At 59.2% G+C, this 63,959-nt stretch overlaps 4 protein-coding genes across 4 annotated transcripts; 1 reads left to right on the top strand and 3 right to left on the bottom strand.

The window, feature by feature from the left end:
* Nucleotides 1–5,688: 5,688 nt before the first annotated feature.
* MTHFD2 (methylenetetrahydrofolate dehydrogenase (NADP+ dependent) 2, methenyltetrahydrofolate cyclohydrolase) lies at nt 5,689–17,070 on the bottom strand. Its single transcript, XM_054175293.1, has 8 exons — nt 16,957–17,070; nt 13,181–13,365; nt 12,254–12,376; nt 11,395–11,547; nt 9,037–9,144; nt 8,210–8,302; nt 7,172–7,297; nt 5,689–6,506 (listed from the first exon to the last, which is right to left on the bottom strand). Exons 1-8 carry the CDS (start codon nt 17,040–17,042, stop codon nt 6,367–6,369), a joined length of 1,014 nt encoding a protein of 337 aa, XP_054031268.1. The 5' UTR covers nt 17,043–17,070; the 3' UTR covers nt 5,689–6,366.
* A 3,268-nt stretch (nt 17,071–20,338) lies between these two features.
* MOB1A (MOB kinase activator 1A) lies at nt 20,339–29,738 on the top strand. The gene is made up of 6 exons (XM_054175296.1): nt 20,339–20,451; nt 23,517–23,683; nt 25,900–25,993; nt 27,722–27,855; nt 27,980–28,143; nt 29,061–29,738. Exons 1-6 carry the CDS (start codon nt 20,438–20,440, stop codon nt 29,136–29,138), a joined length of 651 nt encoding a protein of 216 aa, XP_054031271.1. The 5' UTR covers nt 20,339–20,437; the 3' UTR covers nt 29,139–29,738.
* A 138-nt stretch (nt 29,739–29,876) lies between these two features.
* On the bottom strand, nt 29,877–33,591 carry BOLA3 (bolA family member 3). The gene is made up of 4 exons (XM_054175297.1): nt 33,496–33,591; nt 32,727–32,850; nt 31,927–32,015; nt 29,877–29,961 (listed from the first exon to the last, which is right to left on the bottom strand). Exons 1-4 carry the CDS (start codon nt 33,526–33,528, stop codon nt 29,896–29,898), a joined length of 312 nt encoding a protein of 103 aa, XP_054031272.1. The 5' UTR covers nt 33,529–33,591; the 3' UTR covers nt 29,877–29,895.
* Nucleotides 33,592–45,328: 11,737 nt separating this feature from the next.
* On the bottom strand, nt 45,329–63,010 carry TET3 (tet methylcytosine dioxygenase 3). Its single transcript, XM_054174900.1, has 10 exons — nt 62,927–63,010; nt 59,984–62,216; nt 55,309–55,399; nt 54,735–54,828; nt 53,044–53,252; nt 52,805–52,955; nt 50,546–50,635; nt 50,309–50,446; nt 48,277–48,613; nt 45,329–47,193 (listed from the first exon to the last, which is right to left on the bottom strand). The coding sequence occupies exons 1-10, from the start codon at nt 63,008–63,010 to the stop codon at nt 45,479–45,481; spliced, it is 5,142 nt and encodes a 1,713-aa protein (XP_054030875.1). The 3' UTR covers nt 45,329–45,478.
* Nucleotides 63,011–63,959: the final 949 nt, after the last annotated feature.

Below are 63,959 nucleotides of genomic sequence, written 5' to 3'. Positions count from 1 at the left end.
TGAGTTGGAGAAGCTGGTTGGGGGTGTGGGAGCAGCTAGGATGGGGTGATGGGGAAGGAGGTTGTCGGCCAGGGAGGGGTGGTGGGGTGGGGAGGAGGAGGTTTGTGCGGCTGAGGAGGAAGGGGAAGGGCACAACCCTGCCCCTCAACCCCTGACATCACAATGTGGCTCTTGGGGAAGGTTTGGTTTGTGAAGGGGATGGTGCATCAGGCTGGCAGGAGGAGCCCAGCCCGAGCTGACAGCAGTGGGGATCCCTCCTTGCAGCATCCCAGGCATGGCAGCAGGGCTGCAGGTTTGGTTTGTGAAGGGGATGGTGCATCAAGCTGCCAGGAGGAGCCCAGCCTGAGCTGACAGCAGTGGGGATCCCTCCCTGCAGCATCCCAGGCATGGCAGCAGGGCTGCAGGTTTGGTTTGTGAAGGGGATGGTGCATCAAGCTGCCAGGAGGAGCCCAGCCCGAGCTGACAGCAGTGGGGATCCCTCCCTGCAGCATCCCAGGCATGGCAGCAGGGCTGTAGGTTTGGTTTGTGAAGGGGATGGTGCATCAGGCTGGCAGGAGGAGCCCAGCCTGAGCTGACAGCAGTGGGGATCCCTCCTTGCAGCATCCCAGGCATGGCAGCAGGGCTGCAGGTTTGGTTTGTGAAGGGGGTGGTGCATCAGGCTGGCAGGAGGAGCCCAGCCCGAGCTGACAGCAGTGGGGATCCCTCCCTGCAGCATCCCAGGCATGGCAGCAGCGCTGCAGGAGGGAGCAGCTGGCCCTGCAGGGACCCCCAGCTTGGCTCAGCCCGGGGTGGATGTGTCCAAGGGGGTGAGGAGGGATGCCCAGGCTGGAAAGGAGCTGGTGGCCTGAAGCCACAGGCCAGGAAGGGAAGGAGGACCAGCGGCTCTGGGTGGAAGGGCACCAGCAGGAGTGCAGCAGGACAGCAGGGAATGGAGCTTGGGCTCCACAGGGAACTGGGGATGGTCCCAGCAGGCAGCAGGACACAGCTGCTGCCGGGGAACAGGAACAGAGCCCTTGGGCTGCCCATCCCCACCCCCTCACCACAGCTCTCCCTCCACACAGGAGCAGGAGGTGCCCAAGGTGTCCTCTCACTGGGAGGTCCTGCTGGGCCTGCCCAGCTTTAGCACGGGGGATTGGCACCAGGGCTGGCACCGGCTCCAGCTTCTGCCTCTGGTTATTGGCAAGGGGAGAGCAGGACCGACCCCCACCCCCCACCCACCCCCTGCTTTGGGGCTTTCCAGCAGCTCCTGCCTTGGTCTCTGTAGGCATTTCAGCTCTGTGGACATTTCAGACCAGCTCCTGGCTTGGTCTCTTGGCATTGCAGCTCCACGAAGGGCCCTTCCCACCCACTGGGAAAGGACAGGACAGGAGCAGGCTGGCAGCCACCATGGGCACCCTGCTGGCTGTGCCTCTGCCCAGCTCTCACCACCTTCTCTTTCCAGCAGCACCAGGGAGGGGTGAGGAGGCTTTCAAAGGAGTATTTCCCCTCATGGGCCCAGTCCAGATGTGGTTCAGAAACACTGGGCTGAAGGAGCCTTCACAAATCCATCCCCCTGACTCCTTTCTTCTAGCTGGATGATGCCCCAGGGATCAGTACTGGGCCCAGCTCTAGACCACATCTTTATGGATGACCTGGATGAGGAGACTGAGGCAACCCTTAGTGAATCTGCAGAGGACACCAAGTTGGGAGGCAGGGTGGAGCTCCTGGAGGGTAGGAGGATGCTGCAGAGGGACCTGGCCAGGCTGGGGCCAATGGGATGAGATTCAACAAGGCCAAGGGCAGGCTCCTGCACTTTGGCCACAACAACCCCATGCAGGCTACAGCCTGGGGATGAGTGGCTGGAGAGCAGCTGGCAGGGAGGGACCTGGCAGTGCTGGGGGACAGCAGCTGCACAGGAGCCAGCAGTGTGCCCAGGGGGCACAGAAGCCCAAGGGCATCCTGGCCTGGCTCAGCAGCAGTGTGGCCAGCAGGAGCAGGGATGGAGTTCTGCCCTGTGCTGGCACTGGTGAGGTCTCCCCTGGAGCACTGTGTGCAGCTCTGGGCCCTCACTGCTGGAAGGATCTTGAGGTGCTGCAGCAGGTCCAGAGGAGAGCAAGCAGAGTGGGGAGGGGGCTGGAGGGGGAGTCTGATGAGGAGAGGCTGAGGGAGCTGGGGGTGTTCAGCCTGGAGAAGAGGAGACTTGGAGGGGACCTTAGCACTCTCTACAACTCCCTCCAAGGAAGCTGTAGCCAGCTGGGGGTCAGGCTCTGCTCCCAGGCAGCTTGTGCCAGGATGAGAGGGCATGGCCTGAAGCTGTGCCAGGGGAGGGTTGGGTTGGATACTGGGAAGCCCTTCCTGACAGAAAGGGGCATTAGGCCCTGGGAACGAGTGCCCAGGGAGGTGCTGGAGTCCCCATGGCAGTCACCACCCCTGGAGGTGTTTCAGAAGAGCTTGGATGTGGCCCTTGGTGGCAGGGTGCAGCTGCTGTGCTGGGGTCAGCTCCTGGGCTGGGACTTGATGACCTCAGAGGTCTTTTCCAGCCTGGATAATTCTGTGCTCCTATTGCTTTCCAGCCCTTTCCAGAGCCCCTGCCAAGCCTTCCCTGGAGCAGAAACAACCTTCTTGCTGTTGCTCCCAGCTGCATTGCTGGGGTGGTGCTCTGGGGGGAGCAGCTCAATATTGCAACTGCTGTGCCCCTGGGTGTGGGACAGACCCCAGCCCTCTGCAAAGAGCTGAGTCTGGGGGAGACCTGAGGGCAACTTCCTATCTATAGTGAATTCTTTTCTCTTCTTCTGGTTCAGGTACCCCCTCCTGGGGGAGGGGAGTGAAGGGGGGGGGGGTGGAAAAAAGGTGGTGAGAGAAGCCCCACAGGTTACCTCCTGCCCTCACTGTTAAGCTCTTGGCAACTCCAATTCCTTTTGTGGCACTTTTGTACCAACCTCCTGCGTGGTAGCTGAAGCCAGGAGGAGTTTAACCCCCACAGGTGAAGTTGTTTTTATCCACTGCATCAGCTCTGCTCCCTCCCCACCCCTCACCCCCACTCTGGGGACTCTGGGAGGTGGTTCCTGGGGCAGAGCTGAAGCCACTTGAGCACCCAGCTGGGGTTTGGGCTTTGGACTGAGCTGTGTCCCTCCTTCTCTGGGGTGGTTTTTTTTTGGCAAGGTTCACACAAGGTTTCTACTTTTTGTACCTGGCAACAGTGAAGAGCCTCAGCCTTGCCCCCTCCCAGCCCAGCACCCCCTCAGCTGTTTTGTATTTATCAAGTGACAACAACCCAAAATAAACCTGGTTTCATTGGACTTGCAGCTCTCTCAGTGTGTTTCTGGGGGGGCAGAGTCCTCAAGCCTCAGCTTCCCTGCCTCTGGGGGTGGTGGCTTTGGGAGCACTCTTCCCCTCCAGGCCAGCCAGGAGCAAAGGGGAGTTCATGGAGTCATGGAATGGGGCTGGAAGGGACCTTCAAGCTCAGCCAGAGCCAAGCCCCTGCCATGGGCAGGGACACCTCCCACCAGCCCGGGTTGCTCAAGGCCTTGAACACCTCCAGCATCACAACCAACCTTCCCTGCTCTCAGGGAACTGGGCTCAGCCTTCCCAGGGAACTGGATGAAGAGGAGGGAGTCCCAGGCCTGCTTTGCTGCCCACCAACAATGCCATGGGTGAAGGCTTTGCCCATCCTCTGAGGCATCACAGCTCCAGGTAAGGTGAATGGGCAGAGCACCAGAGAAGTGTTCTGCTTGGCAGAGACCTTTGAGGCCATCAGTGGCTAATGAGAGCTTGCAAACACTCATGAGAGGATCAAGGCCAGGCTGCTGGGTGGCAATGAGGAGGCAGCAAGCTGAACAGGGTTTTGTCCAGGCATGAAAGGAAGAGTTCTGCTCACTTCCACGCTGAGCTGTGGATGCTGCTGCAGCACCTGGGGCTGAGCTGAACTCAAAGGAGCAAACCAGAGCCAACCCTGCTCTGGAGGAGCCCACAGCACAAATGCTCTAAGAAACTCCTGCTCCTTCTCTGGGGAGGGGAGGGCCATGAAAAACCTGCTTGGGAAGAATTCCAGGAGACAAGCAAAGCTTTTTCTTCTCTTTATTCATCCTGCACCATCCCCTAAGTACATCCAGACTTTTATTCTACAGCCCAGGAACCTTCCTGTGTGCCCAGCAGAGAGCCCAGCAGCCCCCACCCCACTTTTCTTTGGTTAGTAAAAAAAAAAAGGCTTTAAAAAAACACCAAACCCCAAAGCAATCACCCAAAGGGCACAAACAAAACCCAAACCACACACACACACACCCCCACAAAACCCCAACTCAGCTGCACACCAGAACATGGCCCAAGAGAGCTGCTGCTGCTGCTGCTGCCCAGGGCCCTGCAGAGGCTGACAACAGAGCTTTGCTTTTTTTCAAGTCAAATAAACTTCTACAGGAGCTTAACTCAAACCAAGCATCCAGCATGGAGCAGAGGACTGCAGCATGGAGCAGGGCAGGCAGCCTGGGAGAACAGAGCCACCAAGGTGTCCTACACTAGGGAGCAGAGGACTTCAGCATGAGGCAGGAGGAGGGGAGGTAGCCCATGAGAGCAGGACCACCAAGGTGTTGATTCCACACCATGGAGTGAAGGACTTCAGCATGAGGCAGAGAGGAGCTGCCTGTGAGAACAGAGGCACCAAGGTGTTGTTCCTACATCATGGAGTAAAGGATTTCAGCATGAGGCAGGAGCACTGCAGGCAGCCTATGAGAACAGAGGCACCAAGGTGTCCTACACTATGGAGCAGAGGACTTCAGCACAGGCCAGACAGGAGCTGCCTGTGAGAGCAGAGCCACCAAGGTGTTGATCCTACACCATGGGGCAGAGGACTTCAGCACAGGCCAGACAGGAGCTGCCTGTGAGAGCAGAGCCACCAAGGTGTTGATCCTACACCATGGGGCAGAGGACATCAGCACAGGTCAGACAGGAGCTGCCTGTGAGAGCAGAGCCACCAAGGTGTTGATCCTACACCATGGGGCAGAGAACATCAGCACAGGCCAGACAGGAGCTGCCTGTGAGAGCAGAGCCACCAAGGTGTTGATCCTACACCATGGGGCAGAGGACATCAGCACAGGTCAGACAGGAGCTGCCTGTGAGAGCAGAGCCACCAAGGTGTTGCTGCTATGCCATGGAGCAGAGAACATCAGCACAGGCCAGACAGGAGCTGCCTGTGAGAGCAGAGCCACCAAGGTGTTGCTGCTATGCCATGGAGCAGAGAATTTCAGCATGAGAGCCTGTGAGAGCAGGACCAACAAGGTGTTGGTGTTACACCATGGAGTAAAAGGCTTCAGCATAAGGCAGGAGGAGTGGAGGTTGCCCATGGCAGCAGGACCACCCAGGTGTTGCTACACCATGGAATAAAGGACTTCAGCATAAGGCAGGAGCTGTGCAGGCAGCCTGTGAGGCCAGAGGCACCAAGGTGTTGGTGTTACACCATGGAGTAAAGGGCTTCAGCAAGAGGCAGGAGTAGTTGATGATGTAGCCCATAAGAACAGGACCTCCAAGGTGTTGGTGTTACACCATGGAGTAAAGGACCCCAGCATGACTGAGACCAGAATCCCCAAGGTGTGATTCTACACTATGGAGAAGAGGACTGCAGCACAGGTCAGAGAGGAGCAGCCTCTGAGACCAGAATCCCCAAGGTGTGATTCTACACCATGGAGAAGAGGACTGCAGCACAGGTCAGAGAGGAGCAGCCTGTGAGACCAGAACCACCAAGGTGTTGCTGCACCATGGAGCAGAGAACTTCAGCATAAGTCAGCTAAGACCTCCTGTGCAGGCAGCCTGTGAGAACAGAACCAAGGGGTTGCTACACCATGGAGTAGAGGACTCCAGCACAGGTCAGAGAGGAGCTGCCTGTGAGAACAGGACCAAGGTGCTGGTGTTACACCATGGAGTAAATGACTCCAGCATGAGTCAGAAGCAGCCTGTGAGACCAGAACCACCAAGGTGTTGATTCTACAGCCTGGAGGACTCCAGCACAGGTCAGAGAGGAGCAGCCTGTAACAGGATCACCAAGGTGTTAACTACACCATGGAGCAGAGCTGACCTCCCCCTGGGACTGCTGACATCACCCCCAGCTCCCAGGGGAGCTGTACACATCCCAGGATCCCACAACTGCTGCCTCACCCCACCAGGAGGAGCAGGGCAGGCATCTAGAGCTGGCTTCAAGACCAAGCCAGCTTGAGCAGGCCAGGAGTAGAGCTGGAGAGAGCTCAGCAGAGCTGCTGTGCCCAAGGCTCCCAGCTGCTCTGTTTGCACCTCCAGAGGAGGCAATTCCACTGCCAATAAATACAAATATTGCATTTCCCTCTGGGCCTGTGGAGGAGTCAGGTTGGAATGGGTGGGACAGTGCCATGGAGTGTCCCCAGGTTAAGCACTTAATGCTTCCAGCTCTTTGGGTTTCAGCAGCTTCTTGGCAGCAATGATGGTGTTCTTCATCAGCATGGCCACTGTCATGGGCCCAACCCCCCCAGGCACGGGGGTGATGAAGCTGGCCTTCTTCCTCACCCCTGCAGGGAGCAAAAGGCACAGCTCAGGCATGGAGGCAAGAGCAGGAGGCAGCTGCAACCACTCCAGGCACTGCTCAGGGTCACAGGAGCACAGCTCACAGGAGCTCAGGGGTTGGAAGGGACCTCCAAAGCTCATCCAGCCCAAGCCTCCTGCCAGAGCAGGAGCAGAGAACCCAGCCCAGGGCACACAGGAACACATCCAGACAGGGCTGCAAAGGCTCCACACAAGGAGACTCCACAACCTCTCTGGGCAGCCTGCTCCAGGCCTCTGGCAGCCTCCCAGGGCAGAAGTTCCTCCTCAGGCTGAGCTGCAACCTCCTGTGCTGCACTTTCCATCCCCTGCCCCTTGGCCTGTCCCAGGGTGCAGCTGAGCAGAGCCTGTCCCCTCCCCCCTGCCCACCAGCCCTCAGCAGGCTGCCCAGAGAGGTTGTGGAGCCTCCTTGTGTGGAGCCATTCAAGACCTATCTGGATGCATTCTTGTGTGACCTGCCCTGGCTGAGGGAGGCTGAACTCCATCTCCAGAGGTCCCTTCCAGCCCTTAGCATTCTGTGCCTCTGCTGCTATTCACCTGCTCAGTCACATGAACCAGGGCTTTCTCCTCCCTCCCCTTCCCAGCACCCAGAAGGGTTAATGCTCAAGGAGCCACCTGCAGAACCTTTCCATACCTTCAAAATCCACATCCCCCACCAGCCTGGGTTGGGCAGTGATGGGATCCTGCACTCTGGTGATGCCCACATCAATAACTGCAGCTCCTTCTTTGATCATGTCAGCAGTGATCAGGTTGGGGATGCCTGTGGGAAGGGAACATGGGCATGGGGGTGGTGTTTTGGACCACCTGGGGCTTCCAGCCTCATGAACTGGTTGCACTCCATGGTCTCAAGGCTCTTTTCCAACCTGTGCTCACATGAGATGTAAAACCACCCCCAGGTGTCTAACCCAGCCCAACCCCTGAGCTGGAGACAGTTAACATCTTGATCAAGGAGATCAAAGCTCCCTCAGGCACTCTGCAGGGGACACCAGGCTGGGTGGCAGAGCTGAGCTGCTGGAGGGTTGGAGGCTCTGCAGAGGGACCTGTGCCAAGGCCAATGGGATGAGGTTCAGCAGGGCCAGGGGCTGGGTCCTGCCCTTGGGGCACACCACCACAAAACTAGAAGTGGGGGGATTCAGATTGGCTGTGAGGAAGCTCTTCACCATGAGGCTGGTGAGGCAGCTGTGCCTCAGCTGGGAATGGGCTGCCCAGGGAGGTGGTGGAGTCCCCATCCCTGGAGGTGTTCAAGAGGGGACTGGATGTGGCACCTGGGCCATGGTGTAGTAGTCAGGAGGTGTTGGGGGACAGCTTGGCCTTGATGATCTCTGAGGTCTTCTCCAACCTCATTGATTCTAGGATTGTCTCTAGGCCAGCAGATGCTCTCCTGGGTGGCTTTTCCCTGCCCTCCCCACACAAATACACATCTGCAGCTCCAAGAGAACCTCTCTGCATCTGCTCACCAGGGGGGGTTCAGGTGCTGAGATCAAGCTCCTGGGCTTCACCACAGGACTACCTCAAACAGCTCCTCCCCTGCTCTCCTGGCCTTCAGACAACCTCGAGGAGGAGATCCCAAGGCACTGAATGCCCCCAGGATCCTCCCCTGCACAGCAGGGCCACCACAGCAGCTTCCCAGCCCCCTCCCTGCCTCAGCTGTGCTGCCAGGGCCAGGCCTCACCTGCTGCTGCCACCACGATGTCAGCTCTGATCGTGTGCTGCTTCAGCTGCTCCTTGGGGGTGTAGCGGTGGGAGATGGTCACTGTGGCATCTCCTGCAGGGGGGCTCATGCAGCTTCAGTCCACACCCACCACCCACACCCTCTGCCCCCACCTCCCCCTTCCTTCCTTCCTCATCCCCCCTCCCCTCCCCCTTCCCTTTTCCTTCCTTTCTCAACACCCTGCCTCTACTTTCCCCTTTACTTCCTGCCCCTCTCCCCTTTCCTTCCCCCTCCCCCCTCCTCCTGCCCCTCTCCCCTTTCCTTCCCCCTCCCTTCAGACCACCCTTGCATTTCTCAGGACCATTAAAGCTGGATGATAAACCTCAGGGAAGACCCTACAGAGGGAGGGACTGGGTATGGGAGGGGACAGGACCTCACTGAGGAAGTCTCCAGAGCATTACAGAACTCCCTGGAGGGACTGCAGAGCCATGGAGCTGTGGTGCTGAGGGAGAGGGCTTGAAGGTAGAGGGAGGGATCAGGTATGGGAGAGGACAGGGCCTCACTGAGGAAGTCTCCAAAGCATTACAGGACTCCCTGGAGGGACTGCAGAGCCATGGAGCTGTGGTGCTGAGGGACAGGGCTTGGCAGGGGCCTGGGAAGGGTTGGGTTACTGCTTGGACTCAAGGCTCTCGGATGCCTTTTTTCCAGCCCAAATGATTCAGCCTTAACTCCCCAGCTTTGACCACAGCCCACAGAAATGGGCCAAGAGAACCCTTAAAACCCTTGCTGGGAGAGGCCAAGGTGCCAGGCTGAAGGGGCTGGGTGCCACAGGGGCAGGGGGCTCCTACCTCCCGGGCGCTCGTGGCGGCCGTCGGTGTGCAGCAGCATGGCGATCGGCATGCCCACGTTCTTCGACCTGCCAGCCACCACCACGTTCCTGCCCAGGGTGGGGATCCCTGCAGGGCACAAGGAGGGGGGGAAGCCTTCAGCCACCACAGCTGGAGCACAGCCCCCACAATCAGAGAATTACCCAGGCTGAAAAAGAGCTCTGAGATCCCCTAGTCCCAGGCTGCGACCTGATTCCGGCACAGCAGCAGCTGCAGGGCTTCTCTCAGCTTTGTTCACAGAGGCACCAAGGTTGGAAGAGACCTCAAAGATCATCCAGTCCAACCTGGCACCACAGACCTCATGGCTAAACCATGGCTCCAAGTGCCACATCCAATCCTCTCTTGAACACCTCTAGGGATGGGGACTCCACCACCTCCCTGGGCAGCACATCCCAGTGGCTAACAACTCTCTCTGGGAAGAACTTTCTCCTCACCTCCAGCCTAAACCTCCCCTGGCACAGCTTGAGACTGTGTCCTCGTGTTCTGGTGCTGGCTGCCTGGGAGAAGAGACCAACCCCCACCTGGCTACAACCTCCCTTCAGGGAGTTGGAGAGAGCAATGAGGTCACCCCTGAGTCTCCTCTTCTGCAGGCTAAGCAACCCCAGCTCCCTCAGCCTCTCCTCACAGGGCTGTGCCCCAGACCCCTCCCCTGCCCCTCTCTGGACACCTTCAAGTCTCTCAATGTCCTTCTGGAACTGAGGAGCCCGGAACTGGACACAGGACTCAAGGTGTGGCCTAACCAGTGCTGAGCACAGGGCACAATGACCTCCCTGCTCCTGCTGGCCACACTGTTCCTGATGCAGGCCAGGATGCCATTGGCCTTCTTGGCCCCCTGGGCACACTGCTGGCTCATGCTTAGGCAGCTGTCAATCAGCACCCCCAGGTCCCTCTCTGCTTGGGAGCTCTCCAGCCACTCTGACCCCAGTCTGTAGCTCTGCCTGGGGTTGCTGTGGCCAAAGTGCAGCCCTGGCAATTGGACTTGTTCAATGCCATCCTGTTGGCCTCTGCCCATCTGTCCAGTTGGTCAAGGTCCCTCTGCAGAGCCCTTCTGCCCTCTAACTGACCCCACTCTGCTTGCTCTCCTCTGGACCTGCTGCAGCACCTCAAGATCCTTCCAGCAGTGAGGGCCCAGAGCTGCACACAGTGCTCCAGGGGAGACCTCACCAGTGCCAGCACAGGGCAGAACTCCATCCCTGCTCCTGCTGGCCACACTGCTGCCAGGCCAGGATGCCCCTGGGCTTCTGTGCCCCCTGGGCACACTGCAGGCTCCTGTGCAGCTGCTGTCCCCCAGCACTGCCAGGTCCCTCCCTGCCAGCTGCTCTCCAGCCACTCATCCCCAGGCTGTAGCCTGCATGGGGTTGTTGTGGCCAAAGTGCAGGAGCCTGCCCTTGGCCTTGTTGAATCTCATCCCATTGGCCCCAGCCCATGGCCCCAGCCTGGCCAAGTCCCTCTGCAGCATCCTCCTGCCCTCCAGGAGCTCCACCCTGCTTCCCAACTTGGTGTCCTCTGCAGATTCACTAAGGGTTGCCTCAATCTCCTCATCCAGGTCATCCATAAAGATATGGACTAGAGCTGGGCCCAGTACTGGTCTCTGGGGAATCATCCAGTCCCCTTAACATCCTGGAGAGCTCCAAGGCTGCTGAAGGGACTGCAGCACTGCCTGGGGAGGAGAGGCTGAGAGCCCTGGGGGTGCTGAGTGTGGAGAGGAGAAGGCTGAGAGGGATCTGCTCAATGGCTCTCAAGAGCTGAGGGCTGGGGGGCAGGAAGGAGGGGACAGGCTCTGCTCAGCTGCACCCTGGGACAGGCCAAGGGGCAAGGGATGGAAAGTGCAGCACAGGAGGTTGCAGCTCAGCAGGAGGAGGAACTTCTGCCCTGGGAGGCTGCCAGAGGCCTGGAGCAGGCTGCCCAGAGAGGTTGTGGAGTCTCCTTGTGTGGAGCCTTTGCAGCCCTGTCTGGATGTGTTCCTGTGTGCCCTGGGCTGGGTTCTCTGCTCCTGCTCTGGCAGGGGGCTTGGGCTGGATGACCTTCAGAGGTCCCTTCCCACCCCTAGCACCCTGTGAGCTGTGACCCAGCCAGCAAAAAGGAGTCAAAGGAATAGATTTGAGAAGTTCCCTTCAGCCCAGTACTTCTGAACCACATCTGGGCTTGGCCCATGGCAAGAGAAGAAGCTCCTTTGACAGCCTCCTCACCCCCCTGGTGCTGCTGGCAAGAGCTGGTGGCGAGCGCTGGGCACAGGCAACGCCAGCACGGTGCCCACGCTGGCTGCCACGTTCAGCCAGCTGGCAACCAGCAGGAGCTGGCAAAAAGCTGGCAGCTCACCAGTTCTCTTGATGATCTCCCACACCCCCCAGGGGGTGGCTGGCAGCATGGAGTCCTGGTCCAGGCACATCCTGCCCACGTTGATCACGTGGAAGCCGTCGACGTCCTTGTCCGGGCTGACGGCGTTGCAGATCCTGCGCTCGTCGATGTGCTCTGGGAGACAACCAAAACCTCTCACCCCAAGGACCCAGCCCAAAACCACCCTCACCCATCCCTGGGCCCTGCTGAATCACAGCCTTCAGGGTCTGGATGCTACCTGAAGCTTCCAGCAAGCTCAAGGCTTGCAGGTGGCAGTAGAAGGGGACTCGAAGCAGGTGAGGGCTACATTGTCAGCAGGTGGTTCCATGAGCAGTGTGCCCTCAGGGACAGGGAGGGAAAGGGTCTCCTGGGGGGCATGGGGAAGAGTGTGGGCAGCAGCAGGGCAAGGGAGGTTCTCCTCCCCCTCTGCTTTGCCCACATCTGGAGTCCTGGGTCCAGTTCTGGGCTCCCCAGTTCAAGAGAGAGGGAACTGCTGGAGAGAGTCCAGCTCTGGAGATGCTGAGGGGCCTGGAGCAGCTCTGTGAGGCCCAAAGGCTGAGAGCCCTGGGGGTGGAAGAGAGACTTCCCAGCAGCCCAGGTTGCCCAAGGCCTCATCCAACCTGGCCTTCAACACCTCAAGGGAGGGGGCTTCTGCAACCTCTTCCAGTGTCTCCTCACCCTCACTGTCAAGAATTTGTTCCTCATCTCCAGTCTCAACCTGCTACGGCCCAGTGCCACCTCTCCTGTCACAGCAGAGCCCCAGTGCTGCTTTTCAGGACATGGAACCCCCCCAAGAGCTTTGAGTAAGAAGGAAATGGCTGGAGATGCAGCAGCCACTCACCAGGCAGAGGAAGCTGCACTAGGAGGCCATCCACATCAGCATCGTTATTGAGTTTGCTGATCAGATCCAGCAGCTCCTCTTCAGTGATGGAAGCTGGCCTGAGAATGGTTTCACTGCTGATTCCTGCAGGTGACCATCAAGAGAGCCACATCAGAGCCATGTGTGCACAAGCAGGACAGGAACTGCCTTTATCCTGTTTCAGCCTGCCCTGTTTCATTGCTCTGCCAATCCACTAGGGACACACCGAGGACTGTGTGTGGGCAGCAATGAGATCCTTCCAGGCTGGAGACCTGCACAAGTCTGAGTTAGGGTTTAGAATGGGTTGGGTTGGAAGTGACCTCAAAGATCATCCAGTTCCAACCCCCCTGCCATGGGCAGGGACACCTCCCACCAGCACAGCTTGCTCAAGGCCTCATCCAGCCTAGCCTTGAACACCTCCAGGGAGGGGACAGCCACAACCTCCCTGAGAAACCTGTTCCAGTGTCTCCTCACCCTCACTCTAGAGAATTTCTTCCTCTTCTCCAGTCTCAGCTTCCCTTCTCCCAGCTCAAAGCCATTGTTCCTCATCCTGGCACTCCCAGCCCTTATCAAGAGTCCCTCCCCAGCCCTCCTGGAGCCCCTTCAGGAACTAGAAGGCTGCTCTAAGGTGTCCCCAGAGCCTTCCCTCCTCCAAAGATCACTGATATCAGCCTAGTGACCACACAAAGACTTTCTGAGGGCAGGAAGGGCTTGGAGAAAGCCAACCTAGGCATGCAAGAATGAAGACAACCACACATCCCTGGAGGCATTCCAGAAGCCCTTGGGGCCATGGTTTAACGGCCAGGGCGGTGTTGGGTTGCTGGTTGGACTCAGTCTTGGAGGCCTTGTTTCTAGCCAAAACAACCCTATGATTTGAACACAGTCCCTTGCTGCCCTTTTTGGACCTACCAACATCAGCAGCTGCTCTGGTTTTGTTCAGCACATAGGAGTGGCTGGCTGGGTTCTCCCCCACCAGGACGACGCTGAGGTGAGGTCTCTTGTTCCCGGCTGCAACCAACTGCTCCACCTCCTGCCTGGCCTCCTGCCTGATCTGCCGAGCCAGCTTCCTCCCAGAGATCACCACTGCATCATCCCTGTGGCACAGAAAGTGTTATCAGAGCAGTCAGCCTTGGAGGGACCAGGAAAAACAGAGGCCAGCTGCCAGTCAGGGCACAAGCAGCTCACACAGGAGGTCAGGGGCTGGAAGGGACCTCCAAAGAGCTCCCAGCCCCAGCCCCCTGCCAGAGCAGGAGCAGAGAACCCAGCCCAGGGCACACAGGAACACATCCAGACAGGGCTGCAAAGGCTCCACACAAGGAGACTCCACAACCTCTCTGGGCAGCCTGCTCCAGGCCTCTGGCAGCCTCCCAGGGCAGAAGTTCCTCCTCAGGCTGAGCTGCAACCTCCTGTGCTGCACTTTCCATCCCTTGCCCCTTGGCCTGTCCCAGGGTGCAGCTGAGCAGAGCCTGTCCCCTCCCTCCTGCCCCCCAGCCCTCAGCTCTTGAGAGCCATTGAGCAGATCCCTCTCAGCCTTCTCCTCTCCACACTCAGCACCCCCAGGGCTCTCAGCCTCTCCTCCCCAGGCAGTGCTGCAGTCCCTTCAGCAGCCTTGCAGCCCTCCCTTGGCCTCTCTCCAGCAGCTCCCTGTCCCTCCTCAGCTGGGGAGCCCAGAGCTGGATGCAATGTTCCAGGTGTGGCCTCAGCAGGGCAGAGCAGAGGGGGAGGAGAAGCTCCCTGGCTCTGCTGAATCCTCTGAATGCCCCCAGGACCCCCTTGGCCTTCTTGGCCCCCAGGGCACCTTGCTGTGCCCTGCAGACCTTGCTGCCCAGCAGCACTCTTCCAGTGGAGTTCTGCACAAGTCCTTTGAAGCTTTACTGCAAACCAAGTTCAGCAGCAAAGCTCAGTCTTGGCAGAATCATTTTGGTTGGAAAAGGCCTTCAGGATCATCCAGTCCAACCATTCTCTAACTCTGCCAAGGCTGGGGTTAAGCCAGGGCCCTCAGCACCACATCTCTGCAGCTTCAAAACACCTGCAGGGATGGGGACTCAACCACCTTCCCAGGCAGCCTGGGCCAGTGTTGAGCTGCTGGAGGCTCTGCAGAGGGACCTGTGCCAGGCTGGGTGGATGTGCCAAGGCCAAGGGGATGAGATTCAAAGCCAAGGGCTTGGTCCTGCCCTTGAGGCACAACAACCCCAGGAAGGCTCCAGGCTGGAAAGTGCTTGGTGGGAAAGGCCCTGGGGGTGCTGGGTGGCAGCAGCTGGAGAGGAGCCAGGGGGTGCCCAGGTGGCCAAGGTGGTCACCAGCAGCCTGGCCTGGAGCAGCAATGGTGTAGGCAACAGGAGCAGGGCAGGGATTGTGCCCCTGTGCAGGCCACAGCTTGAGTGCTGGGCTCAGGGTTGGGTCTCTCACCCCAAGAAGGACCTTGAGGGCTGGAGCAGGGCCAGAGAAGGGCAACAAAGCTGGGGAAGGGTCTGGAGAAGAGAGCTGGGGAAGAGTAGCTGAGGGAGCTGGGGGTGTTGAGCCTGGACAAGAAGAGGTTGAGGGGAGACCTTCTGGCTCTCTGCAAGTCCCTGACAGGAGGCTGGAGCCAGGTGGGGGTTGGCCTCTTCTCCCTAGTACCAAATAGGAAGAGAAGGGGAAATGGCCTCAGGTTGCCCCAGGGCAGGTTTAGGTTGGACATTAGAAGAAAAGTTCTTCACTGAAGGGTTCTCAAAGCCTAGCACAGGCTGCCCAGGGAGGTGGCTGAATCCCCATCCCTGGAGGTGTTTCAAAGCTGCAGAGATGTGGTGCTGAGGGCCATGGTTTAGCCCCAGCCTTGGTGGAGATGGAGAATGGTTGGAGTGCATGGTCTGAAAGGTCTTTACCAACCAAAACCCCTCTGTGACTATGATCTAGCTGGAGAAGGGACATTGAGCCATTTGAAGCATGGCAGAACAGCTCCTCACAGACACTTCTTATCTAAACTGGCAGCTGGAATATGCAGACAGTGTCAGATGCAGTCTAGAGAACTGCACACCCTGCAGCATATGGGAAGGCTGCCTTGACCTACAGCTAGCTGGGAGGCCACAGCTGCCTGTCCCCTCTCAGCAGGCTCTCCACATTCTTCATGCTTGGCTTCTCCCTTTCAGGTTATCACCAGAAGCTTTGTTTGAGACCATTCCCATCCACTGCTCCCTTGGTGAGAGGATTCACCTGCACAAGCTTCACTTCCAGGCTTCCCCACAGCACTGAAGTCTTGCCTCGACAAGCCCCTTGCAAGCCCAGTGACGCCAGTTTCTGAGCTGGAGCAGGCAAAGATGCTCCCCCCACAGCATTCCCAGCATTTATGGTCCCCTCCTCAAGTCACCCACCCTTTGCTGAAGCAGCCACAACTCCAAAAGCCACCCAACTTGCCCCAGGGTTCCAGGAGGCACCTGGCTCCACAGGAGAAAGCCCCACAGCACCAAGTGCAGCTTCCACCTCTCCCTGCACCGCCCTGAACTCTTGTGGTTTCTCCTCAGAAATCCAGCAGCTGCCTGCTATCCAGACCTCCTCCTGCCAGGAGCCTGCATCAAGCCCAACACTGCAGCTTTCTGACCTTCTTTAGGTGCAATCCTGATCCCAGAGCTCTGGGGAAAGCTGCCATAGGCGAGGGGAGAGTCACCACCTTCAGCCCCACGCCTGCACAGGGCAGCCCTAAGCTCCCAGGCTCCAGGTAGGGAAAGCTTTTGTCTAAATACTTAAGAGAGGCAGAGGATCTTTTGTTCTCCCTTAATCCCTCCCCTCCCCAAATATGTAATTTTCCCCCAATTTACTGGGAATTAAACATTACTTCATCCCTAGTCACAATGGCCCCAGTCAAAGCCATTTAGCAACAAATCCACAGCAGCCCAGCAGAGCACACTGGCTCTCAAAGGCTTAGTTTAGCTTCAGAGCTAAACCTGTCCTGAAGTACCAGTTGTAAAAGGAACTCTTTTGAGTGCCAACAGTCGGGGGGAGGGAGGAGGGAGCAAAAAGAAAGTATCATTAAATCACAGATATCTGATGCCAAGAGCCCACCCAAATCTTCCCCTTGTACGAGCCTCAGGTCCTAGGGGACAGAGAGAAGCATCAGCCCCGCTGTGAGCTACAGGGAAGCCAAAATAAGAGCTGGGAGCCCTGTTCAGAGCAGGGCCGAGAAGAGAAAGCAGAGCACCGGGGACGCAGCAGTTCCCCCGGGGCTGTTTGGGTACATCAGAGGCAAAGCTGCAGTGGGTGCTGCGGAAACGGAAGGGGAAAGCCACGCTGACGCCCGGGGGGATGCTCGGGGGTCGCCGGTCCCTCTCATGCCCCTTAAACCCGAGGTGAGCTCGGAGTTGGACGGCGAGAGGCTCCTCTTAGCGGGGTGCGGGGGACCCAGCAGAGCCGGTGCCCGGGAAGAGCCCAACGCACACCATGCAAGGCGGGAGCGGGATTTCATCAGCCTGCACCGCCGGGGGCGGCCGCTGGGGGCCCGCCTCATTCATTCCCGGTACCGGCGAGCGGGACTTCTACGCCGGACCAGCGGATAATGGGAAGGGGATGACAGACGGGACCAGGCCGACCCTCCTCCTCCTCCTCACCCCACCCCGTGCCGGGACTGCGCGGAGGGCACGGGCGGACTCCGCTTCCCTCCTTCTGTAACCCCCCGCCCCGGCTGGCTTCGAGCGGAGCAGGCTGGGCCGTACCTGGGCGCGCTGAGATGCAGGCGGCGGGCGCGGGGCCGCAGCGGGACGCGGCTCAAGGCACGGAGCGGACAGAGCGCGGTTGCCATGGCAGCGGCAGAGCGACGGTGGGCGACAAGGGACACACAGCGAGAGGCAGCAACGCTCCCCTCCGCCCGCCGCCTTATATAGAGCTGGGGGGGGTCGGCTCCCTTCCCGCCCCGCGGGCGGCGATAGCAAATCGGAATGGAGAGCGGCGCGGTGGGGAGAGGTGAATGGTCGGAGGGGCGGAGGGGGCGGGACGGAGAGCAAATTCCCCGGCTACGATTGGGGTAAAGGGAGAGAGGCGCCCGGGAGGGCGGGGTGTGATTGGTAGAGGGGGCGGGACTTTTCCGCCCTAATTGGGCACGGCGGCGCTCATTGGCTGGGCCCGGGGTGAAAGGGGCTGCAAGAGGGGCTGGGGGTTGCGGGTTGCGTGAGCGAGCTTCAGGTTACGGCAGGGGCTCCTCTTTGGGACCGGGGGTGGGATTAGGGATGGGGGTCACAGCTAGGGGATTCCATTCGGGACTGGCACTGAGACTGGGGTCGGTACAAGGGATGGGACTGGGGGTCGCGGCTGAGGGTCAGGTTTAGGGGTTGGGGTCAGAGTGGGATCAGGGTTGAGAGGGAGAACGGGACTAGGGCTGGGATCAAGGTTAGGGCTGGGGATGGAGCTGGGGCTGGCATAGGGACTAGGATAAAGGCTGAGGGTCAGGTTTAGAACTAGATATTGTGGTTGGAGTTAGGGTGGGATTAGGACAAGGAAGGAGAATGGGAATAGAGTTGGGATTGGAGTGATGGGATTTGGGGTAGAGATGGGACTGGGATTAGGTCTGGAGATTGGGATTAGGGCTGGAGACTGGGAATTGGGGTTAAGGATTGGGACTGGGCCTGGGAATCAGGGTAAGGATTGGATTGAGGTTACAGTAAGAGACTCAGATTAGTGCTGGGATTTGGGGTTGGGTCTGGGATTAAAGTTGGGGTTTAATATTGGAGTTGGAGCCAAGGTTGGGGTTTGGGGCTAGGTATGAGATTGGAGTTGGGACCAGGGTAGGGATTGGGGTTAGGGTTGAGGTTGATAGTAGGCCTGGGATTGGAGGTAGGGATTAGTCCTGGGACTTGGTGTTGGAGCTGGAGTTGGGCTTGAGCCTGGACCTGGGAATTTGGGTTGGAGTCAGGGTTGGCATCAAGGTTAAATCTAGGTTGGGTTGGGGCTGAGATTGATGTTAGGCCTGAGATTTGAGTTAGAGCTAAATGTAGGATTTGGGTTAAAACTGGGGAATGGGGTTAGGGCTAAAATTAGGGCTGGGATTGTAGTTAGGGCTAAAATCAGGCTGAGATTGGAGCTAGGGTTGGGTTGAGAGCTGGGCCTGCACCTAGAATTGGAATGAGATTAAATATTTGAGTATGTCTAAAATTGGACTGAGATTGAGATGGAGGAAGAGGAGGGAGTGGAATATTTGCTTTATGAGAAAAGGCTGAGAGACTTGGGGCTGTTAAGCCTGGAGAAGAGAAGGCTGAGAGGGAATCTGATCAAATATGTGAAGGTGGGTGTCAAGAAGAAGGTGCAAATCTCTTTTTCAAGGGTGCCCAGGGATAGGACAAGAAATAATGGGTACAGATTGGAACCACCTCAGCATGAGGAGAAACTTCTTTGGTGTGAGGGTGCTGGAGCCCTGCAGCAGGCTGCCCAGAGAGGTTGTGGAGTCTCCTTCTCTGGAGACTTTCTAAACCTGCCTGGATGTGTTCCTGTGTGACTTGCCCTAGGTGACCCTGCTCTGGGAGGTGGAGTTGGACTGGATGATCTCTGGAGGTCCCTTCCAACTTCTGTGCTTCAGGCTGGTTTGGGGGTTAAGCCTACACACGCCAAAACAGGCAGCTGAGCTGCTAAATAGGGAAGAATTAACTGCAGAGAGGTCCTGGCAGGTCCTAGGAGCTGATGTTGCCCCTCCTCAAACCTAAAAACCTGGGGGCAAAGTGAGTGCTCCAGCTCCAGATGATCCCAGCTCTGTGCAGCAGGTTGGGAAGCTGGATCCCACAGGGAACAGGATCCATCAGTATGCACTGACAGGGAGAGGGGGCTGTCACTGGTGGTGGTTTTCCACCCTTTCTCTCCAAAAGTAGCAAAATTAAGTGCCTGTGTAGAAAACTATAGTTTGTAACAGACCTGTGTGGCATCTGCTGGCCCACAGCATCAGGACATGGTGGCTGGGAATGATGCTTCCTGGTGTTGTGGAGAAGGAAGCAAGAAACCTGCATGGGAGAGAGGTGAAAGGAGAGGTTTGTAAGTCCTTGGGAGCCTGTGCTGAGCATCTTTAGTCATCTCTGCCTGTTTGTTTGCTTTGTGTTTACTTAATATTTACCTTAGCATTGCCCTCCACACCCCTTGAGCTCTGAAGGGCAGCCTTGAAGGTTTATCCCAAGGTCACTGAGCTGCTTTGATGAATCTGGGGAGGTTTTTATGCCTCCCCCAGTGTCCAATAAATACTGAGGATCACCAACCACCATCCCCATGCCACATCGAGCTGCTTGTGAGAGCTGTAAGAGGTGGCCTGGCCATGAGCTAAAATAACCTGGTGTTTGTTTTAATGTTCAACTCATTTAGAGTGGGCACAGTCACTTCTTGGTGCCAAAAGTAAATTTTAATGCCAATAACAGCAGTTTATTACTAAGGCAAGGACTAGAGGAGTCAGAGCTGGGGTGAAACCTGCAGAAATGGGTCCTGGGAAGAGTTTGACCAACTTCAGGATGTTTGGGGGAAGTTTCACCTTCTGAAGCTGGTCTGAGAGGTTGGATGGGGTGGGAGGGTCCAGCCTTATGTGATGCTGAAATGAAATGGTGGTGACTAGGGGGAGAGGTTGGGGAAGAGGCGGTGCAGGGAAGTGCCTGTGAGCTGGAGGAGAATCCAGGCAGAGGAAGGTCCATGGTGGGGGCCATCTAGCCGTGTGGAGGGACCTTTGAGAGTGCCCGGGCCAATAGGGGCTACCCAGATCAACGAGGGGGTTTGGCATGTGCCTAGACCCATGGAGGGCTGCCCACGAGGGGTCTTCTGGGTTGCCCAGGCCCACGTGGAAAGTTTTTGGGGATGCCCAGGCCAATGAGGAGAGGATGTTGAGAGTCTGTAGGTCCATGGGGGAGGGGCTTTGAGAGTTCCTAGCCCCACAGGGCTGCCTCGCCCCACAGAGCTCCGGCGGGGCCGAGGCTGGCACAGTCCCACAGCGAGCCGCGGCCAGGAGCTGCTGCCATGGTGACGCCGCTGCGTGAGGCACCGCCCCCTACCCTTAAGCCCCGCCCCCGCCATGCTATATTCGCTGCCTGAAGCCACGCCCTTGCTCAGCTCTCGCGAGAGTTGGGGGCGGGGCGGGGCTTGGCGGGCGCTGCGCGCGAGGAGCTGCGGCCGCGCTGGAGGAGGCGCCGCCGCCCCGGCTCGCGCTCTCGCCTCAGCCCCGGCCCGGCCCTGCCCGCCATGAGCTTCCTCTTGTGAGTGACCCGAGAGCCGCCCTGCTGAGGCAGGAAAGGGGCCGTGACGGGTTTGAGAGGGGGCACTTGGTCTGTGAGAGGTGTTTGAGGGGGCCTGGAGGGCCGGGCCTGTGGGGGCCTGGGGAGGAGCTTTGGGAAGGTTGTGAGAGGATCTGGAGGGAAGCGATAGGGCTTGGCCTGTGAGAGGTGTTCGGGGGGCTTTGAGCACTGGGTCTGTGAGGGGGCTTGGAGGGGGAGAAGGCCTCTGGGGAAGGCGCTGGGGAGGGTTGTGAGAGGATCTGGAGGGAAGCGACAGGGCTTGGCCTGTGAGAGGTGTTGGGGAGGGGGAAGTGGTTGCGGGGGGTGGGAAGGAGGAAGGCCTGATGGGGAAGGGACTGGGGGGGGTAAGGCTTCGGGGTTGGGGGCTGTGAGAGGCTTTAGGAAGGTTATAAAGACTTCAGGGTGGGGGGGCTCACTGTGGAGTGTAAGCTATGAGAGGCCTCAGGAGAGGAAGAATATGGGGACCTTGGCGACTGGGTCTGTGAGGGGCTTTGGGAGGAGGAAGGCTTTGGGCGGGGGGGCTGTGAGAAGCTGTATGAGGGAAGGTCTCTGGGGAGGGGCTCTGAGGAGAAGGACATCGAGGGATTGTGAGGGGATTTGGGGTGGGGGGGACACACGCTTGGCCTTGGTCTGTGAGACATACCAGGAAGGGAAAAGCGTTTAGGAGGGGCCTTGAGGGCTGGGGGGTTGAGAGGCTTGAGCAGGAGAAAGGCTTTTAAGGGGTTTGTGGGGCAGGGGAGTGCTGAGATGTCTGAGGGCTTGAGGAAGGTGTTGCAGGGTGGGAGCCTGAGGGAAGTCCTGGGCCTCAAGGGAGGTTTTGGCTGGAGATGGAGGCCACAGCAGTGCCCAGGAGCTGGGGAAGGCCTCGTGGTGAGGCACAGGAGGTGGCCTCTGAAGGGGTGTTTGAGGGGGAAGGTGTGAGTGGCTTTGGGTTGAGGCTTAAGAGGAGTTTGAGGAGGCTGGGTTTGTGTGAGGGAGATCTAGTAGAGGGGTTGGAATGAAGGATATCCAGAGGTCTCTTTCAATTCCTACCATTCTGTGAAGGCTTTGGAAAGAGTCCCTGAGGAGGTAGAAGGAAGGGGTGAGGAAGACACTGGGAGGAGACCCTAGGGGCACATGAGGAATGTGGTCTGGTGGAGGAGGATGGAGTGAGACAGGGCCTGCCCCATCGCTGGGAGTGGGGTCTGAGGCCCAGCAGCAGAAGCAGGGTGCCCCTGGATGGGTGGGGAGGCATTGGAGGTGTGGGGGGAGGATGGGAAGGCTTGGGGGGGGCAGCCTTAGTGGGAAGGCTCTGGTGAGGGGTTTTGTTAGGAGGGTTAATCCTTCTTGGGGAGGGTTTGAGGAGCTGGCTGTCATGGGGGATTGGGGGGGGGGAGGCTTTGAAGTGGGGGGGGTCTGCAGGTATGCTCTGCCTTACTGTGAGGCCCTGGGAGTTGGGAGGGAGCTTTGGAGGTGTGAGGTGAGGCAGAAGAGAGGAGACCCTTGTCCCTTGGATGTGGGGTTTCCACCTGGATGAGCCTCACCCTGCCATCAGTGGGCAAGTGCAGGTGGAGTGCAGAGAGTGATGGCTTTTGAGTGCTGGTGGGGCTTGTGTGAGGGACTCTGTGGGCTGGGGCAGGCCTGACTGCAGGGGAAATGGTGACAATTTGGGCACCCTGCAAGGATGTGGTGTCCAAAATGGCATCTTTAAGGTGCTGCAGCAGGTGTGTGGTAGGCTCAAAGGCTGACAAAGTGAGAGGGCTGCTGGCTCCCGAGTCCTGGTGGCTGCTGTGGATGAGGGCTGGGAGGAAGGGGTTGGGGAGCCTCTCCTTGGGGCTGGGGCTGCCTTTTGGGCCCCTCTGCCTAGGACCACTGATGTGCTGGGCTGGTGTTTGGGCTGGAGCAGGAGGTTTAAGAGTGAGCTGCACCTAAAGCTCTTTTACTTCCGTGCCCAGCCTCACACGTAAGCAGAGTGCAAAGCCTTGAGGCTGTGCCAGGAAGCTGCTGTGGGGCATGTGCCAGCCAGGCTCTGAAAGTTAACATTGTCTGCTTGAGGGATATCAAAATTCACCCATTCTGGCAGCAGTGGCTGTGTGGGGAAGGGCTGCAGTGGAGGCACAGGGAGGGGGTTGATGAGGAGCTGAGCAGTGGCTCTGCTGCTGAGTGACACAAGGGAAGATTGTGGTGACAGTGACAACTTGCAGGGGCTGCAGCTTGGGAAGTTGCTGGTTTTAGCTGCTTCCTACAGTGGGTTTGGGCATTGAGGTTCTAGCATTTGGGTCTAACAGGTTGCCCAGGGATGTGGTTGAGGCCCCATGCCTGCAGACTTTCAAGCTCAGACTTGGTGTGGCCCTGGTGCAGCCTAATCCAGTTGGAGATGTCCCTGCTGACGGCAGGGGGGTTGGATGAGATGACCCTTGAGGGTCCCTTCCGACCCAATGCCATCTCTGAAGCTGTGTCACTGGGGGCAGGGACACCCTCCCTGTCCCCTTTGTCCCTCTCACACTGCCGCCCCGGTGACAGGTGGTTTTGTTCTGCAGCCCAGTCGCCTGGGCCTGCCTTTCTGTGCTGCTCCAGGAGGCTTTGGGGCTTTTGCACCCAGTGTCTGCAACTTTGGGAGGGAGAAAAAGAGGGAAGCCTGTGGGTGACAGTCGCGGGGGGAGGTGGTGGCAGTCGGGGGGCGGTGGGGGAGGTGGCGGCTGTGGTGAAAGGGGGAGGGGTGGGAGGTGGTGGCAGTCCTGGGGAGGAGGTGACAGTCCTGAGGGGCGGGGAGGTGGCAGTCGTGAGAGGGAGAGGTAGCAGTCGGGGGGGGGGCGGGGAGGCGGTGGCTGTCGTGAGGCAGGGGGAGGGGGCTGTCGTGAGAGGGGGAGGGGCGGAAGGGGCGGTGTGACACTTGATCTCAGAGGTGGGATCTGTTCGCCCCAGCGCCGGGGCAATGGGAAAGGGTTGGAGTGGCAGCGGATAGAAGCGGTCAGAAGAGCACAGGAAGCGCCGCGGGGGAGGGAGGGCTGCCGGAGGGCTCAGGGGGCCGTTTGCTCTGCCGGCAGTGGGAGTCGGTCGTCCAAAACGTTCAAGCCCAAGAAGAACATTCCGGAAGGCTCCCACCAGTACGAGCTCCTCAAGCATGCGGAGGCCACGCTGGGCAGCGGCAACCTCAGGCAAGCTGTCATGCTGCCCGAGGGGGAGGACCTCAACGAGTGGATTGCAGTCAACAGTGAGTCCTAGGAATGAGGGCTCTCTGGAGGTGCAGTGGGGGGAAAAAACCCGACCCAGATCTGTGGCTAGGGCTGCCCCAGAGGGAATTCGTATCCCAGGATGTGCTTTGCTGGGGGAACTCGGGTGGGATAAAAGGAAAGAAATGGTGTGATGGGTGGTGGGTTCTGTGCTCAAGGGATGAGGTGCTCTGCACAGGTGGAAAAGTGAGAGACAAACCCACAGCACAGGATTGTTTTGGTTGGGAAAGAGGCCCAAGCCTGAGTCCAGCCATTCTCTGAAGTCTGCCAGGTCTGGGGCTGAACCTTGACCCTCAGCACCACATCTCTGCAGCTTTGAAACACCTCCAGGGATGGGGATCCAACCACCCCCCTGGGCAGCCTGGGCCAGGCTTTGAGAACCATTTCAGTCAAGTTTCTTCTAATATCCAACCTAAACCTCCTCTGGCACAACTTGAGGCCATTTCTTCTGCTGTCACTTGTTACTGGGGAGAAGAAACCAACCCCCACCTGACTCCAGCCTCCTGTCAGGGGCTTGGAGAGAGTCAGAAGGTCTCCCTTCAGCCTCTTCTTCTCCAGGCTCAACACCCCCAGCTCCTTCAGCTGCTCCTCCCCAGCCCTATTCTCCAGACCCTTCCCCAGCTTTATTGCCCTGCTCCAGCCCTCAATGCCCTTCTTGGGCTGAGGAGCCCAAAACTGAGCCCAGCACTCAAGCTGTGGCCTCACAGGGACAATCCCTACCCTGCTCCTGCTGCCCAAACCATTGCTGCTCCAGGCCAAGCGGCTGGTGGCCTTCTTGGCCACCTGGGCACCCCCTGGCTCACTGTTGTTGTTTTGGAGTGGTTTTCTTTGAACTCAAGGGTTGGAAGGGCTGCAGGAGTTGGGAATGGTTATTTTTGTCCCAGGGAGCTGGCCTGGAGTGTTGCTGTTTGGAATTGCAAAGTGCTGTTGGCAGCAGAAATGGCAACAGTGAGCAGTCTGGGAGAAAGCAGAACTGCCTTCTCCACTGGACCCCAGGTGTGTGCAGTTCCTTGTTGGGTTTCTGTGAGTCACTGCTCCCTGGATGGTCTAGGAAGGCAAACACTACCAATTTATTCTGCTCTCAGCAGCTGCTGCCTCCAGCCTTGACCTTTCTTTGGAGGTAAGAGAAGGAACAAGTCGTTTTGAGTAGCAGCAGGCAGTAGGTCAGGGCACCTGGGCTGTTCAAGCAAAGGAAGGTGTTTCCTGTGTTGCCTAAATTCATCAGATCTTTGAGGCTCTTTCATTTTCTGAAGGTGTGAAAGGCTGAGTGGAGCTTCCTGCCAGACAAATCATAGAATGACAGAATGGCTTGAGTTGGAAGGGACCTTCCATGCCATGGGCAGGGACACCTCCTACTAGACCAAGTTGCTCAAGGCCTCATCCAGCCTGGCCTTGAACACCTCCAGGGAGGAAGCAGCCACAGCCTCCCTGGGCAACCTGTGCCAGTGTCCCCACCCTCACTGCAAAGAATTTCTTCCTCATCTCCAGTCTCAGTCTCCCCTCTCCCAGCTCAAAGCCATTGTTCCTCATCCTGGCACTCCCAGCCCTTATCCAAAGTCCCTCCCCAGCTCTCCTGGAGCCCTTTGGGCACTGGAAAGCTGCTTTAAGGTCTCCCTGGAGCCTTCTCTTCCCCAGGCTGAACAGCCCCAAGTCTCCCTCTCTGTCCCCATAGGGGAGGTTCTGCAGCCCTCTGACCATCGTTGTGGCCTCCTCTGGACTCTTCTCATCAGGTCCATGACCTTGTGTTGGTAGCTCCAGAACTGGGTGCAGTGCTCCACGTGGGGTCTCAGCAGAGGAGAGGGGCAGAATCCCCTCCCTTGTCCTGCTGGTCACGCTGCTCTGGATGCCCCCCAGGATATAGGTGGCTCTTTGGGTCTGCAGAGCTGCTCTCAAGCCACTCCTCACCCAGCCTGGATTTGTGCTTTTGCCCTGACCCAGCTGCAAGACCTTCTACTTGGCCTTGTTGAATTTCACCTCAGTTAGGAGCAGTAGCTGGAGGCTGAACAATTGCCAGAGAATTCCCATTCCTAGATGGTTGATGTCTCTTAAGTCATCAGCCATGGGATGTTTGTTTCCCTGAGAGCCTTGCAGCACATTCCCACCCCAACAGTGATCCTCAGAGGCTGTGTCAGCTGCAGGGTGCTGCAGGCCTGGGGGTGGCTGTGCTCTCACTGACCTTGGTGGGTTTCCTTTCCAGCTGTGGACTTCTTCAACCAGATCAACATGCTCTATGGGACCATCACAGAGTTCTGCACAGAGGCCAGCTGCCCTGTCATGTCTGCAGGACCAAGGTGAGACCTTCCCTGTGGTCACAGTTCAGGTGTGGTGTGTGCACAGGTGGCTCCAGCACCTTGCTCCATGGAATTGTTGTGCTTGGCAATGGCCTCTAAGCTCATTGAGTCCAGCTGTCAGCAAAAGCTTTGTCAGTTCTCTGCAGTCTCTTCAGCAATGATCTGGACAAGGATTGAGTCTCCCTCAGCCAGGCTACAGACAACACCAAGCTGAGTGGCAGAGTTGATCTGCTTGGACAGTTGGAGGCTCTCAGAGGGACCTGGCCAGGCTGGATGGATGTGGCAAGGCCCAGGGCTGGGTCCTGCCCTTGGGGTACAACCACCCCAGGAAGGCACCAGGCTGGGGGCAGAGTGGCTGGAAACTGCCCAGTGGAAGAGGCCCTGGGGGTGCTGGGTGCCAGCAGCTGGAGAGGAGCCAGGGGGTGCCCAGGTGGCCAAGAAGAGCACCAGCAGCCTGGCCTGGAGCAGCAATGGTGTGGGCAGCAGGAGCAGGGCAGGGACGGAGGCCACAGCTTGAGTGCTGGGCTCGGGGTTGGGCCTCTCACTCCAAGAAGGACACTGAGGGCTGGAGCAGGGCCAGAGAAGGGCAACAAAGGTGGGGAAGGGTCTGGAGAAGAGAGCTGGGGAGCAGCAGCTGAGGGAGGACCTTCTGGCTCCCCACAGCTCAATGCCCTGCAGCCTCCCTTGCAGCCCAAAGCCTCCTGGGGTTCCCTGGCTCTGGGGGTGAGGCCGCGGCAGGCTCTGGGGCAGCAGCGAGGGCTGCGGCTTGGGGACAGCGTCTGGGGGGTGCCATGTCACATCCTGCCCTGCTCCTCTACCCAGAGCTATCTGCACTGCAAGTTCCTGTTTCTAAGTTTGGGGATGTTTCCTGTAACCATTTCCTGTGTCAGTGGCAGCCTTTGCTGCCATTTGTCCCCAGCCAGCAGGTGACAGCCCAGATGGGGGGTGGTTAATGTTCTCTGCTTTTGAAGGATTCTCCAAAAGCTCCCAGAGAAAGTGGGGGTGGGGTGGGGTGGGCATCACAGTCCTCCTAGCTGGGAGGAGCTGTGGCATTGATAATCACTTGTCTTGATCTGAGAGGGTGGCTCAAGCCAATGTGAGACCTCACCTGCAGGGCTGTGTCTACCTATGGGACCCCAAACACAAGAGGGACCTGGACCTGCTGGAGAGGGTCCAGAGGAGGCCACAAAGATGATCAGAGAGCTGTGTGGACAGGCTGGGAGAGTTGGGGCTGCTCAGCCTGGAGAAGGCTCCAGGGAGGACTTAGAGCTGCATTTCAGTCTGCTGCTAGGACCTGCAGGAAGGCTGGGGAGGGACTCTTCAGCAGGGTCTGTGGGGATGGGACCAGGGGCAGTGGTTTGAAACTGGAGCAGAGGAGGTTTAGGTTGTACATCAGGAGGGAGTTCTGCACCATGAGGGTGGTGAGACACTGGGACAGGCTGCCCAGGGAGGTGGCTGAGGCTCCAGCCCTGCAGACATTCAAGCTCAAACTTGCTGTGCCCTGGGGCAGCCTGCTCCAGTTGGAGATGTCCCTGCTGAGTGCAGGGGGGTTGGACAAGATACCCTTGGAGGGTCCCTTCCAACCTAGTGCAGCTTGTGTGCCTCCTCAGGATGGTCTCTTGGGGAAGTCATCTTGTGTGAGAACAGCAGCACCAAAATCCCAGAGAGGCCTCCAAATGCCTTTTGTCCTCCTGTCTCAGAGCTGCTTTTGCTTCCCTGTGCCCACAGGTACGAGTACCACTGGGCAGATGGCACCAACATCAAGAAGCCCATCAAGTGCTCAGCTCCCAAGTACATTGACTACTTGATGACATGGGTGCAGGACCAGCTGGATGATGAAACACTCTTCCCCTCCAAGATAGGTCAGCAGGGCCACGTGCTACAGCGCAGCCTCCTCCTACAGCACCAAGACACTGCCACAGCATCTGGCTTGGGGCCTTCTGACCCAACCAAAGGGCTCACTCCTGTGCATTTGGTGTGTTCCAGGTGTCCCATTTCCCAAGAACTTCATGTCTGTGGCCAAGACCATCCTGAAGAGGCTGTTCCGTGTCTATGCCCACATCTACCACCAGCACTTTGACTCTGTCATGCGGCTGCAGGAGGAGGCTCACCTCAACACCTCCTTCAAGCACTTCATCTTCTTTGTGCAGGTGAGCTGGGACACAGCAGCTGCCTGCCTGCCTCTGCAGGTGCTTAGAGTCACAGAATGGTTTGGGTTGCCAAAGCTCTCTGGGATCACCCAGCCCAACCAGCTACCCAGCACCACCATGGCCGCCCAGCCACGGCCACGAGGGCCTTGGCCACGGCTTTCAAAGAGATTTTTCCTCAGCTCCAACCTAACCCTCCCCTGGCACATTTTCAGGCCATTTCCTCTAGAGACTAGGGAGAAGAGTCCAGCCCCCACCTGGCTCCATCCTCCTTTCAGGGAGTTGTAGAGAGCCAGAAGGTCTCTCCTCAGCCTCCTCTTCTCCAGGCTCCCTCAGCTGCTCCTCCCCAGCCCTGCTCTCCAGACTCTTCCCCAGCTTGGTTGCCCTGCTCCAGCCCCTTGGCTTGTCTCTTGAGGTGCTCAGGATCCTCCTCCTTTCCTCTTTGAAGACCTCCAGCTGTGGTGGGTGGTAGGAGATGGGCTCAGCTCCCACCCTCTGTACTCTGTGGGTCCTGCAGCTGTGGGTTTGTGGTGCTGGGCTTTGTGCTGCAGGAAGGGTAGCTGTGTTGCTTGAATTTCCCTCTGGGGTTTTAGCTGCTGGCCTGCAGCAAAAGAAACCGGATTTGGAGGAGCACCTTGGGGTGTGTAGCTGAAGGATCGAGTTGGAAGCAGCAGCAGAACCTTTTTTGACTGCAGCCTGTTGCCACCAGCAGTGTGCCCTGGGCAGGCTCAGTTCTGTTGCCTTGCAGCCCCTGAATTTCTCCAGGGCTAACCAGGAGTGGTGGCTGCTGCAGGTGGTGCCCAGGGGCCGTGGTGCCCTCCCAGCAGGCAGAGGGGGCCAGGTGCTCTCCAGCAGCTCTTGCAGAGGTCCCTTCAGTTGCTGCGGGGATTTAATGGTTTGGGCTTCTTCCTCCCTGCCAGGAATTCAACCTGATTGACAGGAGGGAGTTGGCTCCCCTGCAGGAGCTGATTGAGAAGCTGGGCTCCAAGGACAGATAGACCTTCCCTGGAGGACCACCTCTCATCTGCTCCTCTCTGCTTCGGCCTCCAGCCACCTCTGCGCTTCGCCTGCAGCAACCCGAGCCCCGAGAGGCCTCGGCGGCCGAGCATCGCTTCTGCCCTGCAGCAGCTGCTGCAGCCTGCCTGGTTCTCGAGGGGTTGGCTGTGCTGGGGAGGCCTCTCCACTCGACTGTGGCTCTCACCAGCCTCGAGCACACAGCCTGGTTGAAGGTGGGACTTGTACTCAGAGCAGGCTCTCGCAGGCAGGGGGTGAAGCTCGAGCGCTGCACCGCCGCTTTCTCTTTGCAGAGGCAAAGTTTCTCCTCTGGACTCGTGGACACAGCACTGGGAGCAGCCTCCCTGGGTGCCAGCAGCGGCTCAGCTCCTTCCTGCAGCGCTGGGTTTGGGCGAGGTGCACTCAGAGCCTTAAGTTTCCCCTTGGCAGCAGCAGTGCTGTGGGGGGAGGGAATAAAAAGTGCCTGGCCCTGGGCTGGAAGAGCAGCTCAGCTCCTTGGTGTCCCCAGCAGTGGGGGGGCTGAGGGAAGGACCCTACCATGTGGCAAGGCAATAATAAAGTTTCTCCTTCCTGCTCTCCTTTCAGGGGAGGTCTTTGCTTCTTGTCCCACTCTGCCCTTGGGGCCCCCACCCCTCACAGGTGCTTTGACAACACAGCACCTTGGACAGTTCAGATGGAGGTAGGCTGGGGGTTGGCCTCAAGCACGAGAAGAGAGCTGTGTGAAGACCTTTATTGAGGGGCTCAGGGTTTGGGGGTGGAGGTGAAGATGCGCAGTCCGTGCATGCTCTTGATCTCCTCGCTCAGTGCCTGCAACAGACAGGCACCAGAATCAGAGCCACACAACTGTTGGGCTTGGAAAAGCTGAGATCACCCAGTCCAGCCAGCAACCCACCCCCACCCTGGCCACAGCTTTCTGGAGCACCTCCAGGGCTGGGGACTCCACCACCTCCCTGGGCAGCCTGTGCCAAGGCCAGAGACCCTTTGCAGCAAAGAAACTTCTCCTCATTTCCAGCCTCAGTCTCCCTGGCACAATTCCAGGCCAGTTCCTCTTTGTTCTGTCACCTCATACTAGGGAGAAGAGATCAACCCCAACCTCACTTCAGCCTCCTTTCAGGGAGCTGCAGAGAGCCACAAAGTCTCTCCTCAGCCTCCTTTTCTCCAGAGTGACCAATCTCAGCTCCCTCAGCTGCTCCTCCCCAGCTTCCTTGTCCTTCTCTGGACCTGCTCCAGCCCTCAGTAGCCTTCTGGGACTGAGAAGCCCTGCCCTGCCCCCAGCCCTCCAGCTGTGGCCTGCCCAGGGGCACAATCCCTGCCCTGCTCCTGCTGCCCACACCATTGCCGCTCCAGGCCAGGCTGCTGGTGGCCTTCTTGGACACTTGGGCACCCCCTGGCTCCTCTCCAGCTGCTGGCACCCCGCACCCCTGGGGCCTTTTCCACTAGGCAGTCTCCAGCCACTCTGCCCCCAGCCTGGAGCCTTCCTGGGTTTGTTGTGCCACAAGGCCAGGCCCCAGCCCTTGGTTTTCATGAACCAAGGCAGGCAGCTCTGAGTGGCTCTGCTCTTGGTGCTGCTCCAAGTGGTGGCTGTGTGGAGCCTGCACCCAGAAGGTGCTGCTGAGGGCAGCAAGTCCTGGCTGGAATCACAAAGAGCACTTTGGTGTGCAGAGAGTGGCCCCAAGTGCTGCCTGGACACAGCTGAGACATTGTGATGCACCCCGAGGGCACAGGTGCTGCACAGGGCTCCCTAGCAGCGCTCCACTGCTGCTGAGACAGCTTCACCCAGCACGGAGCAGCACTGCCTGCCCCTCCCAAGCTCTACAGCCACTGGGGTGCTGAGCTGAGATAATCACCCCCAGAGGCTCCAGCTCCCAGAGCTGTGCTCACACAGCCCCTGCCCCACCAGCATGCTGCAAGCCCAGAGCCCAGCTGAAGACCACACCCAGAGCTGGCCTTTATCTGCTGGAGAGCAAACATCAGAGCCCTTCTCCCACAGCCCACAGGGACAGTGTGGCCCTCAGCCACTCGCTGTGTGTGCTGAGCACACAGCCCACAGGGGACACAGAGCCACGGAGCTGCTGAGGCTGGAAGAGACCTCTCAGATCATCCAGTCCCAGCTGCTCCCCTGGAGCTCAATCCAACCACTGCTGCTGAGCCACTGCCACCAAACCATGGTCCCAAGTGCCGTGGCCACGGTTCTGGAATGCCTCCAGGGATGGGGACTCCACCACCTCCCTGGGCAGCCTGTTCCCATCCCTGAGCACCCTTGCAGTAAAGAAACTTTGCCTCATCTCCAACCTAACCCTCCCCTGGCACCATGTCAGGTCAGCTCTCCTTCCACCACCTGACACTGGGGAGAGGAGGCCAACCCCAACCTCACTGCAGTCCCAGCTTGAAGCTGAGCACACTGCTGCCTGCAAGACTTCCCAGCCAGGCACTCTGCATATCACAGAGTCACTAAGGCTGGAAAAGACCTCTGAGATCTGGAGTGAAGATGGGAGAGGGCAGCTTGAGCCTGGAGATGAAGAAATTCTTTGCAGTGAGGGTGATGAGACCCTGGCACAGGTTGCCCAGGGAGGCTGTGGATGTCCTCTCCCTGGAGGTGTTCAAGGCCAGGCTGGCTGAGGCCCTGAGCAAGCTGGGCTGGGGGGAGGTGTCCCTGCCCACGGCAGGGGGTTGGCACTGGCTGAGCTTTGAGGTCTCTTCCAACCCAACTCATTCCATGGCTCCGTGAAGTGCTGCCCCAAGCCAAACCACAGCCCCCTGGGCCCCCCTCACCTGGTTAACCATCTGGTGCTGCTGCACCGTTCGCTTCTCTCTGAACTCCTCTGACTCGATGTGGATCTCGTACATGGCGCCACAGCCTCCTGGCAACATCAAACCGGCAGCAAGTGCTTCAGCAGAGATCAGGCTCCTCTGTGCCCCCACCTTCGTGGCCCAGGTTGGGGGGGTGCCCGCAGAGAGGTGGGGCTGGCAACAGACTCAGCTCCTTCCACCCCCAGATGGTGAGCAGGAGGAGCAGGGAAGCAATCGTGCCCCTGGAACGGGCACTGCCGAGGCCGCACCTCCAGCTCTGGGTTCAGTTTCCAGGCCCTCACTCCAAGGAGGACATTGAGGGCTGGGGAAGGGCAACAAAGCTGGGGAGCAGCAGCTGATGGACCTGGGGGTGTTTGGTGTGGAGGAGACCGAGGGGAGACCTCATTGCTCCCTACAGCTCCCTGAGAGGAGGCTGCAGGGAGGTGGGAGTTGGGCTCTGCTCCCTAGAATCAGGTGATAGGAGGAGAGGCAATGGCCTGGAATTGTGCCAGGGGAGGGTTAAGTTAGAGAGGAGGAAACATTTCTTAGCTGCAAGAGTGGTCAGGGATTGGCAGAGGCTGCCCAGGGAGGTGGTGAAGTCCCCAGCCCTGGAGGTGTTCCAGAAACCTGTGGCCATGGCACCTGGGGCCATGCTTTGGTGGCCATGGTGGTGCTGGGTTGATGTTGGACTGGATGACCTCAGAGAGCTTTTACAACCCAAACCGTTCTGTGGTTCTGTGGTTTGAGGGGATGGGGAGGCCCATGCAGAGCTCCTGCTGTACCTGAGATGTCCACCACTCTGATGGAGGAAGCCCGGGGGAACTTCTCCCGCAGGACCCGGCTCACCCGCGCCTCCCCCTCCGACTGCGAGCTGAAGCCTCGCCAGGTGCTGCGGCGCAGGAAGAGCTGCGGGGGCACAAAACCAGCACTGAGAAACACTTCGAGGGGAGAAGGCTGCTCCCATGGCAAGAAACTGTCCATAACTACACGCCCTGGGGGCACGACAAGGCTGGAGAAAGCACTGGGATGGGGGAAGTGCTTTCACCGGCACCGGGAGGGGACACGGGGATGGGGGAGGGTGGCTTCACCACCAAGGGAGAGTGAAAGGGGACGTGACAGCGGAGAGAAGGTGGGGGAGAAGGTCACCTTCAGCGGCACGGGGGAGGAGAGCACCGGGGAAGGGAGGGCGGAGGCTGGCCTAGGGCACCGGGGAAGGCGGGAGAAAGCTGCCAGCACCGGTGGGAGGGCATTGGAGGGGCCTCCACGGGGGAGGGGGACACTTACCAGCAAGGAGTCGGAGGGCACCTCCCTCGTTACCGGTGACACTTACCGTGAGCAGGCGCCGGCGGCACTCACCCGGGACCGGGACGGGGGAGGAGGGAGGCACAGGGGGACACACGGAGGGAGCGGGACCCAACTCCCCACCTCCCGAACTGTGCGAGGGCGACCTCGGACAACGGCCAGAGCGCCCCCGCCCCTGGGGCCGGGCGGGGATGGCACGGGCAGAGGGAAGGTCACTCGGACGGACAGGGGGACACAGAGGACACTCACCGGCCCCCGGCCCAGCAGCCCTGCCGCGGCCATACTGGGCGGCGCGCGCGCGCCCGCTGCCGGACGCTGGAGCCGCGCGCCAGGGGGGCACGCGCGGCCCAGCCAATCGCCGCGCGCCTGGCTGCAAGGGGCGGGACCCGGAGCCGCAACTGCTTCCGCTGCTGCGCCCCCTGGCGGCTCGGAGGAGCTTGTCCGGGTCTGGGCCGGGCGCTCCCCCTGCAGGTGCTTTGATAGCCCTGGGGGGGACTCGACGACACCCCCCGCAGGCAGGGATCCAACCCGACCCCCAGAGGGCCGCATCCTCCGCCCCCAACACCCCTAACTGGGCCTCATCCTGCCCTCCCTCCCAGAGACAGGACCCCATCCTGCCCCCGCCCTTCCATACTCAGTGCCCACCCCCCCTCATCCCCCCTTAACTGGACCCCATCCTCCCTCCCCTCCTGACTCCCAGACTCGGGGCCCCATCCAGCACCCCCCGAAGGGGCCCCATCCACCCTGTTCCCCTCCTTCACCCCAACCCCTCCAGGGACCCATCCTGCCCCCCCATTCCCACACCCACAGCCCATCCTGGCACCCCCATTCTCATAACCAAGGCTTCATCCTGCCCCCCCTTTCCTGTCGGCAGGGCCCCATTCTGACCCCCCCTCAATTAGGCCCTATCCTGACCCTTCCATTCCCATAGACAAGGTCCTATCCTGCCCCCTCCCCACAGACAGGATCACATCCTGCCCCCTGACCCAATTCCCACCCCCAGGGTCCCGTCCTGCCCCAATTCCCACCCCCAGGACCCCATCCTGTCCCCTGCCCCAATTCCCACCCCCAGGGCCCCGTCCCGCCCCAGTTCCCACCCCCAGGCAAAGAAAGAGATGCAGGGTGGGGGCCAAGGGTTGAGTGCAAAAAATAAATATAAAATTTATTAAAACACCCACAAGAGTTCAGAGCTATCAGGAGAATACACTGGGGCAGCCCTGGGCAGGCTGCACCGAACTCAGAATCAAATACAAATGAACAACAGAAAGGATCCAACGGAACCGACACAAACCCAAACGGAAAGGAAACGAAACCAAAGCAAGGGGAAAACAACAACGACCCAAACAGAGCCAAAACCTGGGGAGGGGGAGGGGGGAAGGAGGAGGGGGAGCGGGGAAGGAAGAGGGAAAGGAGGGGAGGGAGGAAGGAAAGGAGGGAAAGGAAGAGGGGAAGAAGGGGAAGGAAGAGGGAAAGGGGAGGAAAAAGAGGGAGAGGAAGAAGGAAAGGAAGAAGGAAAGGAGGGAAAGGAGGGAAAGGAAGAAGGAAAGGAGGGAAAGGAAGAGGGAAAGGGGGGAAAGAAGAGGGAAAGGGGGGGAAAAAAGAGGAAAAGGGGGACAGGAAAAGGGAAAGGGGGAAAAGAGGGAAAGGAAGAAGGAAAGGAAGAGGGAAAGGGAGAAGAAGGAAGGGGGAAAGGAAAAGGGAAGGGGGAAAGGAAAAGGGAAAGGGGGAAAGGAAAAGGGAAAGGGAGAAAGGAAAAGGGAAAGGGAGAAAGGAAAAGGGGGAAAGGAAAAGGGAAAGGGGGAAAGGAAAAGGGAAAGGTGGAAAGGAAAAGGGAAAGGGGGGAAAAGAGGGAAAGGAAGAAGGAAAGGAAGAGGGAAAGAGAGAGGAAGGAAGGGGGAAAGGAGGCAAAGGAAGAGGGAAAGGGAGGGGAAGGAAGGGGGAAAGGGGGGAAAGGAAGAGGAAGAGGAAGGGAAAGAAGAGGAAAAGGGAGGAAAGAAGAGGAAAAGGGAGAAGTAAAGGTGGGAAAGAGAAAGGAAGAAGAAAAGGGGGAAAAGAAGAGGGAAAGGAAGAAGGAAGGGGGAAGGAAGAAGGAAAGGAAGAGGGAAAAGGGGGAAGGAAGAGGGAAAAGGGAGGAAAGGAAGAGGGAAAAGGGGGAAGGAAGAGGGAAAAGGGAGGAAAGGAATAGAGAAAGGGAGGAAAGGAAGAGGGAAAGGGGGGAAGGAAGAGGGAAAGGGGGGAAAGGAATAGGGAAAGGGGGAAAAGGAATAGGGAAAGGGGGAAAAGGAAGAGGGAAAGGTGGAAGAGATCCAAACTTGTGATTTTTAGGCATCCTAAAAAGTAAATTTAACAAAAAACAAACGTTGAGGAAGGGGAAATTAAAAGAGGTGTTGAAGGCTAAGGGGGGGGGAGGGGGAACACAAAGAAGGGTTGAAAGGAAACACAAAAGAAGAGGGGGGGAAGGGAGAGGGGGGAAGGAAATTATACAAAATAAAATTATCAGCATAAATTTACTGTCCTAGAAGTATCTACAGTTTAATACACATTAATCCTATTGCCTTGAGACATGGGGGGGGGGGGGAGGGGAGAGGGAGGGAGAGGGGGAGGGAAGAGGGGGGAAAGGGGAAGGGGGGTGAAAAAAAACACACAAAAGCCTCTACCGGTCCTCGGTCTGCCCCCGGAGTACGAAAGGAACGAAAAACAACAACAAACTTCGCTTCAAGTAACCACAGTCCCCAGCCGACCAAAACAAAGCTTCAAGTCTGACCTGTCGGAGCCCCCAGGACACCCCCCGTGGTGTCCCCTCCCCTGCAGTGCTCCCCTCCTCCCCTGCACTGTTTTCCCCTCCCCTGCAGCATTCCCCCCTCTCCTGCAGTGTTCTCCCCCTCCCCTGCAGCTTTTCCTTCTCCCCTGCAGCGTTTCCTTCTCCCCTGCAGCGTTTCCCCCCCCTGCAGTGTTTCCCTCTCCCCTGCAGCGTTTCCTTCTCCCCTGCAGCGTTTCCCTCTCTCCTGCAGTGTTCTCCCCCTCCCCTGCAGCTTTTCCTTCTCCCCTGCAGCGTTTCCTTCTCCCCTGCAGCGTTTCCCCCCCCTGCAGTGTTTCCCTCTCCCCTGCAGCGTTTCCTTCTCCCCTGCAGCGTTTCCCTCTCCCCTGCAGCGTTTCCCTCTCCCCTGCAGCGTTTCCTTCTCCCCTGCAGTGTTTCCCTCTCCCCTGCAGCATTTCCCCCTCTCCTGCAATGTTCCCCCCTCCCCTGCATCGTTTCCCCCTCTCCTGCAGTGTTCCACTCCTCCTCTGCAGTGTTCTCCTCCTCCCCTGCAGCATTTCCCCCTCCCCTGCAGCGTTTCCCCCTCTCCTGCAGTGTTCCACTCCTTCTCTGCAGTGTTCTCCTCCTCCCCTGCAGCATTTCCCCCTCCCCTGCAGCATTTCCCCCTCTCCTGCAGCATTTCCCCCTCTCCTGCAGTGTTCTCCTCCTCCCCTGCAGCATTTCCCCCTCCCCTGCAGCATTTCCCCCTCTCCTGCAGTGTTCTCCTCCTCCCCTGCAGCGTTTTCCCCTTCCCCTGCAGCGTTTTCCCCTCCCCTGCAGTCCTCCTGCCGCCATCCTCCCTTCCCCCACTTCAATCAATCAGCTTCCCCACCCCCACCCCCAAAAAAAACCCCCCACCCCCACAACCCCAACAAGACCACCGCAAGCCCCCAGCCCCCTCTTCCCCCCTCCTCTCTTTATCCCCTCCGCCCAATTCCCAAGCCCGAGGAGGAGGAACGGAGCCTTTTCGTGGTGGTGTTTCAAAGCCTTCACGGGAGAGTTCGGTGCCTCCCTTCCCTCCCCTCCCCTCCCTCCCCCTCTCCCCTCCCCTCCCCCCAAAGCAAACATCAACAAAATCCAAACCCCACTGAATTATTCTCTTTTTTTTTTTTCCACTCCCGGAGTTACAAAAAGTTTGAGGCTGAAATTCCGGCGGTTTGGTAAAATCCCTGAAGGATGTTGGAGGGGGAAGGGCAAGGGAAAAGGAATGGAGGAAGGGGGGGGGGGAGGGGGTGGAAGGGGAGGGGGCAGGGGCGCCAAAATAAACCAACGTGAAAAGAAATGAGGAAAAATCCAGGTGGAAAGGAAAAACCACAACAAACAAACCCCAACGACAGAAAGGGATCAAAAGGAGGGCCCCGAATAAACCCAAAGCTGAGCGGTGAGGAAGGATCCCTGATTTCGGCTAAATTCACCCCGGATTTGCGTCGCCTTCGCTGCCGCAGCGCTGCTGGGGGGGAGGGGGTGGTGGTTAAGGGGCGGGGGGGGAAGGGGAGTTGAGGTATTTGCCTTGGTTTGGGGGAGCCGAGGGGAAGCGGAAGGGGAAGAGAATAGCACCAATAAAACCCCGAAACGTGGAGGGGGGGGAAAGAAAGAAGGGGAAAGGGGAAAAACCAAACCAACAAAGGAAGAAAAGCAAAGGGGAGAGAGGGAGGGAGGGAGGGAGGGGCAGGAGCAGGGCCTGCGGCCCAGCCCCCGCCCCCGGCCCAGCCCCCGCGGTGGTCTGGGGACGGGAGGGAGCCTGAGGGATCGGTTGAGGAGGGGCAGGGGGCATGGTGCTGAGCGTGGTGCTGGATGGGCGCCGGGCAGTGGCGGGGGAGGGTGCCGGGAGGGTGGTCCTGCAGCGCGGGCGTGCGGCGGGCACGGGGAGGGGCTGGGGGGGCGAGGGGCTGGGGGGGCTGCGTGCCGGGGGGGGGAGGTTGTGCCCCGTGCCTGAGCGCCAGGGGGGTGCTTATGGTGTCTGGGCACCGTGTCTGTGCCGGGGCACCGTGCCCAAGCACCGTGCCCGGGCAGGGTGGGGGAGCACAGTGCCCAGGTGCCATCCCCACACCATGCCCACGCACCACGTGCCCAAGCACCGTGGCAACGCTGTGTGGCAGGGCACTGTGCCCAGGCACTGTGTCTGTGAGCACCATGCCCAGGCACTGTGTCTGGGCACGGTGCCCAAGCACTGTGTCTGTGAGCACCATGGCCGAGCACCATGCCCAGGCACTGTGTCTGGGCACGGTGCCCAAGCATCATCTCCATGCACAGTGGGTGAACACCATGCCCAAGCACCGTGCCCATGCATGGTGGGTGAACACCATGCCCAAGCACCGTGCCCAAGCACTGTGCCCATGCATGGTGGGTGAACACTGACCAAGCACCATGCCCAAGCACCCTCCCCGTGCCCATGCACCCTGTTCAAGCACCATGCCCCAGCACCATGCCCCAACACCATGCCCTGGCACCACGGTCACCCACGGTGCCCAAGCACCATGCCCACAGACCATGCCCTGGCACTGTGTGTGCACAGCACCGCACGCACAGCGCTGGGCACCCTGCCTGAGCACCACCTTCGCACCCCCGGGCTGAGCATCATGGTCCACACCCTGTGTCCAAGCACCACAGCCCAGCACCATGGGCACACGTCGCAGCTGAGCACCATGCCCACACAGCCTGGCTGAGCACCATTCCCACACATCAAGGCTGAGCACCATGCCCACACAGCCTGGCTGAGCACCATGCCCACACCCAGGCTGAGCACCATACCTACACATCAAGGCTGAGCACCATGCCCACACCATGGCTGAGCACCATGCCCACACAGCCTGGCTGAGCACCATTCCCACACATCAAGGCTGAGCACCATGCCCACACCATGGCTGAGCACCATGCCCACACCCAGGCTGAGCACCATACCTACACATCAAGGCTGAGCACCATGCCCACACCCAGGCTGAGCACCATACCTACACATCAAGGCTGAGCACCATGCCCACACCCAGGCTGAGCACCATACCTACACATCAAGGCTGAGCACCATGCCCACACCATGGCTGAGCACCATGCCCACACCCATGTTGAGCACCATTCCCACACATCAAGGCTGAGCACCATGTTCACACACCATGGCTGAGCACCATGTCTATGGTGCGTGGCCAAGCACCGTGCCCCAGCACCATGCCCACGCACCACATCCAAGCACCACGGCTGAGGGCCCTGGCTGAGCACCTTGGCCACACTTCATGTCCGAGCACCATGCCCCAGCACCATGGCTACGATGCGTGGCTCAGCACCATGCCCGAGCACCACGGCCACGCACCATGCCCACACTCTGTGCCCAAGAGCCATGTCCATGCTGTGTGGCCAAGCCCTGTGCCCAGCCATCACACCCTGGCACCACATGAAGCACCTCAGCAGAGCACCATGGCCACACACCGTGGCCAAGCACCAGGGTCCAGTGCTGTGGTCAAGCACCACAGCCAAGCACCGTGTCCAGCACCATGGCCATGGTGTGTGGCTGAGCACCGTGCCCCAGCACCATGCCCACACACCATGTCCAAGCACCGTGCCCAGCACCATGGCCATGACGTGGGGCTGAGCACCGTGCCCCAGCACCATGCCCACACACCATGTCCAAGCACCGTGCCCAGCACCATGGCCATGATGTGGGGCTGAGCACCATGCCCCAGCACCATGCCCACACACCATGTCCAAGCACCGTGCCCAGCACCATGGCCATGATGTGGGGCTGAGCACCGTGCCCCAGCACCATGCCCACACACCATGTCCAAGCACCGTGCCCAGCACCATGGCCATGGTGTGTGGCTGAGCACCGTGCCCCAGCACCATGCCCACACACCATGTCCAAGCACCGTGCCCAGCACCATGGCCATGGTGTGTGGCTGAGCACCGTGCCCCAGCACCATGCCCACACACCATGTCCAAGCACCGTGCCCAGCACCATGGCCATGGTGTGTGGCTGAGCACCGTGCCCCAGCACCATGCCCACACACCATGTCCAAGCACCATGCCCAGCACCATGGCCATGATGTGTGGCTCAGCACTGTGGTCAGGCACCACCTCCATGCACCTTGTCCAAGCACCATGGTGGAGCACCGTGCCCAAGCACCATCCATGATTTGTAGCCCAGATCCATGCCTGATCACCATGTTCATTACCCCCTGGTCCAGCACCATGGCTGAGCACCATGCCCAAGCACCATCCATGATTTGTAGCCCAGATCCATGCCTGATCACCATGTTCATTACCCCCTGGTCCAGCACCATGGCTGAGCACCATGCCCAAGCACCATCCATGATTTGTGGCCCAGATCCATGCCTGATCACCATGTTCATTACCCCCTGGTCCAGCACCATGGCTGAGCACCATGCCCAAGCACCATCCATGATTTGTAGCCCAGATCCATGCCTGATCACCATGTTCATTACCCCCTGGTCCAGCACCATGGCTGAGCACCATGCCCAAGCACCATCCATGATTTGTGGCCCAGATCCATGCCTGATCACCATGTTCATTACCCCCTGGTCCAGCACCATGGCTGAGCACCATGCCCAAGCACCATCCATGATTTGTAGCCCAGATCCATGCCTGATCACCATGTTCATTACCCTCTGGTCCAGCACCATGGCTGAGTACCACGTCCATGATTTGTGGCCAAGAATTATGCCTGAACATCACTTCCACACACCTCTGTGGTGCCCACACACCACATCTGAGCACCACATGCATGATGTACCACAGCTGAGCACCTCCCACTAGCACCTCATCCATGATCTGCGGCTGAGCACCACAGCTGAGCACCTCACCCTAGCACCACATCCATGATGTGTGGTCAGTCACCACAGCTGAGCACCTCACCCTAGCACCACATCCATGATGTGTGGTCAGTCACCACAGCTGAGCACCTCACCCTAGCACCACATCCATGATGTGTGGTCAGTCACCACAGCTGAGCACCTCACCCTAGCACCACATCCATGATGTGTGGTCAGTCACCACAGCTGAGCACCTCACCCTAGCACCACATCCATGATGCGTGTGGTCAGTCACCAAAGCTGAGCACCTCACCCTAGCACCACATCCATGATGTGTGGTCAGTCACCACAGCTGAGCACCTCACCCTAGCACCACATCCATGATGCGTGTGGTCAGTCACCAAAGCTGAGCACCTCACCCTAGCACCACATCCATGATGTGTGGTCAGTCACCACAGCTGAGCACCTCACCCTAGCACCACATCCATGATGTGTGGTCAGTCACCAAAGCTGAGCACCTCACCCAAGCACCACGTGGGTGCACAGCACCCTAGCCCGGAGGGGAACGGCTCCACCACCAACCCAGCCGGGGGGACGCCGGCGCCGCGGCCCCGATCTCAGTTTGCATAAACCCAAGCGGCGTCCGGGAGGCTTCCAAGCTGTCGCTCCGGTCAAAATCCCTACCCCCCCACCACTGCCCTCTGCGGTTGCACCTTGGTTCCCTGGTCTCTTACACCCGTCGAGTAGCACCGCGGCGAGGTGGAGCCGGGCAGAAGCGGGGGGACAGTTCGTTAAAACACCGTTAGCACCGTTTGTAGTAGAAGATTTCACGTCATAAAAATACACCTTAGAGAGCCCACAAAGCAACACTCCAGTATTAAAAGGAAGAAAATAATATAATAATAATTAGAATAATAATAATAAATCAGCAACTTTGAGGCACCTCAGGGATTCTGCTTTCCTCCTCCTTTCCCCGTGCCTCATCCCGAGACGATCTCAGGATAGGGAGGGGGAAACCCCAAAACGTTTCCCCCCCTGTTCCCCACCTGAGGCGAAGCATCGCGGCCGGCAAACCGAAGCGGGGTGGCAGGAGCCCGCCGGGGCTCCCCGCGCCGAGCTCTCAACCGCGGGCGTTGTTCTAGCACCATTGTGGCCACGACCTGCTGCAAAGTTAGGTCCCCACCCCGTCCCACCCCGAAGCGATTAAAAACATCTCCCCTCCCACTTCCCCAACACTCCGCCCTTCCCCTCCCCTCCCCCCCCTCCCCCGGCTCAACCCGAACCCCCAACACACACAAACAAGTCGCCCCCTAAACGCCGCGACCCCTTCCCTGGCTTCGGCACGGGTGGGACGAGCGCGGCCGCCGGGAACGGGTGAAAGGGGAAAAGGTTTTGCTCGAGAAGCAGCCTCAGCAGCAAGGGGTAAAAGAGCTGTGCATAGATTTCGAGTTTTCGTAGAAGTCTGAAGCGTGCTAATTTGTCATGACTGAGATTTGAGGTAGGTTAGAACGTTCATGTAGTGTAAAAACGTAAAGAGACCGCAGCAGTTCTCGCTCCCCGGCCCCGCCGCGGCGGCAGCGCCGGCGGCTCCCCGCTTGCCCCCGGCTCCAACCCGCCGCAACCGGACCGACCCACCCCCACCCCGCCCCCCAGCTCTCTCCCTGCACCAAAATCAAACAACTCCTCCGAGGAAGCAGGACTCAGACAGGTTACGCAGACCCTCGCCTTCTCCGAACCTTCTCCCTTGGCCCTCCAACTCTAAACCCGCCCAGGGGAAGCTCGCAAGGCAACCCCCAGCCCGCCCCCCTGCCACCGCAGCCAGCCAGGAGGGGAGCCTGGGAGACGCCAAGCGGAGCCGGCACCCGAATCCGGCCCAGCAGGGATCAGCCAGGTCCCTTTAGTCACCCGCAGAACCGCATCACCAACAGTCAGGTCCTCAAGCTGGCACCGGCATCACCCGCGGGCACCCCTCCCTCGACTCTTCCAATCCTGATATGCTCTTGGGTGGAAGCAAAGCGGTTTAAGAGCTCCGTTGAGTTTCCTTGTCCGATGTGGGTGAATTTACAGATTACAGTGAAAAGAATAAAAACAACCAACCAACAAACCAACCAACCAAACGAACAAAAAACAACCAAAAAGAGAGGGGGGGAGGGGGAGGGGGAAGGGGAGAGAGAGAGAAAGGGGAGGGGGGGATCAACAAAAAAAATTAATCCTGAAGGACGGACGAAGCTTGTTAAATATTCTGCCAGTATTTACAGTTCTCCCACGATAATCTTGTTTAAAACATAACTGCTTTCAAGTCGGTGGGGAGGAAGAAAAGGGAGTTTTGAAGGGGGGGGAGAGAGGAGGAGAGAAGAAAGGGGGGGGGGTTGGTTTTTTTAAGTTTTGTTTATCTTTTTTTTTCTTCTCTTTTTTCCTTCTCTTTTTATTTTTCCTTCTCTTTTTTTTTCTTCTCTTTTTTTTTTCTTCTCTATTTTTTTCTCTCTCTTTTTTTTATCCTTTTTTTTAATCCTTTTTTTTTAATCTTTTTTTTTTTTCGCTCTTTTCTTTTTTTTCCTTGTTTTGTTTAAATCTAGGTGAAAGTGCTTTTAAAAACAAAACAAAACAAAACAAAAAATCTTTCCCCTATTTACAGGTTTAAAATCAAGCCCCACGGCAATGTTCCGGCTCTTTGATCCTTGCTTGATCCGTGCCAGTGCGCAAAGGAAGGTTTGGGAGGGCGAGGGGGGAAGGCGGAGGGGAGGGGAAGGGGAGGATGGGGGTGTGACAGTAAACACCAGGTGATTTCTGCACGCTTTGACGGCGTCGCCTCCGCCTCGCTGGCTCTCCAAAAGGCACCTCAAAGTGCAATAAACAACCACCCCCCGGGGACGCCGGCACCCCGGATTCGGCCACGCCGCCCTTCCCGGTGAACCGCGGCGGCGGCGGCGGCAGCAGCTCCTCGCCCGCCGCCTGCCTGCCCGCCGCGGGAAGTCTCGAGTCAGAGAAGTTCGAAAAAGCACCACGCAGTTGTTTGTCGGCATCGTGATTCTGGGCTGGGTTGGGGGGGGGTTGTTGTTGGTGGTGGTGGGGTTGGTGGTTTTTGTCTTGGGGGAAGAACGGTGATTCGGAGGATGGCACCCGGGGAACAGGGGGTAAGAAAAAGCACCGAGCCCCGGCGGCGCCCACCACCGCGCCGGCTCGCCGGCAGCGGGCGGGGAAGTCGAACCGGCCGCGGGGGGAGACGAGGTGGGGGTGTGGGTGTTTGGCCAGCCAAGTCTTGGGGTTCACTCTTCCCAGAGCCGATCGCGTGGAGAAATCAATCCCCTGGAGACGGAAAGCACCAGACTTTAGCAACAGTGATGTACAGAGAGCAACACCAGTGAGTTATTCACAGTTTGGGGTTGGGTGCTGTTGTTGGGGTGGTTTTTTTTTCCTGTTTTTGTAATTTTTTTTCCTGGTTTTGTGGTGTTTTGCTTTTTTTCCTGTTTTTTTTTTTTGTGGCTTTGTTGGGGGTTTTCTTTTGTCCCATCGGCTCCTTTAGAGATGCCGCCGCTGCTGCTGTCGCCGCTCTCCCCGGGGGCCATCAGCAAAGGAGCCCTCTCCAAGTCCGAGCAACCCCCAGCACCAGCCCCCAGCACCAGCCCCCAGCCTGGACACGTCCTGAGGTCTCCGGCGCCGGGAAAGACGCCGGCTCGCTGCGACCCGGCAGAGCCGATCCCGCCGGACGAGCCGTCCTGGGACGTCCTGCTGGCAACCAGCAGGTCTCCCATCGCTGTAAGGAAGGACTCCTCGAGTTGCAAAATTGGTGGTTTTTAGGTCCTTGGGGTGGGGAGGAATTCAACGTGAATCGGCTGTTCAGCGTGTTGGGATGATGGGAAAACCACGATCCCACCAGGAGTCACCTCTTGCCTTGACGCTGGTTTGCTGTTTCAGGTTGGTTTTTATTTGTCTTTAGGGTTGTTTTGTTTTTCTCTCCTCGGTTTAATTTCATCGTCGGCTCCTTTCTGGGCTTCATCGTTGCCATGAGACAACAAGAAAGACAACAAAAGGGAGGGGGGCGGGGGGGGGAGGAACTAAAATCCAATAAATTAGGCATTTTGCAGCGGAATTAAAAAACCTCTCCTTTGCAAAAGGTCTCTTACAAACCTCTCTCCCTTTCTGCTCAGGAGGCTTGGATTTAAAAAAGAGCAACCCCATGGAGAGATAAATATCGGAGAGTCCCTCCTCCCCCGCCCCCCCCCCCCCCCCCCCCGAAAAAATAAAAGGTAATGAAAAGCCTCCGACAGCATCGTTCCTCTTGGCTTGCCATTTTTTTTGTGTGTCGTTTGTCTCTTGTTTTCAGCGAGTTTTCCTTTGTTGGCCAACTCCTCCCCGGGCGCCGCGCTCCGGCGGCGTGCGCCCGCCCCGGCTCCGCCGTTCCCTTGCGTGCGCCTCGGGGGTCTCTTCCTGCGGCTTGGGGTTTTGTGGGGTTTTGTTGTTGTTGATGGTGGTGGTGTTTTTGCTTCGTGGTGGGTTTGTGGGGGGGTGTTTTTTTGTCTGTTTTCTCGTGGGTTGGTTCGTTTCGTTTCGTTTGTTTGTTTTTCTTCTCCCTCCCACCACGCCCGAGGAGAAAGCACCAGGAAGCAGCGCCGAGATCCGGCGCTGCCGTAGAGGTCTGAGGTAAGCTGGGGCCGCGGCGGTTGACCTCCGGGTCTCAGATCCAGCGGCTGTAGGGCCCTGTCACCTTGGTGTAGGCGTAGGAGGACACAGTGATGGCAGAGTTGGTGGGGATGGCCACCGCCTGCCGCGTGGGGACCGAGTCCCTCCTCTCCTTGCTGGGCGCCTCGGTGGCCAAGGCGCCGCCCCACTTGCGCTTCTTGGCGAAGGCTTTGGCGTCCGGCGGCAGGCCCAGGCGCGCCGCCTCCTCCTGCCGCGCCCGGGCCCGCTCCGCCAGCTGCTTCACCTTGGCCTCCCACAGCGCCAGGCCGTGGTTGGGCTGGTTCAAGTTCTTGTGTTGGTAGAAGACCAGGGAGATGCGGGTGGGGTGGCAGCGGTTGGGTTTCTTCAGCGGGGTGGTGGCGTGGAGCTCGCGGCGGGCGCACTCGATGAGGATGGAGCCGTGCGCGGGCGCCACGGCCACCCCCCCGATGTTCTCGTCCAGGAAGTTGTGCTCGCTGTCCGACCACTCCTCCTCTTCTTCCTCCTCCTCTGCCTCATCCTCCTCTTCCTCCTCTTTCACCGCCTTCTCCGGCAAGTCTTCCTCCAGGCTGAAGGGGTCCCACGGCTTGTCCCGGCGGGGTCCCGCAGCCCCCTTCTCGCCCACCGCCGCCTCCCACGGCTTCTGCGGCAGCCCCGGGCTGGGCGCCGGCGTCCTCCGCTCCTCTGCCTTCACCGAGCTCCAGGGCTCCTCGGAGAAGCCGGGCAGCCCTGGCAAGGTGGAGCCGAAACCCAGCTGCCCCAGCAGGCTCGGGGTGCCCGTGCCGGCCAGCGCCGTCTCCCCCAGCTTGCAGGGGCTCCACGGTTTCGGCAGCAAGCCTGAGCCGCGTGCCGCCGCCGCCTCTCCTGCCAGGACGTTTGGCCACTGCTTCTCCGGTGGCGGTAACCGCGCGGCGGCGTCAAAGGCGCTCGGCTTCTCCCGCCCGCCCGAACCCGGCACCAGGGCACTCCACGAGCCCTCGGCTGCGTTAGTCCTCTCGGGGGAAGCTTTGAAGGGGCTCCACCGCTGCTCCGCCCCCGCGCCGCGGGCTGGGACAGCCGGCAAGGCTAAACCGGGGGCAGGCACGGCCGCCGCGCCGGGAAGGGGCTCGATGGCAGGGGGAGGGTCCGGAGGCTCCTGCTTGATGGGCCGGTTGGCGAAACAGTTCTGTGCAAACGGCGCCGCCTGCTCCGAGGCCGAGCTAGTCCTGTGCGCCGCCGCCGCCGCCGCTTTCTGCTGGCTGGCGCAGCGGTTGGCCCGCTCGTAGGTGCGCTGGTGATGGTTTTTGCTGCGGGCGCCGTGCGGGGCGGGCTGAGGGAAATCGGCGTTGCTGTAGGTGTGGTTGAGGTCCTCCTGCAAGGCCGAGACGTCAGGTTTCTTCTCGTAGCCGTTGCTCACCCAGCCGCCCCCGCTCCTGTCGGGCACTCCGTAATTGAGGAACTGGGAGGGGAAGACGTGGTGGTTGCTGGAGAAGCCGTAGTAGCCGAAGGAGGGGAGCGTGAACTTGGAGTGGAACCCGTTCACGGAAGGCAGATTGGGCTGTGCATAGTAGGAATGGTAAGAGTAAACACTGTTCATGCTGTAGGGGTCGGAGGGCCGGCAGCTGCCCAGCACCGAGTAGCTCTCCACCACCGCGTTGCCGTTGTACTTGAAAGTGTTGAAATGGCTCTGAGGCTCCACCTTGATGGAAGGTTTCAGCGGCTGCGGGGACAGCCCGCTCTTCAATGCCATCCCTGTGGGCACAGCACACACACGGCCCCCGTCACCTGCCACCCGAGGAAGCTGCTGCCGTGGAGCCAGGACCCCAAGAACCTCAGCTGGGCTCAAAGCCCCCAGGGGTGCTGGGCAGAGCTTGGCACCACCCGGCAGCACCTGAAATGCTGGCACTGATTCACAGCCACAGGCAGGGCTATAGTGAGAGCTCCACACTGCACCAGTTCAGGGGAACACCCCTGGCACCCCAGAAGTGCCCTTCTGTACCAGCACAGGGGAACATCCCAGGCACCACAGAAATGCCATCCTGCACCAATACATGGGAACACCCCTGGCACCCCAGAAGTGCCCTTCTGTACCAGCACAGGGGAACATCCCAGGCACCCCAGAAGTGCCATCCTGCACCAATACATGGGAACACCCCTGGCATCCCAGAAGTGACATTCTGTACCAGCACAGGGAAACACATGAGGCTCCCCAGAAGTGGCATTCTCCACCAGTACAGAGAACACCCCAGGCACCCCAGAAATGCCATCCTACACAAGCACAGTGGAACACCCCAGGCACCCCAGAAGTGCCATTCTGCACCAGCAAGGAGAACACCCCCAGGCTCCCCAGAGGTGCCATCCTGCACGAGCACGGGGAACACCCCAGGCACCCTAGATGTGCCATTCTGCATCAGCATAGGGGAACACCCCAGTCACCCCAGAAGTGCCATCCTGCACCAGCAGAGGGGAACATCCCAAGAACCAGGGAAATCCCATCCTGCAGCAGTGCAGGGAACATCCCAGGCACCCTAGAAGTGCTATTCTGCATCTGCATAGGGGAACACCCCAGGCACCCCAGAAGTGCCATCCTGCACCAGCAGAGGGGAACACCCCAGGAACCAAAGTGCCATCCTGCACCAGTACAAGGAACATCCCAGGCACCCTAGATGTGCCATTTTGCATCAGCATAGGGGAACACCCCAGGCACCCCAGAAGTGCCATCCTACACCCAACATGCTGAGGACTCAACACCACCACCCCAAGACAGCCCATCCCCTCCTCACGTGTGTTTTGGACGGCTCAGGGTGGCAGGACCTTGGCTCTGCCCCCCGTTACCTGTGTTTTGCTGGAGCGTGGGGAGCTCCAGAGCTTCCTGCTTGATCTTCTCTGGCGTCAGCAGCTTCTCTTTCTGCAGCTTCTTCCTCTCAGCAGCAGCTTTCCTGGCTTCCAGCTGCCTCTGCCGGCAGGACTTGGCGGGCTCGGGCAGCTTGCGGACCTCGCGGGGGAAGGAGGTGAGCACCTGGATGGCTCCGCTGCCCACCTTGGCGTTTTGGTTCTCCTCACTGCCAAACTCATCCGTGCTGGACATCTTGTAGAGGGGGAGGACGTGCAGCTGCTCATCTTCTGGGATCTTCCCCACCACACGGTTGTCCTCCTTGGTCAGCGTGCAGACCTGGGGAGCACAGCCTGCCATCAGCGGGGCACTGACGGAGGTGGATCGTGTCGGGCAGGAGGCAAAACCTCCTCCTCACTCCACTTGTTGTGAGCCCACCTCAGGCTGGCAGCCCCCAAGCCTGCACCAGTCTGCAGCTGGCATTCAGAAACCTCCCACAGGGTTCAGGTTAGACCAGGGAGGAATAAGCCCACGGACCAGGGAGGAATAAGCCCATGGACCTGGGAGGAATAAAACCATGGACCAGGAAGGAGTAAGCCCATGGACCTGGGAGGAATAAAACCATGGACCAGGGAGGAATAAAACCATGGACCAGGGAGGAGTAAGCCCATGGACCTGGGAGGAATAAAACCATGGACCTGGGAGGAATAAAACCATGGACCAGGGAGGAATAAGCCCATGGACCTGGGAAGAATAACTCCATGGACCAAGGAGGAATAAACCCATGGACCAGGAAGGAGTAAGCCCATGGACCTGGGAGGAATAAAACCATGGGCTGGGGAGGAATAAGCCCATGGACCAGGGAGGAATAAAACCATGGACCAGAGAGGAATAACCCCAGGGACCAATGAGGAATAACTCCACAGACCAGAGTGGAATAAACCCAGGGACCAGTGCAGGTGAGGGGTGAGCTGCTGGGAAGCAGACATTTCTCAGCATCTGTGGCTGGCTGGGCTGAACCCAGCAGGCTGGAAGTCGGCCAATGTGACATCCATCTACAGGAAGGGCTTGGAGGAGGATCTGGGAAACCACAGACCTGTCAGTTTGACTTCAGGGCCAGGGAGCAGATGGAGCAGATCATCCTGAGTACCATCACAGCACATACAGAACAACCAGATGATCAGGCCCAGCCAGCAAGGGTTTATGAAAGGTAGGTCCTGCTTGACCAACCTGATCTCCTTCTACAATAAGGTGACCCACTCAGAGCTGGAGGACAGGCCATGGCTGTCGTTCCTCTGGTCTTTAGTACATCCCTTGACACTGCTTCCCACAGCATCCTCCTGGAGATGCTCATGGCTTGGGAGGGTGGACTCCAAAACTGTCTGATGGTCAAGCCCAAACAGTGATGGGGAATGGAGATAAAGCCAGTTGGCAGCTGGTCACCAGTGGTGGTCACCAGGGCCCAGTGATGGGGCCAGTTCTGGTTAACATCTTCATCAATGATGTGGATGAGGGGATCCAGGCTCCCTCAGCCAGGCTGCAGATTACACCAAGCTGGGTGGCAGTGTTGATCTGCTGGAGGGTTGGAGGCTCTGCAGAGGGATCTGGCCAGGCTTGATTGATGCCAAGAACAATTGTAGAAGCTTCAGTAAGGCCAAGGGCTGGATCCTGCACTTGGGCCACAACAATCCCCAGCAGCACTCCAGACTTGGGGCAGAGCAGTTGGAAAGCTGCTCAGCAGAAAAGGACCTGGGGATGCTGGTTGGCAGCAGCTGAAGATGAGCTAGGGTGTGCCCAGGTGGCGAAGAGGGCTACCAGCAGCCTGGTTTGGATCAGCAATGGTGTGGCCAGGAGCACCAGGAAGGTGATTGTCTCCCTGGACTGCCCATTGGTGAAGCCACAGCTTGAGTGCTGGGGTCAGTGTTGATGCCCCGGCCAGAGGGGTCGGAACTGGATGATCTTTAAGGTCCCTTCCAACCCAAGCCATTCTATAAATGTTTGGATGCCACCAAGCCCTGCCAGCTGCCTGCTTACCACTGTGCAGCCGTTGTAGAGGTTGTGCTGGTCCTTGTGAGCGTGGGCACAGAAGTCCATGCAGGCTGTCACGCCCGAGAACGGCCTCCCCTCCTTCAGGCCCAGCCGGCAGTCGATGGCTACGTCCTCGTTGGTAACCTGGCAGAGGGAGCAGAGTGCTCTGGCTCAGATGAAACCCCCTACCTGGCACCACCCTGCTGCCCTAGCCCAAAAGGGGACAAGAGGGTTGGGCAGTACCTGGTTTTGGTAGGCTTGTGGTGCCAGCCTCTTGTAGAGCGGAGCAACCTCGGTGGCCAAGTCCTGAAAGCTTTTCCGGAGCAGCTCTTCCTGTAACAGGGTCAAGAGGAAGATGTCACCCAGGGGTTGGCAACAGGGATGGAACAGTGCACAGCAGGTGGCATCAGACCCTTCCCACAATGTCCTCCAGCACCCAAAGCAGGTGGCTTAAATTCCTGGTGAGGTTTTGGCCATTCAGCCTGTTGGGCTTTTGTTTGTCTGCCACACAAGTCCCCTGGCATCAAGAGGGACAGGGATACACCAGAGAGGGTCCAGCAGAGGCTAGGAGGATGATGAAGAGACTGGAACATCAGTGTGGTGATGAAAGGCTGAGAGCCCTGGGGCTGGTTAGCCTGGAGAGGAGCAGTCTGATCAATGCCTATAAATATCTGAGGGGTGGGGGTCAAGAAGCAGGGCCCAGGCTCTTGTCAGTGGTGTCCTGTTATAGCAGAAGGACAATGGACACAAACTGGAGCCCAGGAGGTTCCACCTCAACATGAGGAGAAATTTGTTTGGTGTGAGGGTGCTGGAGGCCTGAAGCAGGCTGCCCAGAGAGGTTGTGGAGTCTTCTTCTCTCGAGACTGTCAAGACCCATCTGGATGCATTCCTTTGTGACCTGTCCTAGGAGACCCTGCTCTGGCAAGGGGGTTGGACTCAATGCTCTCCAGAGGTCCCTTCCCACCTCTACCTGGGGTTTCTAGACACACCCCACTGGAATCACTCCCTACCAGCACTTGCTGTCACACCCCAAGTCCTGGCTGTGGGACACCAAGGTGAACCTGACTGCTCTCCCTCTCTCATCTTCCTAATTCAGAGTCTTACAGTACCACAGAACATTAGGGGTTGGAAGGGACCTCCTGAGATCATCCAGTCCCACCCCTCTGCCAGAGCAAGGATCACCCAGGGGAGTCTGCACAGGAATGCATCCAGGTGGGTTTTGAATGTGTCCAGAGAAGGAGAACTCCACAACCTCTCTGGGCAGCCTGCTCCAGGGCTCTGTCACCCTCACAGCCAAGAAGTTTCTCCTCATGTTGAGCTGAAACCTGCTCTGTTCAAGTTTGTTCCTTGTCTTATTCCTGTGCACCACCCAAAAGATATTGGCCTCCTCCACCTGACACCCACGCCTCAGATATTGATAGACATTGATCAGATCTCCTCTCAGTCTTCTCTTCTCCAGACCAAACAACCCCAGGGCCCTCAGTCTGTCTTCACAGGGGAGATGCTCAAGTCCCCTAAGCATCCTCGTGGCCTCCACTGGACTCTCTCCAGCAGGTCTCTGTCTCTCTTGAACTGGGGAGCCCAAAACTGGACACAGCATCCCAGGGGTGGTCTCAGCAGGGCAGAGCAGAGGGGCAGGAGGACCCCCCCAGCCCTACTGGCTACACTCTCCTTGATGCACTCCAGGATCCCATTGGCTCTCTTGGCCACAAGGACACTTTGCTGTCCCATGCAGAACTTACTGCCCACCAGCACTCCAAGGTCTTTCTCCATGGAGCTGCTTTCCAGCAGGGCAGCCCTTGACCTGTCCTGGTGCCTGCTGTTATTCCTCCCCAGATGCAGGACCCTGCACTTGTCTTTATTGAACCTCATGAGGTTTGCCTGCACCCAGCTCTCATCCTGTCCAGATCTCATTGGATGGCTGCACAGCCTGAGGGATGTCAGCCACCCCTCCAGGTCTGTATCATCATCAATATTTCTGAGGGTACTCTCAATCCCCTCAGCCAGGTTGCTGATAAAGACATGGAACACAACCTCCCCCAGTACAGCACAATTCATCAAAAATCCCACCAGAAATCCTATTTTCAGGCTTCCTCTCTGCCAAGCATGGAGCTGGGGGAGGATAAATCACAGAATCAGCCAGCTTGGAAGAGACCTCAGAGATCATCAAGTCCAACCTATCACCCAATCACAACTAATCAACCAGACCATGGCACTGAGTGCCTCAGACAGGCTTTTCTTAACCACCTTCAGGGATGCTGACCCCACCCCCTCCCTGGGCAGCCCATCCCAAAGGCCAATCTCTCCTTCTGTGAAGAAATTCTTTCTAAGATCAAGCCTCAGCTTTGCCCTGCACAGCCTGAGCCTGTGGCCTCTTATTCTGGTGCTGGGTACCTGGGAGAAGAGACCAACCCCCACCTGGCTACAACCTCCCTTCAGGGAGGTGTAGATGGCAATTAAGGTCTCCTCTGGTCAGGAGCCACATCTCCTGGTGTCCCTCACCTCTTTGGGGTTGTCCCCCACCAGCCTGAACTTGCGGGGGGTCTTGCTGCGGGCGTACTTGCAGCCGTTGAAGTACATGCTCCAGGAGCAGCCGAAGGAGAAGGAGGCTCCACAGGTGTTGGGGTCCTTGCCCTGGCACGCGCAGGTCCGGCTGGGGGAGGGACACCAGGGAAAGAAGGTCAGGGGATGGCAGCTGGCACGGCAGAGGGGGTCCCCCCCGGCGCCCCCTCCCCACTTACTCGTCATTGAGGCCGCAGCGGCGGCTGGTGGGGTTGCCGTACTTGGTGAGGGTGTCGGTGAGCTCCTGGTAGAGAGTGTCCCCCAGGGTGCGGGGGATGCCCTCCCAGGCCAGGATCAGGATGATGATGACGGCGTTCTGGCAGTGGTGGCCAGCCCGGTGCCGCACCAGGCACAGCAGCTTCTCCTCTTGATTGTGTCTCCGGATCACCTGGGGAAACAGAGGAGCCCGACCGGAGAACCAGGGAGCTGCTTCGGTTGGGTTGGGTTGGGTTGGGTTGGGTTGGGTTGGGTTAGGTTGGGTTGGGTTGAGTTGGGTTGGGTTGGGTTGGGTTGGGTTGGGTTGGGTTGGGTTAGGTTAGGTTGGGTTGGGTTGAGTTGGGTTGGGTTGGGTTGGGTTGGGTTGAGTTGGGTTAGGTTGGGTTGGGTTGGGTTGGGTTAGGTTAGGTTGGGTTGGGTTAGGTTGGGTTGGGTTGGGTTGAGTTGGGTTGGGTTGGGTTGGGTTGGGTTGGGTTAGGTTCGGTTGGGTTGGGTTGGGTTAGGTTAGGTTGGGTTGGGTTAGGTTGGGTTGGGTTGGGTTGAGTTGGGTTAAGTTGGAAAAGGCCTCTGAGATCATCCATTCCAACCAGCAACCCAACACCACCATGGCCACCAAATCACCAAACCCAAATCCTCTTGGCTGTGTCTCTGGATAACCTGGGAAAACGGAGGAGCCCGCCCAGAAAACCAGAGAGCTGCTTGGGTTGGGCTGGGTTGGAAAAACCCTCTGAGATCATCCAGTCTAACCAGCAACCCAACACCACCATGGCCACCAAAACATGGCCCCAAGTGCCATGGCCACAGGTTTCCAGGACACCTCCAGGGATGGGGACTCCACCACCTCTCTGGGCTACTTCTTCCAATGCCTGAGGCCACTCCAATGGCAAACATCTCATTGGGGCAGGAAGGACCCCAAAAGTGGGGCCTGGCTGCTTTGCACTGCATCCTGTGGGGATTTTGGGCAGCAGAGCTGAGAGGGCTCCCATGGTTGTACTCTCCCACGTGGGCTTTGGGGCTCTAGGGTGGGAGCACATTCATGGATTCACAGAATGGGTTGGGATGGGTTGGGTTGGGTTGGGTTGGGTTGGAAGAGACCTTAAAGATCATCCAGTTCCAACCCCCTGCCATGGGCAGGGACACCTCCCACCAGCACAGCTTGCTCAAGGCCTTGAACACCTCCAGGGAGAAGGCATCCACAGCCTCCCTGGGCAACCTGTGTCAGTGTCTCCCCACCCTCACTGTCAACAATTTCTTCCTAATCTGCAGCCTCAATCTGATTGTCCAGCTCAGAGCCATTGTCCCTCATGCTGGCACTCCCAGCCCTTATCAGAAATCCCTCCCCAGGTCTCCTGGAGCCCCTTCAGCAACAGCTACTCTAAGCTTTCCCCAGAGCCTTCTCTCCAGGCTGAACTGCCCCAGCTCAGGCCCAGGGGCTGCAGGCAGGGCTGTGTCCTTCAGCAGTGCTGGGAGGCCCCAGGGAGTTTCCCCAGGGGTGGCTTCTGCCCTCACTTCCTCCTTGCAAGCCACAGAGTGAGGATCCTGCCCTTGCCTGCTGTGGCCACCATTGGCTGGGGGAACCTCCTCATCCCCAGGCAGGGAGGGGATGGGCAGGAGGGCTCTGAGGTGGGAGAAGAGCTGGGTGCCAGGCACTCACCCACTTGGCGATGGGGCAGCCCCGGGAGCTCTTCCCCTCCTTCCCTGTGTAGATGACCTTCTCGATGCGGATGGCCTTGCCCTTCTCACCATACCTGCCAGGGGAGGGGCATCATGAGCCCCTGCTCACCTCCACATGCCCCACCTCCCCCCTCACAGACACCACTCACCCTCATGTTCCCCCCAGCTCACCCTCACAGGGTCCTACACACCTTCAATTATCCCCCACAGGCCCCCACTTGCCCTCATCATCCCTCAATCATCCTCACAGGACCCACTCACTCTCACAAACCCCCACTCGACCTCATGGGACCCCACTTGCCCTCATGGACCTCCCCTCACTCACCTTTACAGGACCCAGTCTAGCTCATGGTCCACCAACTCACCCCACAGGCCCCCCACTCACCCTCATGGATCCCCACAGCCCCTCCACACGCCCCCCACTCACCTTCATGGGTCCACACAGCCCCCCTCAGGCCCCACACTCACCCTCCTGGGTCCACACAGGACCCCCCAGGCCCCTTCTCACCCTCTCAGCCCCCCAGGATGGGTCAGGACAGGGGCAGGCTCCTTACCTCTCCTCCATGAGCTCGCGGATGGAGGCCACGGTGGGCCCTGAGCCCAGGTGGGTGTAGTAGGGCCCTTCATCCTTCTCCACAATTTGCTCTGCACAGGCAGGAGAGAGGACAGGGATTTGGGGAATTTGCACCTCTGGAGGCTGCCCCAAAGGACACCAACCCCCCAGCTGGAGTACTTTTGCACCAGAACTCAAAGGTTACTCAGTGGTGTCTGCCCCCAGGAGAAGCTGCAGGCAGGGGGTTGTTACTGGTGGCTCCTCTTCGTTTTCTGCTCTGGAGGATGCTGCCAGCACTAAAATGATGCTGGGGAACAAGGGGATAGGTGCTCAGACCCACACCCATTGGCACCCATCCCCTTTGGGGACCCCAAAACCCCCTTGAGTGGCTGCAGCCCCTCCAAGCATCCTGGCAGCAACTGGGGCTCCATCCTGGCACGGGGGACTGGCACCAGCATGGTGCATGTTGATGAGCTCCACCAAGAGGAAGTGATTGGCAGTGATGGGCACAGCACAGAAACCCCTCCTCATCCCCTGCTCCCTGTCAGTTCCCACCTGGGCAACTGTTTGGCCCTTCTGACTGGGCCCAGCTCCATCATGGGGTGATTTGGGGGATGAAAACTCCAGCTGCCTACCCTAGGGCTTGGGGATGCTCATGGCATGTCCTGAGCCAGCTGAGCCTGGGCAAGGAAGAAGCTGCTGCATGGGGGGAGAGGCTGAAGGGTGCTGGGGCAACAGGAGAAGGATGCTGGGGCTGGAGAAGGATGTTTGGGCTACTGGTGAAGGATCTTTGGGCTCCTGGAGAAGGATGTTTGGGCCACTGGAGAACACTGGGGCTACAGGAGGCTGCTGGGACTATGGGACAAGGAGGCTGGGGCTACTGGAGAAGGATGTTTGGGCTACTGAAGAAGGAGGCTGGGGCTACTGGAGAAGGATGTTTGGGCTACTGAAGAAGGAGGCTAGGGCTGAAAGGAGGTAGGAGCCAGGTAGCAGCTGGCCCCTTCTCCCTTCTAACTAGTGATAGAATGAGAGGAAATGGCCTCAAGTTGCCCCAGGGGGGTTTAGGTTGGACATTGGAAGAAACTTCTTTATTGAAAGGGTTCTCAAAGCTGCCCAGGGAGGTGGTTGAATGCCCATTCCTGGAGGTGTTTCAAAGAGGCAGAAATGTGGTGCTGAGGGCCATGGTTTAGCCCCAGCCTTGGTGGAGTCAGGGAATGGTTGGAGTGGATGATCTTGAAGGTCTTTTCCAACTGAGAGAGTTCTATGAGTCTCTGTTGGGGCTACAGGAGAGGGCTGCTGGGGCTAAGGAAGACAAACACTGGGGCTACAGGAGAAGCATGCTGGGGCTACAGGTGAAGGATACTCAAGATCCATGGGAAGAATGCTTGAGATAGGTGAGAAAGATGCAGGGGCTAGGGAAGGATGCTCAAGATCCAGGGAAAGGACAGGAGGCTATGGAAGGATGCTTAAGATCTTGGATAAGGACTCTGGACCTACAGCCCTGCAAACAACACCCCCTGCACCTGCCCAGCAGGAAACCCCTCAGGACTTTTGGGGCACAGGTCAGGAAGCAAAGGCTGCTTGGGGCAGCCCCGGGAAGCCCAGGGTCAACGCCCAGGGCAGGGAGCTGCTGGAACGCTGCCGGGTGGGAGGCACCCAGCACATGGGCAGGCTCTGATGGCTCTCCCCAGCCTTCTGCTCTCAGCAGGCTGATTTTCATTCCTCTCATGTCCAGCTGGCTGGGAGCCAGGGCGAGGAGAAAGCCAGGCTCAGCTGGGCTGCAGCTGTCCAGACACAGATCAATACAGGCCAGGCAGCCAGGGCTGCTCTCATTACAGGCACCTCATAAAGCACCCAAGCCCTGGCTCCTGCTTCACTGCTTTCTGACCAGCTTTGCCTGGAGAAAATGGAGAGAGGGGGCAGGAGGAGGAATCCCTCCCCCCCTCCCCCAACACACACACACACCTCTCCCAGCCCTCCCCCCCAAACCATGCTGCCAAAGGAAAAAGCAACTTGACTCTTTGCCTGGCACCATGAGGCAAAATAAACCTCCAAGATCAATTCGAGCAGCTCCAGAAGAGCTCTTTGCTTGCTGGGTGCTTGTTTGGGCTAATTACTGCTGCTATTAACCAGCAAATAAATAAATAATTATAAGCCCTGCTACTAAAGTGCAGCCTGAGCACAGCCTGAGGCCACCTCTCCCAGCACTGTGGGGCCTGTTTTTCCGGCTGGATGCCCCAAATCCAGACCCTGCTCTTCCCAGGGGAGAGGGAAGATCCACCTGCCCACGCTCAGATGGAGGGGGATGGTGCTCCCCAGGGGTCAGGATTGGGGCCAGCCTTGGTCAACATCTTCAACAATGACCTGGATGAGGGTAAAAGTGAACCCTCAGACAGTTTGCTGATAGAACCAAACTAGGAGGAGTGGCTGACACCCCCCAGGCTGTGCTGCCATTCAGTGAGAATGCTGAGAACTGGGGGAGAGGAACCTTGTGGAGTGCAAGCAGGGCAACAACCTCCTGCAGCAGGACAGGGGAGGGGGGAACCTGCTGGGAAGCAGCTCCAGGAGAAGGACCTGGGAGTGCTGGGGGACAAGAAGGTGCCCAGGAGCCAGCAATGTGCCCTGGTGGCCTCAATGGTGTCCTGGGGGACATGGAGAGGAGTGTGGGCAGAAGGGTGACAGAGGCTCTCTTCCCAATCTGCTCTGCCTTGGGGAGGCCACGTTTGGAGTCCTGGGTCCAGTTCTGGGCTGTCCAGTTGCAGAGGGACAGGGAAGTGCTGGAGAGAGTCCAGGGCAGGCTGGGAAGCTGCTGAGGGGCCTGGAGCAGCTCTGTGAGGAGCAAAGGCTGAGAGCCCTGGGGCTGAGAGCCTGCAGAAAAGCAGCCCCAGCGGGGAGCTGAGCAATGCTGGCAAGGGGCTGGAGCCAGACTCTGCTGAGTGGTGCCCAGGGACAGGCCAAGGGCCAAGGGGCACAAACTGGCACCCAGGAGGTTCCATCTGAAGAAGAGGAGAAAGCTGCTTGGTGTGAGGGTGCTGGAGGCCTGGAGCAGGCTGCCCAGAGAGGTTGTGGGCTCTCCTTGTGTGGAGAGCTCCCAACCCCCCTGGGCACTGTGCTGCTGGGCAAGCTGCTGTGGGAGCCCTGCTGGAGCAGGGGGGTTGGACTGGGTGAGCTCCAGAGCTCCCTTCCCACTCACTCCACGCTGGGATTGTGGAATTCTACAACTGCAGGGACCGGGTGGGAGATGTCAAGCACTTGCTGCAGAGCTTGGGACATGCCAACATAAAACAAAACCAAACCAAACCAAAACAAAACACAGAAGAAAACCCAAACAACCCCCAAATCCACAGAAATAAAAGAAATCCAAGAGTTTGGTGCTTTTTCAACACAACTGCTGGGGCTGACCACCCACTGAGCCAGCATCCTGGCAGCAAACACAGCTCCAGGCACAAGCACGGACACTGAGCCAAATCTGAGGTTATTTTGAGTAACCCAAAGCAGTGAATTTGGCTGCAAGCAGCAGGACAGTCAGGGGAGCTGGGTTACAGCAGAGCTGCAGCACTGGGGCAACTGTGGGACTGTCCAGGGGACTGAGCCAAGTGTTTGGTGGAGGCAAAACCCAACGGCACTTTGGGTTTTGTGGCTCTTCCAACCCATCCTGGGTCATGTCCTGTCATCCCCTGCCCCATGGAGGAGAGAAGGAAAGAGGGGGAAATAAAGAAGAGGAAAGAGGAGAGGGGAAGGGAGAGAAGGGAGGGAGAGGGAGAGGGAGAGGGAGAGGGAGAGGGAGAGGGAGAGGGAGAGGGAGAGGGAGAGGGAGAGGGAGAGGGAGAGGGAGAGGGAGAGGGAGAGGGAGAGGGAGAGGGAGAGGGAGAGGGAGAGGGAGAGGGAGAGGGAGAGGGAGAGGGAGAGGGAGAGGGAGAGGGAGAGGGAGAGGGAGAGGGAGGGGGAGAGGGAGAGGGAGAGGGAGGGGGGGGGGGAGGGGGAGGGGGAGGGGGAGGGGGAGAGGGAGGGGGAGGGGAGAGGGAGGAGAGAGGAGAGGAGAGGGAGGAGAGAGGAGGAGAGAGGAGAGGAGGAGAGGAGAGGAGAGGGAGAGGAGAGGAGAGGAGAGGAGAGGAGAGGAGAGGAGAGGAGAGGAGAGGAGAGGAGAGGAGAGGAGAGGAGAGGAGAGGAGAGGAGAGGAGAGGAGAGGAGAGGAGAGGAGAGGAGAGGAGAGGAGAGGAGAGGAGAGGAGAGGAGAGGAGAGGAGAGGAGAGGAGAGGAGAGGAGAGGAGAGGAGAGGAGAGGAGAGGAGAGGAGAGGAGAGGAGAGGAGAGGAGAGGAGAGGAGAGGAGAGGAGAGGAGAGGAGAGGAGAGGGAGAAGGAGAGGGAGAAGGAGAGGAGAGGGAGAGGGAGAGGGAGAGGGAGAGGGAGAAGGAGAGGGAGAAGGAGAAGGAGAAGGAGAAGGAGAAGGAGAAGGAGAAGGAGAAGGAGAAGGAAGAAGGTGGTCCCACATCACTGGAGTTTTGCTGTCTTGTCAGCAGGGTGGCATCCCTCTGTTATCTTCTATTCTTTATCCAGGGCCGTCCCACTCTGCAAAGCCACCTCCTGGAAATGCCCCACCCGGGGCTGGACACCAACCCAGCTAATCCCCCACCCTCCAGCACCCCGTAGTGCCCCTGGCACAGCCCCTGGCTCACCGACACAGTCGCAGGTGGGGAACTCGGCCTGTGCCCGCTTGGCGGGGGTGTCCAGCAGGCTCTTGGTGGGCGTGTCCAGGTACTTGAGCGGCGACTCCAGGAAGCCGCTCAGGGTGGGCGTCAGCGGCACCTCGTCCTTGGTGGGTGTCCCTTCGGCGTCCTCCGCCTCCGGGTTTTGGCTCTCCTCAGAGTAAAAGCACGTGGTGGACACCACGGTGATAGCACCAGAAGACTCGATTTTGATCTGTTTGGGGGAGCGGGCGGTGAAGGGGGGCTCTGCAAGCGGACCCTTCCCTGGGGAGAACGAAAAGCTTTTGGGTCCGGCTTGAGGAGCGCTGCTCGGAGCCGGCGCCGCGGCGGCGGCGGCGGCGGCGGTGGGTTGCACTTGTGGGGCTGGTGCTGGCCCCCCCGGCAGCTCGGTGGCCCCGGGGGCGAGCGGGGCGGGGGTCTCGGGGGGCTGCAGGTTGAAATTCTCCCCGAATTCGGCTTCAAATTGGCGGATGAGCTCTTCCAGCTTGTCGTCCACCACCAGGGGGGTCGAGGTGGCCGGCGGCGGGGCGGTCGCCGCATCCTCTGAGCCGGTGGAGCCCGCCGGCGCCGGGTGAATTTGGGGGCCCCCCCCGGGGGCACCCCTTTCCTGAGAGTCGGGAGCCGGGGGGCCGCCGTCGAGGGAGTTCGGCGGCGGGGGCTGAGCGCCGGGCAGGGGTAGTGCAAGAGGCTGGAGCGGGAAGGCAGAGGCCGGCGGCGGCGGCTCGGTTTGCATCTCCTCAGCGGGGGGTTCGGCGGGCGTCCGAAACCCCTCCAGGCTGATCTGCCAGAGGGGCAGGAAGAGAGGCTGCGAGTCCTTCTGCTTGGGCTTCTTGATCTGCACCTGCTTACGGAGCGGTTTGGCCGGGGAAGGCTTCTCGGGCGGTGGTTTCTTCTTCTTCTCTTTGGGCTGCTTTTCGAAGGGCTTGGGGGGCACGGCCGGAGCACCAGGAGCCCACCAACCACCTGGCCGGTCAGGGGCGGCCGCCGCCGCGGCCAGGCTTTGCTCGAGGAAGAGGCTGCGCTTGTGGTGGAGATGCTGCTGCAGGACCATCTGCGTCTTCTTGTGCAGGTCGGGCTCCGGCGGTGCCGGCGCCACACGGGGGCCGCCCGGCGCTTCCTTGCTGGGTGCTCGTTCGGGGGGCTCTGGTTTAGGCGTCACCGCTTTGCCGGCCGTCGGTTCGGGTCTCTTGAAGGCTGCTTTGATGTAGTCATCGGCGTTACCCAGCAGCTGCTCCAGCTCTGCCATAGGGTCTCCGGCCCCCGCTGCCCCCTCGGCCTCCAGCCCCCATGTTGCTGTGAAGCCCCCCGGGGGAGGTGCCGCACCAAAAAATGGCTCGGGTGCTGCTCCCGGCTCCGGCGGGTAACGGGGCTCATCCCCTCGCTGCCAGGCGGCCCCCGGCGGGACGAGGGGGCCTGGGACAAAGGGGGTGGCGGGGGGCGGCGGGGGGGGCGGCGGCGGGGGCTGGCCGTCGCCGGCGGGCTGTGGGAGAGCGGCCGAGAGCTGGGTCAGGGCCTCGATGGCTATGGCGGTCTGCAGGCTGATGTTCTTCTCCTTGGCGATGGTCAGCGCGCTCTGGGAAAAGGGGAGGCCGTCGGGTGGGCAGGGCTCGGCGGCCTCAGGCACCGGCTGGGGGTCGATAGCACCTTCCGGGGGGATGGGCGGGGGGTTGGGGGCGGCGCGGGGCCGCGGCGGTGCCGGCTCTTCGCCCAGAGCCGTCTTGATCTTCTGCTCCAGCCATTCCAGGTAGTCGGGGCACTCGGGGCCGTCGCAGTTGCAGTTGGGGGGCTTCACGCCGTGCTTGGCCAGAGCCAGGGCGGCTTTGAGGGCGTGCAGGTCCTCCCCTCGCGGCACGCCGTCGGCCGTGCCCAGCCCCCCCCGGCTCATCTCGGAGTCGAACTTCTCGTAGAGCAGCGACGGCGAACCCGGCGGCGGCAGCCGGTAGGAGGAAACGGCTTCGGCCACCGCCGAGAAGGCCACCAGGTTCCTGACGTCTTCCAAGTGGGCTTTGGCGGCGCTGGGCAGCTGGCCCTGGGCCCAGCCGCTCGGCTCCATCAGTGCGGTGCCCCCCACCTCTGGCCGGCCCCCATTGGCCAGGCTGAGCCCGCTGCCCTCCTTCAGCCGCCTTTCTTCCACATAATTAATTGGCCCTTCTTCCATTTGGCTTCTGCTGGGTCCATCAACCGGGTCGCCCGCTGATCCTGTCTGCCAGGAGGGGGAAAGGAGAGGCGTGAGCAACCCCCACCAGGACCCCTCCTTCCCCCCCGACTTCATAGATTCATGGAATAGGTTTGGGTTGGAAGGGACCTTCAAGATCATCCAGTTCCAAACCCCTGCCATGAGCAGGGACACCTCCCACCAGCACAGCTGGCTCAAGGCCTCATCCAGCCTGGCCTTGAACACCTTCAGGGAGGGGACATCCACAGCCACCCTGGGCAAGCTGTTCCAGTCTCTCCACACCCTCACTCTCAAGAATTTCCTCCTCATCTCCAGTCTCAGTCTCTCCTCTCCCAGCTCAAAGCCATTGTCCCTCATCCTGGCACTCCCAGCCCTTGTCCAAAGTTCCTCCCCAGCTCTCCTGGAGCCCCTTCAGCTACTGGAAGGCAGCTCTAAGCTCCCCCTTGAAGCCTCCTCTTTTCCAGGCTCTCTATTCCTCTTTATTCCTCCTTTCCCCATCTCTTTTCTCACCCAGGTGATGAAGACACAGCTGAGCCATGTGAAAAACGATCTCCAGCAGCAAAACCAGGAGAGGTTTTTTGTGCCTGGCTGCGTGAGGAGCAGCTGGGCTCAGACTGCAGCCGGTTTGCGCTGTGCCAGCCCTGTACCACCCACGTCCCCACCACACCCCACTGCCTGCTCTCGAAATTGCTCATGGGACAGTTTGGGATTTCCCTCGAGATGGGATGGGGAGGGACCTGGTGGGACAGGGAGGGCGCCACTGCCCCGGGTGACACAGATCCACAGATTGCATCGGGTGGGAAAGGACCCTCAAAGGCCATCCTGCGCTCAGCAGGGGCACCTCCTGCCACAGCAGGCTGCTCAGGGCCACCTCAAGCCTGGCCTTGAACGTCTCCAGGGGTGGAGCCTCAACTACATCCCTCGGCAACCTGTTCCAGTATTTCAGCACCACGGTTTGCGCCGGTGAAGGAAGCGGCACAGGGAGAGCAGCGACTGGGGGGAGGGGGGCTTGGAGCCGTGCCCAAAGCAAACATCCTGGCCGGGAGCAGCCATCCTTCGTCGGGGGCCGGGGCACGGCAGGAAGCCGCCGAGTTGGCTAGGCCGGTGCCAGGGGCGTCGCAGGGATGCTTTCACCTCATATAACCCAGCCTCTGGATCAGCACGGCCGGCCGGGGCTCCCGGCAACGCCGAGCTACGGCACCGGCAGCCAGAAAACCCGCGGCGTGCCAAGGAGAGACCGCAACCCACTGGAGCTGCCCGCGGCGGCGCCCGTGGAGCACATTACCCCGGTTAAGACCCTCCAAAGAGGGACTGGGGAGGATGGGGGTGGGGTCTTTCTGTTCTCTGCGGCTCTCCCCCCGGCTTGGCAGCGAGGATTTTGGCGCCGCGGCAGCCGGGGCGCTGCATGAGCAGTTTGCCGATAACCAGAGAGGAGCTTCCTGCCGGCTAAAAATACAGCAAAGTTTGCTGGAAAAAAAAAAAGAGGGAGCCGTGGGCAGAGCTTCCTGCTCCCAACGGTGCCAGCACCGCCGGCGTGGGAACCATCCACGGCCCAGGCTCACGGGCGGACCCCCACTGCGGCTCTGGAGACCCCCACTTTGGCTCTGGAGACTCCAATTATGGCTCTAGAGACCCCCCCTTACAGCTCCAGAGACCCCCCCATTACATCACAGGAGATCCCTGTTACAGCTCCAGAGATCCCTGTTACAGCTCCAGATGTCCCCATTACAGTTCCAGATGTCCCCGGTACAGCTCTGGAGACTCCCATTA

Source organism: Dryobates pubescens, chromosome 31 (assembly GCF_014839835.1).
Source record: "Dryobates pubescens isolate bDryPub1 chromosome 31, bDryPub1.pri, whole genome shotgun sequence".
NCBI classification, from domain to species: Eukaryota; Metazoa; Chordata; class Aves; order Piciformes; family Picidae; genus Dryobates; species Dryobates pubescens.
Note: the sequence above shows the minus strand (reverse complement) of the source record. Positions and strands in the feature narration are given on the sequence as shown.

Excerpts from the sequence above, each read along its gene's own strand:
- MTHFD2 (XM_054175293.1), bottom strand. The coding sequence starts at position 17,042 with ATGGCAACCGCGCTCTGTCCGCTCCGTGCCTTGAGCCGCGTCCCGCTG. Across the intron at positions 13,366-16,956 it reads CTGCATCTCAGCGCGCCCAG|GGATGATGCAGTGGTGATCT; the intron begins GTACGGCCCAGC and ends TCTGTGCCACAG. Across the intron at positions 9,145-11,394 it reads GGAGATCATCAAGAGAACTG|GGATCCCCACCCTGGGCAGG; the intron begins GTGAGCTGCCAG and ends TGTGCCCTGCAG.
- MOB1A (XM_054175296.1), top strand. Across the intron at positions 25,994-27,721 it reads GTCATGTCTGCAGGACCAAG|GTACGAGTACCACTGGGCAG; the intron begins GTGAGACCTTCC and ends CTGTGCCCACAG. Across the intron at positions 28,144-29,060 it reads ACTTCATCTTCTTTGTGCAG|GAATTCAACCTGATTGACAG; the intron begins GTGAGCTGGGAC and ends CCTCCCTGCCAG.
- BOLA3 (XM_054175297.1), bottom strand. The coding sequence starts at position 33,528 with ATGGCCGCGGCAGGGCTGCTGGGCCGGGGGCCG. Across the intron at positions 32,851-33,495 it reads GGCTGCTGGGCCGGGGGCCG|CTCTTCCTGCGCCGCAGCAC; the intron begins GTGAGTGTCCTC and ends GTGCCCCCGCAG. Across the intron at positions 32,016-32,726 it reads CAGAGTGGTGGACATCTCAG|GAGGCTGTGGCGCCATGTAC; the intron begins GTACAGCAGGAG and ends TGATGTTGCCAG.
- TET3 (XM_054174900.1), bottom strand. The coding sequence starts at position 63,010 with ATGGCCTTTGAGGGTCCTTTCCCACCCGATGCAATCTGTGGATCTGTG. Across the intron at positions 55,400-59,983 it reads CCCCACCTGCGACTGTGTCG|AGCAAATTGTGGAGAAGGAT; the intron begins GTGAGCCAGGGG and ends CTGCCTGTGCAG. Across the intron at positions 53,253-54,734 it reads GCTGCCCCATCGCCAAGTGG|GTGATCCGGAGACACAATCA; the intron begins GTGAGTGCCTGG and ends CTGTTTCCCCAG.